General features: G+C 47.5%; 2 protein-coding genes across 3 annotated transcripts in view; both read right to left on the reverse strand.

Annotated features, from left to right (window-relative positions):
* Positions 1–6,633: 6,633 nt before the first annotated feature.
* MAPKAPK5 (MAPK activated protein kinase 5) lies at positions 6,634–42,083 on the reverse strand. Of its 2 annotated transcripts, none has more exons than XM_075568150.1 (14): positions 41,380–42,083; positions 37,545–37,618; positions 33,722–33,797; positions 28,311–28,408; positions 26,605–26,713; positions 25,787–25,876; positions 25,160–25,255; positions 24,152–24,232; positions 23,077–23,264; positions 22,196–22,316; positions 20,009–20,139; positions 19,034–19,149; positions 16,160–16,264; positions 6,634–14,622 (listed from the first exon to the last, which is right to left on the reverse strand). In XM_075568150.1, the coding sequence occupies exons 1-14, from the start codon at positions 41,413–41,415 to the stop codon at positions 14,525–14,527; spliced, it is 1,419 nt and encodes a 472-aa protein (XP_075424265.1). In that variant the 5' UTR covers positions 41,416–42,083; the 3' UTR covers positions 6,634–14,524. The 2 variants fall into 2 exon arrangements, with proteins under 2 accessions (XP_075424265.1, XP_075424266.1); XM_075568151.1 differs by having other exon boundaries at positions 28,311–28,495; positions 41,380–42,082.
* Positions 42,084–48,936: 6,853 nt separating this feature from the next.
* Positions 48,937–72,089, reverse strand: part of MYL2 (myosin light chain 2) — a 33,183-nt gene continuing 10,030 nt past the window's right edge. Inside the window, exons 4-7 of the mRNA XM_075568152.1 lie at positions 51,814–51,918; positions 50,359–50,437; positions 50,224–50,272; positions 48,937–49,478 (exon numbers count right to left, since the gene is read on the reverse strand). Of these exons, the coding sequence (XP_075424267.1) occupies positions 49,377–49,478; positions 50,224–50,272; positions 50,359–50,437; positions 51,814–51,918 (335 nt within the window). The 3' untranslated portion in view covers positions 48,937–49,376. The remainder of the gene's footprint in view (positions 49,479–50,223; positions 50,273–50,358; positions 50,438–51,813; positions 51,919–72,089) is intronic.

The following is a 72,089-nucleotide window of genomic DNA, read 5'->3' on the forward strand; positions in this document are numbered from 1 at the left end:
AGAGGTAATACCGGTATACACATACACGTCCAGAGAGGTAATACCGGTATACACATACACGCCCAGAGAGGTAATACCGGTATACGCATACACACCCAGAGAGGTAATACCGGTACACACATACACGCCCAGAGAGGTAATACCGGTATACACATACACGCCCAGAGAGGTAATACCGGTATACACATACACGCCCAGAGAGGTAATACCGGTACACACATACACGCCCAGAGAGGTAATACCGGTATACACATACACGCCAAGAGAGGTAATACCGGTATATACATACACGCCCAGAGAGGTAATACCGGTATACACATACACGCCCAGAGAGGTAATACTGGTATACACATACACGCCCAGAGAGGTAATACCGGTATACACGTACACGCCCAGAGAGGTAATACCGGTATACACATACACACACCCAGAGAGGTAATACCGGTATACACATACACGCCCAGAGAGGTAATACCGGTATACACATACACGCACAGAGAAGTAATACCGGTATACACATACACGCCCAGAGAGGTAATACCGGTATACACGTACACGCCCAGAGAGGTAATACCGGTATACACATACACACACCCAGAGAGGTAATACCGGTATACACATACACGCCCAGAGAGGTAATACCGGTATACACATACACGCCCAGAGAGGTAATACCGGTATACACATACACGCCCAGAGAGGTAATACCGGTATATACATACTGTACATGCCCAGAGAGGTAATACCGGTATACACATACACGCCCAGAGAGGTAATACCGGTATACACATACACGCCCAGAGAGGTAATACCGGTATATACATACTGTACATGCCCAGAGAGGTAATACCGGTATACACATACACGCCCAGAGAGGTAATACCGGTATATACATACACGCCCAGAGAGGTAATACCGGTATACACATACACGCCCAGAGAGGTAATACTGGTATATACATACACGCCCAGAGAGGTAATACCGGTATATACATACACGCCCAGAGAGGTAATACCGGTATACACGTACACGCCCAGAGAGGTAATACTGGTATATACATACACGCCCAGAGAGGTAATACCGGTATACACATACACGCCCAGAGAGGTAATACCGGTATACACATACACACACCCAGAGAGGTAATACCGGTATACACACACACGCCCAGAGAGGTAATACCGGTATACACATACACGCCCAGAGAGGTAATACCGGTATACACATACACACCCAGAGAGGTAATACCGGTATACACATACACGCCCAGAGAGGTAATACCGGTATACACATACACGCCCAGAGAGGTAATACCGGTATACACATACACGCCCAGAGAGGTAATACCGGTATACACATACACGCCCAGAGAGGTAATACCGGTATACACATACATGTCCAGAGAGGTAATACCGGTATACACGTACACGCCCAGAGAGGTAATACCGGTATACACATACACACACCCAGAGAGGTAATACCGGTATACACATACACGCCCAGAGAGGTAATACCGGTATATACATACTGTACATGCCCAGAGAGGTAATACCGGTATACACATACACGCCCAGAGAGGTAATACCGGTATACACATACATGTCCAGAGAGGTAATACCGGTATACACGTACACGCCCAGAGAGGTAATACCGGTATACACATACACACACCCAGAGAGGTAATACCGGTATACACATACACGCCCAGAGAGGTAATACCGGTATATACATACTGTACATGCCCAGAGAGGTAATACCGGTATACACATACACGCCCAGAGAGGTAATACCGGTATACACATACACGCCCAGAGAGGTAATACCGGTATATACATACACGCCCAGAGAGGTAATACCGGCATACACGTACACGCCCAGAGAGGTAATACTGGTATATACATACACGCCCAGAGAGGTAATACCGGTATACACATACACGCCCAGAGAGATAATACCGGTATACACATACACGCCCAGAGAGGTAATACCGGTATACACATACAGGCCCAGAGAGGTAATACCGGTATACACGTACACGCCCAGAGAGGTAATACTGGTATATACATACACGCCCAGAGAGGTAATACCGGTATATACATACACGCACAGAGAGGTAATACCGGTATACACATACACGCCCAGAGAGGTAATACCGGTATATACATACACGCCCAGAGAGGTAATACCGGTATACACGTACACGCCCAGAGAGGTAATACTGGTATATACATACACGCCCAGAGAGGTAATACCGGTATATACATACACGCCCAGAGAGGTAATACCGGTATACACATACACGCCCAGAGAGGTAATACCGGTATACACGTACACGCCCAGAGAGGTAATACCGGTATACACATACACGCCCAGAGAGGTAATACCGGTATACACGCCCAGAGAGGTAATACCGGTATACACATACACGCCCAGAGAGGTAATACCGGTATATACATACACACCCAGAGAGGTTATACCGGTATACACATACATGCAGATAGGTAATACCGGTATACACATACACCCCCAGAGAGGTAATACCGGTATACACATACACACCCAGAGAGGTAATACCGGTATACACATACACGCCCAGAGAGGTTATACCGGTATACACATACACACACCCAGAGAGGTAATACCGGTATACACATACACGCCCAGAGAGGTAATACCGGTATACACACACACGCCCAGAGAGGTAATACCGGTATACACATACATGCCCAGAGAGGTAATACCGGTATACACATACACGCCCAGAGAGATAATACCGGTATACACATACACGCCCAGAGAGGTAATACCGGTATACACATACACGCCCAGAGAGATAATACCGGTATACACATACACGCCCAGAGAGGTAATACCGGTATACACATACACGCCCAGAGAGATAATACCGGTATACACATACATGCCCAGAGAGGTAATACCGGTATACACATACATGCCCAGAGAGGTAATACCGGTATACACATACACGCACAGAGAGGTAATACCGGTATACACATACACAGCCAGAGAGGTAATACCGGTATACACATACACGCCCAGAGAGGTAATACCGGTATACACACACAGGCCCAGAGAGGTAACACCGGTATATACATACACGCCCAGAGAGGTAATACCGGTATACACATACACGCCCAGAGAGGTTATACCGGTATACACATACACGCCCAGAGAGGTAATACCGGTATACACATACACGCCCAGAGAGGTAATACCGATATACACATACACACCCAGAGAGGTAATACCGGTATACACGTACACGCCCAGAGAGGTAATACCGGTATACACATACACGCCCAGAGAGGTAATACCGGTATACACATACACGCCCAGAGAGGTAATACCGGTATACACATACACGCACAGTAAGGTAATACCAGTATACACATACACGCCCAGAGAGGTAATACCGGTATACACATACACGCCCAGAGAGGTAATACCGGTATACACATACACGCCCAGAGAGGTAATACCGGTATACACGTACACGCCCAGAGAGGTAATACCGGTATACACATACACGCCCAGCATTCTGTAATTTGTTACTGGACAGAGTCCAAATACAGGACCGTCAGGTTCAATACCTGGTAACCCTGTTCACAAATCCTTTAATCTGTGGCACTTTGTGACATGTTCACGGTCTCCGTGGTGCGCGTAAATAAAAGTCACCTGATTATTGGCAGTTGCGTGAAGGTCGACATCTTTCGGGTAAGGCGATAACTTTCTTACCAAAACTTACGCCTTGAGTAACTTTCCTAGCGTTACTTGGTCCCACGGGGCGGACAACGCGTTTTTATTTGTTTGGGTTTTTAAAACTTGTTAGTGTAATTCGCTTCTTTAGAAATCTCCCTGACTTATCTCTTGTAAAAAAATGACGGCAGTTTCTACTTCTGACCAGTATCACTCTGTATTGTCGCTGGCCCATTTCCTATTGTTCTAATTTCAGAAGACACAGTATTAGCGGAGGCGAGTTGTAATAACCGCAGAGCGGAGTTTCTCTCGGTCACACAGGGACAGCAGATGCTGTAATAATGTTTCCAGACTCCTAAATATCCCCGTATTGAACACTGCACGCAGAGAATACTGTGGGCATCATGAATTCATTTTTAGCTTTTTGGTTCCCACTGAAGGGAGCCGCTTGTGCCTCTGTGATCCAGATGGCTCACGTTACGTGGGTTTCTGCTCCATACCCACGCCATCCTGCTGTAAATCTGTGGTTGCTGGGAGGTCTGAGAAGCCCAGCGGGAGGACGTTGCCTGCATACCGGGACGCCCATGTCCATTCCACTTGGACCACCGCAATGTCCGTCTCTTTCTAAATAAAAGTATAGTACAGGGCCGGTATAATCAGGAGTCAAACTAGGCGGTTGCATAGAGCGGTAACGTGTGTGTGTGGCAGACAAAGAAATATGGGGATTTCAAGTAGCAGTATGGCCGCCAACATGGGGAGACAGCTGGGACTGCCGTCCCGGTGAGTCAGAGGGCCCGGGCCCCCTGCCAACAACCTGAATATGTTCCAGATCCGTAGCGGTGCCTCTCAGAGGTTGCCTAATAAACCATTGCATCGGCCCTTATCTTTGGACCCACCTATCGCAATAAAATTAACATTATATGCAAGCAAAATATTGCCCCAAAGAGCTTACAATCGGATTTTGGTGCCCAACACACAAGAAGATAAAGTGGCTTGCCCAAGGTCACGAGGGCTCACCAGGGACATTACGACTGAGTTACTCCTGGGTCTGTAACTCTCAATGGGATTACTACCATTCACAAATTAATTGAATCCTTCAGCATCAACCTACTTCAGGTTGTGCTACAGTCAAGCGTTGGAGAAGCATGGGAGATATACGAGTACAGTGGGCTTCTGTCTTGTTTGTTCCTCTCAAGATTTGAACTCTGAATCTTCAATGGAAAATCTTCACTTCAAGTTCAGCAAGTCCAGGAACACGACTCCGTACCCACCCTCGCTTCAGATACTCATAGTGACGATGGTTGAAAAGCAGCACTGGGAACAGGCCTCCAGCGCTGGTGAGCACGGAGTACTTGAAACGATGATTAAGACATTGCAATCGTTTGACTTACCCTGCTAAGTGTTAGCGGTGTGTCATTGTATCCACCAAGGAACAGATCAAACCACAGAGGCTGTGTCACAGGCGCCCTGCATTCCGAGACCGCCCTAAACTAATGGAAACGGTGGGGTGGGGGATTTAATGCGGGCTTCTCACAGTGGGGCGGGGGATTTAATGCGGGCTTCTCACAGGGGGTGGGGTATTTAATGCGGGCTTCTCACAGGGGGGTGGGGGATTCAATGTGTGCTTCTCACAGGGGGTGGGGGATTCAATGCGGGCTTCTCACAGTGGGGTGGGGGTTTCAATGCGGGCTTCTCACAGTGGGGTGGGGGTTTCAATGCGGGCTTCTCACAGGGGGGTGGGGGATTTAATGCGGGCTTCTCACAGTGGGGTGGGGGATTCAATGCAGGCTTCACAGTGGGGTGGGGGATTCAATGCGTGCTTCTCACAGTGGGGTGTGGGATTCAATGCGTGCTTCTCACAGTGGGGTGTGGGATTTAATGCGGGCTTCTCACAGTGGGGTGGGGGATTTAATGCGGGCTTCTCACAGTGGGGTGGGGGATTTAATGCAGACTTCTCACAGTGGGGTGGGGGATTTAATGCAAGCTTCTCAGTGGGGTGGGGGATTTAATGCGGGCTTCTCACAGTGGGGTGGGGGATTTAATGCTGACTTCTCACAGTGGGGTGGGGGATTTAATGCAGGCTTCTCACAGTAGGGTGGGGGATTTAATGCAAGCTTCTCAGTGGGGTGGGGGATTTAATGCGGGCTTCTCAACGCTATAGGTTGTTTTTCAAGAGACCACGATTCACTCAAGGTCAAAATTGCAGCAGTAAATTTGGGCATCATTAAAAAATGAGATTGCGGAGATATATTTTTTGAGCTTGCAGTTTTATTCACAAATAATTATATATTCAATCAGTGGGTAGCGATATTAATTTAATTTGCATACATGGAAATTGCATGAACTCAGCGTTCAAGTGATACAAATAAGTGATAGCTCTTAGAGATCTGTGTTAAGCAGCCCTAATTAACCCACCAATTAAGTCCTCTTTGAAGCTCCGGACAGACCCAGGAAGAGTCTTGACCCATCATAAACCCAATATATTGTATTTTTTTAAATCAAACTGCAGCTACATTAACCCCTGAAGCACCAGATTGATTAAAATACAGCTCAACCACGTTATAGCGCAATCCACTACAACACGGATCTGCTTATAACGCGGTATGCGCGTGGCTCCCGATTTAAAAACATCTCCATTTTTTTTTAAACATTCAATGCTTCATTGCCAACGGCAAGTCCTCAAGCGGCGAAATTTTATAACGCGGGCTCATTCTGATGGCCGCGTTATAACGGGGTTCAGCTGTACATATTTCATGATATACTTCAGGACATACTTGAAAACGAGAGGTAACTCTCAATGTATTACTTCCTGGTAAAATATTTTATAAATAAATAAATAATATCATAACATTCTCAAATATAAATCTAGTACATTTGATTAAAAATTTAAATAAAAAAAGGACACAATTGTAGCTTTAAGTAAAATCATTTTATATACATTAATGCATATTTACAATATAATACTGGTCAGAAAAAAAGGTCATGACATCATACAGAAAACATTGCAAGATAAATAAAATATGTTTAGTACATTAAACATGAAACAGAGCGCGAGATGGAGCAACAAAACAAGATGTTGTAGACACGGATACATCTCCAGCACAATATAACCTCTCCCACATTTCCTCCCTGCCAAACCGAGATCATCAACACATACAACAATAAGGAACCAGTTCCAATAGGTTCGCTAAAGGTCAAAGAATAATCCAGAGGAACGGTAGCATACTCTAAAATAAAGCTGTGTAGCAGGAATGTAATGATAATAGTTGAGGGGTTGAATAGCATAGAGCAGCAGTATTGGAAAACTATGCATATATTCTCCTATATTGTATGGTTATTCTATGCTTGTTCAGTGAGCCAAAGGGGACCTCTCTCTCGTTCACTGACCCTTGAACATCAGGTTTGAGGCAATACAAGCCGTTTTCCCCCCACAGGATGAAGCGAGGGGGGACGTCCAGTGCTGAACCCCATTCATTTCAGCTCCGGGAACCCCCCGCTTCCGGAGATACTTGCCTACGTAGTGGGGGTGCCGGTAGCCACTGCAGGGTTCACACATTATGGCGGATTGTCAAAGCTCCCGGGACCTGCGGCCCAATAGGAAGCCGTGACATCATCCTAGGAATGGCTTCCCATTGGCCCATGGGACCAAGGGCTTTAAACGGCAGAGAGATACTGGCATCCCCTTCGGAGGTAAGAATCCCTGGAAGCAGGGGTTCCCCAGAAAGTAACGGGGGTTCAGCTCCGGAGCCCCCCCCCCCCCCTGCTTCAATACTGTACAACAAACAAAAAGAAACCCCAGCGGCTTGGATAGCTGCTTTACCAGACGGCGCACTTTCTGCAGACACCTGTACTACTGAGGTCCCCGTGTGTAACCAAACTCAAAGTGATGTTCTCTCTAAGCTGCGTTTCTTCCCCTCCATACTGCGCCTTCAATTATACAACGTAGGGGAAATATATACTTATCCAAAGCGTGGGGGTTATTTGCTCATTTCCTTGCTCCAGATTATTCAGGTCAGAACCGAGGCACACATCAAAAACGATTAAAAATGGGGGGGGGGGGGGGGGGGTGCGACATCTCATGTCGCACACCAAGACCTTTATAAAGCAAGTGTGCTTTTTACGTGCAACATTAAAGATGGCGGCCTGCTTGCAGTATTCTTATTCTCTGCATATTAAAACACGTACGATGCACAGTCACAGATCATAGAGGGGAAATGCTTTAGAGAGAGAGCCGCCAAGATGTACGGAGGCTGCAAGACCCCCCGGCAGCGAAGAACAAAACACGGACGTGGAAAACAAATACAATTAGTGAATATAAAAGGCAGGGAGCCCATACAAACTAGGGGTGGGCAACTCCAGGCTTCAAGGGCCCCCAACAGGTCAGGTTTTCAGGATAGCCCTGCTTCAGCACAGGTGGCTCAATCAGTGAGACTGAGCCACGTGTGCTGAAGCAGGGCTATGCTGACCTGTTGTTGGCCCTTGAGGATTGGGAGTTGCCCACCCCTGTTATAAACCAATTGCTTCCAAGAATGAATGCAGATTTAAATTTAAATGTTATCTATGAGATTGGATTACAAGATGTAAATGACCGCATGCCGCAGGCCGCAGAAACTGGAACCATTTGACCGGTCACTAGTACAACGAATTGTTATTTTACATGATCTGTTGATTCCTAAACACACAGAGAAATTCCCACGAAAACAGGTGCAGTGGGATAACACTGCCAAACCTACAGACCGGCCGAGCACAAACATCCGAGGTCTAACCGAGGCTGTCCAGGACCAAGTCTTTAGCTTGAAAAGGTTCGGACGTTCCCATGGACGACGCTCTGTCTTCCCATTATCAGTTACAAATAAAAGCCAGCGCACGGAATTGAGGCGACATGGAGGGGGATGAAAATGGTTCTCTGCAGTTATTAGTTGAAGGGATATTTTTGATCATTATTAATTAAATTAAGGTTTTAAACCCTCTGTATAGGCAAACCCAGACACCACATTTTAGCAACAGTGAATTGGCAAACGCCAATGAGTTTGCTTAGTTTATACATGTAGAGAATACTGGTTTGTAATCCCTAAAACATGGTTTAAATGAGGCAACGCCATTCCTCAAGGGTCAACAAGGTCAGGTTTTATGGATATCCCTGCTTCAGCACAGGTGGCTCAGTCATAGAGTTAAGTGTAAGGTCCAGATTAGTGACAGATGAAACAAACAGTTGTCTCTTTCCTTACTGCTGGAGCAAGGAGTGCCACCAACCCGCAGAGAGGCAGGGGTCAATAACCCGCAGAGAGTCAGGGGTCAATAACCCGCAGAGAGTCAGGGGTCAATAACCCGCAGAGAGTCAGGGGTCAATAACCCGCAGAGTCAGGAGTCAATAACCCACAGCCCAAAGAGAGGCAGAGGTCAATAACCCGCAGCGAGGGTCAATAACCGGCAGAGAGTCAGGAGTCAATAACCCGCATCCCAAGGAGAGGCAGGAGTCAATAACCCACAGAGAGGCAGGGGTTACGCAGCGATGCAGGAGTCAATAACCCACAGCCTGAAGAGAGGCAGGGGTCAATAACCCACAGCCCGAAGAGTCAGGAGTCAATAACTCGCAGCCCACAGAGAGTCAGGAGTCAATAACCCGCAACCCGAAGACAGGCAGGAGTCAATAACCCGCAGCGAGGTAGGAGTCAATAATCCGCAGCGCGGAGAGGCAAATGCCAAAAAAACATTGGTGGCCCTTGGGAACTGGAGTTGCCCCCCCATGGGTTAGATGGAGATAACGTGGGGACAATGTTGAAACCGCCAGATTAACCGCCAGATTAACCATACCATTCTACATGACATACATTGTTGCAAGATACAAATAATGACATTTAGACGAAGGATCAAAAAGGCAAGCCGCGTCTTTCACAGACTAAGCAACCACTGACCAGCAAGGGGTAACCCCTTCACAGCCAGAACGGGTCAGTATAGCCATGCAATGTGCGGACCTGCGGTCAGGTTACGGGAGTCATAAAACCTGTTTAGGTAAAAGGGAGAGATTATAACATCAGTACACAGATGGTCAAAGCGGGTCCCTTAATAAATGACCAGTTCTATGCCGACTTTCAGGGCCACTGTGGCACCTCGAGTACCACTATAGTCTAAACCACTATTCACAAGATATCACGCCTTCTGCATGAATTATTGCCTGTCCTGTTTATCAGGTAGTACTGCGGCGATCTGCTTATAAACCTCGAGAGAATGTTCTAAACGCTTCCTGCAGGGAAATGCTGAAGCGCCCACATTACTGAATCATTTATAAGAATGCGACAGCAAGAGAGACCGCGTGTTTTACAGGAGCGCTTTACACATTCCTACATTTCTCCCCCCAAAATATTTTGAAAAGGTATCATTGAATATGATAATTTGATGATTATTACCTCTAAATAAATAATTTAAAAAAAATTATGGAGGTAAAACAGGGTTGGGTCAAAAGTTTGTCTTCAACAAAAAGGTAACATCTCTACTCTGAATATACGTGCGTGGAATTAATTCTATGATTTCATAGCACACACTCACTGTATGCATCTGGTATACTATATACACACACTCACTGTATGCATCTGGTATACTATATACACACACGCATACACTCACTGTATGCATCTGGTATACTATATACACACACGCACACACTCACTGTATGCATCTGGTATACTATATACACACACGCACACACTCACTGTATGCATCTGGTATACTATATACACACACTCACTGTATGCATCTGGTATACTATATACACACACGCACACACTCACTGTATGCATCTGGTATACTATATACACACACGCACTGTATGCATCTGGTATACTATATACACACACGCACTGTATGCATCTGGTATACTATATACACACACGCACACACTCACTGTATGCATCTGGTATACTATATACACACACGCACACACTCACTGTATGCATCTGGTATACTATATACACACACGCACACACTCACTGTATGCATCTGGTATACTATATACACACACGCACACACTCACTGTATGCATCTGGTATACTATATACACACACGCACACACACAGCTGCTCAAATTCAGCATTACACGGCTTCAGTTGTTACCTTGTTCAGTTGCTGTGGGGGAAGCGTGATATGCATTTACCATTAAGAACTGACGGGGTGATAACATGCTCAGAGACTTTGGGGCTTATTCTATATCCGAAGTGGCCGATTTCGCCGAAATTCCAGATTGGCTTCAATGGCAAATTTTGGCCTAAAAACGGCCGATCGGCAGATATTAAAAGAAAGCCCCTTTTATGCGTAGGCAAATAAGGAGCAACACGAGATACCGTAACTCTTTGCCGGAGGAAATGCTCCTTGCTGCAAACAAACATTTGAAAGACGCAACGTCCATTTTATGCTGAAAAGCATTTGAACAAAGTGACAAAATAGTGAATGACGATTCTTAAATGAAGCAGTGTCCGGCAGCCATGCCTGTGATAGCCCTTTATGCGAAGGGAAACTGGAGTGATACACAACAGCGGTGGGGAGCTCCGATTTAGCCACCTGTCCCAAAGCTGGGATATCCTGAAAACCTGACATCAAGGGGGGGGGGGGAGGGGGCACTCGAGGATTGGAGTTGAGCACCCCTGGTATTCAAGATACTACCTGTGCCCTTAAACGATGAATGGGGAGATTCATCAATCTCTGATGCAGGATCTCTCATGCCGGGGTCCTGCTGGTGACTTGAAGAGCAGCTGATGCCGGGCCGGGTGAGATACCCCGAATCAGAGCTTGATAAATCACAGCGTTGGGTCATTCAAGCAACAAAATGCCCCTCGGACATCATTTTCCAGCAGCAGTTGAAGCCCAGTACTTGTTGCCCCTTGTAACTGTGGCACACCCTTCTTTGCATGCCTCTACATCACTAAAGTGCCATGTGAAAGAATACTTCCAGGTCTGGGGATACTTACAGGTACATTTCCAGTAGTATGGGAGCCCAAGTGGCTTCTTACAAGCCAATTAACGATGAGCATGGCATTCAGGTCCCCGATTAGCTGCTGCAACTGGAGCCCAGTTTTTGCACCAAGATTTTCCTGGTGAATGTGTCCTCTACTGGGGGGAACAATCAGCTGTTCTGCCTCATTACCCTCCCGGTCAGCCGAGATAAATAGTACCCCAGGCAGCAGAAAAGATGGTCGATTTAAGATCCTAATGGAGATACATGCCTTCATGTAATAGGTTATATTAGTACCATGTACAGGCAAAACCTAAAATTGTGAACCACGTAAGGAGAGAACATCTAAATGGGATCCTAAGCAAAAGCTTGTTCTGCTTCAATCTAAATTCACACAGCATCTTCGTGTGGTACGTTCGGGGACCGCTGTCACTCACGATCTAAGAAGAGCACTAGTAGTTAATGTTCAAACTTGTTACCCTTTGTAGGATCAATACCTACAACAAGATTATTTTGTATCTGTAATGTTTGCCTTCGATACAGTATGGGGAGATACATGTCAACTTCTCCCGACTGTAAAACAGGCAAAACTCATGCAAGAAACAGCACCGTATTTATCACGGCAAAGACATCCCATTGTGTCCCATGGCACCATTTTCCCTGAGAAATCTGGTGCAAGGTTTTAGACTTTGATACATAACCACCGTAGGCACAGATCCACCAAAGGATCCACTCCCAGTCATCCCAAAGGATCCACTCCCAGTCATCCCAAAGGATCCACTCCCAGTCACACCAAAGGATCCACTCCCAGTCACACGCATAAAGATGTGCTAAAGACCAGCACCTTTTGTGGCTCTGGGGCTTGAGAGACTGCTGCATTGGCTACATCCTGGGGTAATTTATGGCAGGTTGGGTTATAAACTCATGATCTATGACAGGGGCGGCCAACTCCAGTCGTCAAGACCGCCCCAACAGGTCAGGTTAAGGATATGCCCTGCTTCAGCACAGGTGGTGCAGTCTTTGACTGAACCACTGATTGAGCCACCTGAGCTGAAGCTGGGATGTCCTTTAAACCTGGCCTGTTGGGGGGGGGGGGGTCTAGAGGACTGAAGTTGAGCGCCCCCTGCTCTATGATATGACAATGCAAAACGAATATTAACTCTTCCTCTGCCAGACGAGTCTGCAAAGTACAGGAAAGCAGTGTGTTTTGCAGTCACTTCTGGCAAAGTGCTGGGGTCGGAACCGCGTTACAAACTGCGCTGCAAACTGCGTTACAAACTGCGCTGCACTTCCATTTGCAACTAAAAACACCAGGGGATTGTTTGTACTGCGCAACACGTCCTCTCACCGCTCACACGCTGGAGTTACCGCTAGGATTTTGTTCCTAGAAAACTCCGGAATTGGCACTTTAGTCGGCAGTGTATCACCGCGTGTTCAGGCGGCATACACGCCATTTATGCAAGGTAGGCATATTATGTTAAAGAAAATAAAAGGTTAAAATAGAAAACTAGAATTTACACTAAAAGGAATTATTTTAAAAACAAAACAATCAGATTCCATAAAAGCGCAGAAATTTGCAGAACAAAACTTGAAATATAAAATGCAAAGATAAAGTTTAAAGGAGCCTTTCCCTCTGCCCTGTTATTATTATTTACATGTATACGAAGCTGGGGGTCCCCGGAGCTGAACCGTGTTAATTTCAGCACCTGGGACCCCCTGATTCTGGTGCTGCCAGTACTTCCTGGAGGAATAAATCCCTGAGTCACATGACATGGGAGATTGAAACCTAAAAGGGACAGAACTGGCAGCATCTTCCCCAGTATGTATCTCGGGAAGCAGGGGGTCCTCGGAGCGGACATTAACACGGTTCAGCTCTGGGGACCCCCCGCTTTGTATACATGTGTAAAAAAATAAAAAAGGAGGAGCAAAACAAGACAGTAGGGGGCACTGCTCCTTTAAAAGAACCTTTCCATTTTGGACAGGCCTGCGCTGCAATGTTGCCATACAGCAGCGACACCATCTGGGCAACCGTGGGATAGGCGTAAACTGCCAACAGCAACGCAGTGCAGGCATCTCCCAGGGGTGCCAGGAGCAACGCAGGTATCTCCCAGGGGTGCCAGGAGCAACGCAAGCACAGGCATCTCCCGGGGGTGCCAACGGCAACGCAGGTATCTCCCAGGGGTGCCAGGAGCAACGCAAGCACAGGCATCTCCCGGGGGTGCCAACAGCAACGCAGGTATCTCCCAGGGGTGCTAACAAGGATTCCTACATCCTATCGTCAACAAAATAAAAAAGGATAAAGAAAAGTTTGATAAATGAGTAGCATTGTTTTCCTCCTGCATTATCCTGGCGCGTTAGCAGAGCAGCTGGGGGACATGAGCAGAGACCTGTGCTGTTGCCATTAATTCCTGAGGAAACCAGCAGCCACATTCAAGTATGTGAAGCCACCTGCTTGGGGGCTGTGGGTGTGTATTTGCAGCCTGCAGCACTGCAGGGACAGGTGAGGCAGGGACAGGTGAGACAGGGACAGGTGAGGCAGGGACAGGTGAGGCAGGTGAGGCAGGGACAGGTGAGGCAGGACCCACCTCTGCAGGATATTAGAGAACAGGACCTGCAGTTCCTTCCCTGCCAGGACAGTACATATTAACAGCACGTTCGTGTGAGAAACTTTCAGAAAATCAGTTCGTATTTCTTTCCTTTCTTCAATAAATTACAGTAGCAATGATCTTCATTCTGACTACATCTATACTGTATGTTCGAGCAGTGTGGCAATCGAATGAAATCACGTACATACAATGTTACAGTTATTTAAGACGCTGCAGAAATTAAATTAAAAAAAAAAAAGAAGTGAAACCCCGTTAGCTACTGAAAGTCCTCTTGAGAGTTCGTTTGTTCTTCGATAATTTGCTTAACTACTTCTGCTAGTTTCAGGCGGTCTACTTTGTCTGTAAATCCCCGTCCTAAAATTGAAAAAATAAAAATAAATATATATTTCTCGCGGTTTCTACCAGTTTCAAGAACACAGGGTTAATGGCGCTATAATGGCGCTATAATGTCACATACTATAGAGGAAAGGGACCAAGAGTCATTATTTCAGCCGGCTTAAAGTAGGTGAGCAATGTAACGGTGGTATGTGGTATGGGTGGGTGGGATGTGGTATGGGTGCGTGGGACGTTTGGTTTGGGATGTGTGGTGGGTGGGCAGGATGTGTGGTATGGGTAGGCGGGATGTGGGGTGGGTGGGTGTAACTTTAAAGATAATTGGAGAGACCTCAACTCGAGTTCTGCATTCAGTTCTGGGGAGCAGATCTCCGAAGGACAGGAGGAGGAGGACAGGAGGAGGAGGAGGACAGGAGGAGGAGGAGGACAGGAGGAGGACAAACACAAATAGGAGATTGTGCAAAGTAGGGTTAATAAGATGGTTACTAAGATGGTGTATGATCTAAACAGCAAGGTGCTCAACTCCACTCCTCAAAGGCTACTAAGGATTTCCCTGCTCCAGCACAGGTGGCTCAATCAGTGGCTCAGTGATTTTGACTACACCACTGTGCTGAAGCAGATAAATCTTTAAAACCTGACCTGTGGGTGGCTATCGAGGACTGTAGTTAGTTGAGCACCCCTTGTTACATAGCAAAATGGAGGACCTCTGTGACGTCAAATTGCTTCACATAAATCGCCACGGCGGACTTCCCTTTTGTTAAGTACTTTGTTTTTTGGGAGAAGAACTTCCAGCCCCCCTAACTGCCCCCCAGGCTGCCGTTCCCTTATTAGGGATTTCCTGCTCCATTAGCAGGTGGGCGGGTCTCACGGTCACTTCATGTTTCAGTAGGATAGCACCGCTGTAGCTTTGCCATTAGGTATAGGGCAGTGTGTTGGCACTTATTCCGGTACCTCTGGTTATAGCAGAAGCCTGACACGTAAGGGCCTCAATATGTACAGCTCGGAGGAGCGAGGCGAGGGCACGATAGAAATATTCAAATACATAAAGGGTTTCAACAAGGTGCAGGAGGGCAGCATATTTCTGGAAAGGAGATGCTAGAACAGGTCTGAAGCTGGAGACTCAGCGGAGAAGCGAGGAAGTACTTCACTGAAGGGGTGGTGGATTCATGGACTAGCTTCCCAACAGAGGTAATAGCAGCTAATACAGTGAGGGAATTCAAACACGTTTGGGATACACAAAGCTATCCGATACATGAAAGAAAAAGCAAGGCACAGGCAGGGTCTGAGGTGTCACAGCACACGGGAAACGGATCAGATTGTGCGGCGAACGGCTCCGATCCTCCGTCAAATGCAAACGCAATTACAGAATGAAAAAAGCAGCAGAACTCCGAAGAGTTAAAAACAGGAGATATAACATCCTTCATCGCTATTGCTTCTGTTAGCTAAACTTTTTACAAAATGAGGTCCTAAACGCTTCCCCCCCCTCACCCCCCATTATGGAACACACTTCTACACAACCCACATTGTACTTCCACACCGACAGGATGGCCGGGCTTACCGTTCCAGCTGAAGCTCTGCAGGGTGTCACGCAGTAACTTGCAGTCCCGGTTACAGGCCCAGGCTTCCTGCATCACTTCGTTCAATTTCTCGTCCCCGTTTTCCCCTTAGGGGGAAAAACAAACAAAGAAACAAAGAAAATAGAAGGTATTTAACCCCGTCAGATGAGAATGTGCTTAGTCAAACACCGTGTTACGTGGAGGTTTCTGTACGGTTTTCGATGCTGCTGTTCTGCGAGAAGATTTCATCTGTAAAATATACTCGGTACCCGTGGAACTGCGGTATATTTATGTTTAAGGGAGCGGCCCAGAACAAAACCTTCTAAAGCATCGCCACTTTATTTAGTGTTTTCTTTGAGAGATCTGTCATTTTTAAACGCGTTTCCTTTTTTTTCTCTGACGCTCGCTTTAGGAGATAGAAGCGTTTGAAATATTAAGTGCCCGGGAGGTTAAAATGAAGTTCTCCCCAGGGTCCTGGTCAGTTTAAAGGTTACCACGGTAACCCGAGGAGCTAGAGATTAACAAAACCATGAGTTTTAACAGTAACAGATTAAAAAATAAAAAAATTAAAAAATAAAATTGCATTTATTTACGTGCAAGATATTCTCAGGATGCAAAGTAGCAACATCATAACTCATATGGGCTTGTGAAGGGCAGTGCTGCTTTAACCCCCCGTCTGCCAGAGAGGCCTGGAACAGTACAGGGGTTATGCTTGTATTTCAAATGAAATAAAACAAACTAAATCCACATCTATGGCTCCTAAGTGTTCATGCGAAGACCCACTGAAAGGTCTCCAGTCTGATGAAAGATGAAAAGATACTAGTCTGTCACTCATGGCTGAGGTTTTTGAAGGACAGCATATATACAAGAAACCCCTAACTCAGGGGTGGACAACTCCCGTCCTCAAGACATCTTCCCCCCTCAACAGGTCAGGTTTTCAGGATATTGCACGTCTGTCTTCCCAGCGATCTGGGAAATTCACGCACTGCCACAATTTGCCGCTTGTATTCAGAACAGTAGGGGGGGGGGGGGAAACCCTGAAACACCGGGGAACTTTAAATCGTTAAATCACGTAAACCAGGGGCAGCCAACTCCAGTCCTCAAAACTCCCCCCAACAGGTCAGGTTTTCAGGATATCCCAGCTTCAGCACAGGTGGCTCAGTCTGAAAACCGGACATGCTGGTGGCCCTTGAAGACTGGGGTTGGCAGCAAATAAATGAAAAGCCGAAGTGATAATTGCAGAGTCAGCGGCGATTCCGATGCAGGGGAATAAACAGCCTACAGTACAGACTGACCAATGGGAGGACAGTATGGAGCTATTCAAACAACGCCAAGCCGTGCTCTGCAAGGGCTCCGCAGGAGAGCAAAGCAATGCCGTGCTCTGCAAGGGCTCTGCAGGAGAGCAAAGCAACGCCAAGCCGTGCTCTGCAAGGGCTCCGCAGGAGCAAAGCAACGCCAAGCCGTGCTCTGCTCCACGAGAGCCGCATCCCAAGCCCGGCCTGACCAAAATAAATCATTGTAACAAGCAGAACTCTGTGCAGAGGTTTCCGTGTGCCCGCTCCATTTCCCAAAGGGTTCTGCAATGCAAAAGCAGCTATCCCTCCTCCCCCCCCATGTCACCCCCCCCCCCCATCTCCTCCTCCCCCCCCCCAGAAGCCTACGTGGGTTTAACTCCTACAATGTTAGTGTCTCGCTCTTTTTATGGTTTTCTAGTGTTAAAAACAAAACCACAAAAACATGATTTTCGGCATCTCTCGCTTGACGGTAACCTTGTGACGGCGCGGGGCTCCGGGGAGAGCTCCATTTTAACCTCTCTGACACTTAATATTTTTTTATCTTCTAATGCAAAAGCATTTACAAAATAAAAAACAACAGTGTTGGAACGGACAAAATGAGATATTAAAACAAAAATGTAAATATTCGGGGAAAACAATGGTGATCAGCGCAGACGGCTGCTATAAAATTGAGAATTTTGATTCAAATGTGCAGCCCACAGAGTCATTATGAGATCAGCTGAACAGGTTAGGTCGGATGAGGACAAGTCCAGTCCTAAAAAGGCCACTAACAGGCCAGGAATTAGGAACCTCTGCTTCAGCACAGGTGGCTCAATCATTCTAACTGACCCACCTGTGCTGAAGAAGGGATATTCTTAAAACCTGCCCTGTTGGTGGCTCTTGAGGACTGGAATTGGCCGCTCCTGCTTTAACCTGTTTAGCTAGGTTAGGTACTAAGGGCTCGAGCACACATGGGGCTTGGCGACGCTGCGTGCGCGCGTCCACGCGTCCGCCTGCTGGGCGGTGTGTGATCAACCCCAGCAGACGGAATGATACACGAGCGGGCGGAGGGGAGCGGGCGGAGGGGAGCGAGCGGAGGGGAGCGAGCGGAGGGGAGCGAGCGGCGGAGCAAGCGGGGGAGCGAGCGGGGGGAGCGAGCGGGCAGCGGATAAATAATGTATTAATATAATAAATGTGAGAAGAAATATTAAATAAAATAATAAACCCCATCCCCCAGCAATTTCAGCAGCCAATCAATGAAAACGTCTGGACATTGATTGGCGGCTGAAACCGACGTCGCGCTGCTGCAGCCTGGAATCACAGATTGGAAAGACTGCCGCGGCGACGACGCCGTGCTTCGCAGCCAATGGTAGTTTCAACAATGAACACAACCATTGGCCGCCAGGGCGAGGTGACGAACGCGCGCGCGCACACATGGTGTGTGCTCCAGCCCTAAGAGGTGAAAACCGAGCTGCAGGACCAGCAGATCACAGCTGTCCCACGTCCCACACACTAAATTACCAGAAGGAAACTTGCAGCACCTTTATTCTTTGCTATTGGATTTTTGGGGGGGGCCTGGCTGCTGCGTCCCTCTGTAATTACCGGCTTGTGGCAGTATACACTGCGCTATCACATCTCGCAGCTTTTCCAAAGCTACGTTAGAGTCTTCGGTCCCATTCTCAGGATCCTGGATGTAAACATTATCTTTGGGTTTTGTTCTGTGATCAAAGGGGGAAAAAAAATAAGAGAGAAAAACAATTAGTTCAGAAATCTATCATCTTAAACCCCCCCCCCCCAAAAAAAAATTAAAGTTCAGGTTCTAGAACACAGGAATAATGTTGATTTACAAAATCTCCTCAGTTCCTTATGTTTCTATCATTTTCCAATAAATATTTCAGCGACAAGCGCGTTCCTTCAGTTAATGATTTAACGCCACAAGGAGGATCACAGCAATTTACCACACACACACACACACACACACGCGCGCGCACGCCTTAGCGTTATCTTGCAATCTATTACCGGAACAGTGACTGAGTTATTGGTAGATTGAAAGAGTGAGACCTTGTGCTGATGGTCATGTCCCTCAACAGGTTCAAGACCCAGTGCTGCCTCCGTAATCCACTTTATCTTCTTGTACACAAGCACACACAATCACAATCACACACAATCACAATCACACAATTTTTGTGGAGGAACCCTGGGGAAGGAAGTTCTGGTATCTTTTAGGGATCAACATAAAACTCTATATAGTGAATATTAAATTAATTGGTATAATGTTGGGACGACAAAGGGGTTTTTTTCTACCACATTTCCTAATTTAAAACGGTTATATTACTGTATATATTGTAGTTTGGATACAAAAACACCACTCACTGTATGTTTATATGTATACGTGTATTATACAAAATACACACACACACGAAAATTATAATGCTGATAGTGCAGCTCTATGCTAGGGAAGTTGCGTCTCACGCTCCCCTCCTTATACAGGGTGTCCACCATGGCCACACAATATAAGATGCTCCAGAACATTACAAATGCATGTGAGCACCAAGGTGACGCGATAAGAAGCGTTACCCGAGCAATTTCCTCTTGCGCAGAATGGGATTGTTGACGATGTTTAAAGGTTTCAGGTTGACGTTGAGATCTTGTATTCTCATGTTGGCGAGCTGTTCTGCATGTGCCTGCTGAATCCCAGCAACCACTGCCTGCAAGGGGAAACGCCACAAAGGGTTTCATTGGTTCCTCTGCGTGTGTACGTTTATATACGTGTGTGTACGTTTGTGTACGTTTATATACGTGTGTGTACGTTTATATACGTGTGTGTACGTTTATATACGTGTGTGTACGTGTGTGTACGTGTGTACGTTTATATACGTGTGTGTACGTTTATATACGTGTGTGTACGTTTATGTACGTGTGTGTACGTTTATATACGTATGTGTACGTTTATATACGTGTGTGTACATATATATACGTGTGTGTACGTTTATATACGTGTGTGTACGTTTATATACGTGTGTGTACGTTTGTGTACGTTTATATACGTGTGTGTATGTTTATATACGTGTGTGTACGTTTATATACGTGTGTGTACGTTTGTGTAGCTTTATGTACGTGTGTGTACGTTTATATACGTGTGTGTACGTGTGTGTACGTTTATATACGTGTGTGTACGTTTATATACGTTTATATACGTTTATATACGTGTGTGTACGTTTATATACGTTTATATACAGGTGTGTACATGTGTGTGTACGTTTCTATACGTGTGTGTACGTGTGTGTGTACGTTTATATACGTGTGTGTGTACGTTTATATGTGTGTGTGTACGTTTATATGTGTGTGTACGTTTATATACGTGTGTATGTGTGTGTACGTGTGTGTATGTTTATATACGTGTGTGTACGTGTGTGTACGTGTGTACGTTTATATACGTGTGTGTACGTTTATATACGTGTGTGTACGTTTATATACGTGTGTGTACGTTTATATACGTGTGTGTACGTTTATATACGTGTGTGTATGCATATCATCAAAGCTGCCACCAAAGGGGAAAAAGCAAAGATTCTCCACGGAAACATTGTCTGCTGGTAGAGAAGACCCATAGTATAGAGGAGTGTCTCCGTCTCACTGTACGGGCTTGAAATGCACACGTTGAAGAAGTAGGTAAGATGCCATGTTACTTCTCACTTGGAAAGAATGTGCCGTCGGTGTTTCATTTGACGCTTTGGAAAATGTAATGTTAGTAATGGCACAGGCTTTGAAGCAGGAACACCTGATCCAAGACCCAGCGCCATCTTCGGGTATCCTGTGTCACGGAACGTTACCTACAGTCAATATGTAGGTACTATGTGCTACAGGCACAAGAGTGCGTGAGGCGTACGCGTGAGGCGTGCGCGTGGTGCAGCCCAAACTCACAGAATACAATGTTTCAGGCACGTGGCTTTCAGGCTCATCTTCAGTTTCTGGTCCCACTGCTTCCCCTCCTACCTCCCAAGACTTTGTAATAGTCATAATTATAATAATACAGAAAATAAAACCTGGGTCTCAATACAAGGTTTAGGGCAGGAGTGGACAACTCCAGTCTCCAATGGCCACCAACAGGTCAGGTTAAGGATATCCATGCTTTAGCACAGGTGGCTCAACCAGTGTTGTCTTCACCTGGTGGTCTTCACCTGTGCTGAAGCAGGGATATCCTTAACGTGACCTGTTGGTGGCCCTTGAGAACTGGAGTTGCGCCCCCCTGGTTTAGCGTGTCACTGACAGCAGCTTTGCAAGTCACTTTATTGTCATGCGCCTTGGATAACACATTTTAGAGTGGGAGCTCTTCAAAACAGGATTAATTCTGCCCGTGAATGTCCATGCATACTACATCAGAACAATATAAAAATGCATTATAATGTAGGAAAACCAAGGAATGTGCAATGTTTAGGGGGGCAGGCCCTCGTCCGATACACCACACTTTGCCCCTTTACAGCCAGACCCCACATGGGATTTTAGGTTCAGTGGGTGTCACTTAGAACACAGAACATACCCCATACATTTAAAACAGGGATAATAAAAGTTACATATATTAATGACCGTATTATAATCTGGGGAGAGGGGGGGTGGATGTGTATCTACACGTGTTGAGGTTTGCATAACGGTTCCACTTTAAAGACTGATAACATTTAAAAACCAAGTCGGATACCTGAAAAGAGCACCTTTCTAGATTAACTAATTAGCAACATACTGCATGTAATATAATTAGTGTGTTGATACCTTGTCCATCATCATCTGCGCAGATGGCAAGATATTATCCAGCGCTTCAGTGGAGTTCAGCCAAGTGTGGTCGAGAACACCTTCAATGGTGAGTCGTTCCTCTGGCTTAACCTTCAGCAGCCTGTATGGGGAACAAGCTAACACTTTATTACAGTAAAGCCAGAGGAGGCGGAGCATCGACAAATCATGTACACTTGCAGGACGCACAACTCCACAGGTGCATCTACGTTCTGTTTTGAATTACTGCTCAATAAAAGACAGAGACCAGAGTCTATGATATCCACAATGTGGATCGAATGCCAGGGCATAAATCTGATTTATGCTAATAATCCGTGAGATATCAAACTCCTAATAAGCGACATGATTTACCGGCAAACTGACACGTCACAAATCATCAAACAGAAGAGGGATCTCGCCAAATAACTCGCAGTGCCAGCAGGGCAGCTAATAGCGACTCTGTACAAACAAACGGATATATCTCCATAATTGATCAATACATTAAGCTTGGCGCTTGATGTTTGGGTGATGTATCGATTTGTTCTACATTATATGATACGTGCACATGCCACTTACGGTGGTATATACATTTTAAGGAGTACCATCTGCCCAATTGTTTAGCTCAGCTAATGGGCATATACCGTACATACGTTAAATATTGGAAACTAGTTTGTTTTGTTTGTATTTCTAATGGACTCAACATTATATAGTGCCTATATTATATTATATAAGCACTGACCATTTAATTTTTTTTTTAGGACTGCAGAGTCAGAGTTTTGATTTACAGTACGACGAAACATCTAAAAAGGCACCAATCCCACCCGTTCTGCCGGTTTCCCCCACTCTCCGTGGCACAATAAGTTGTGGTGTTTTCTTACACTCACTTTCTCACAATGTCTTTGGCCATTTCCGAGATCTGGCTCCATTCTTCCTCTGGGAACTCAAAGCTTCCCGTCATGATCTTTTTCCTCATGTCCTTGGGAATTGTCCGACTGTGGTGCTTGGAGTAGAAAGGCGGGTACCCGCAGAGCATCACGTAAATAATGACACCCAGTGACCACAAGTCACAGCTCTGGAACAGAGAGAGTCACAACTCACGCTAACAAGAAGAACAGCGGCAGACATGCGCAGGACCACAAAGCAAGTTCATTGATGCGTAATACATCTGTACATCGGTGAACATTCCCGGGGATCATGGGCGATTCGTAGGCAAAGACTCTACGGCTCTTATTGCCGAATGGTAGTGGAAAAAAAAGGACCAGCATCAGTTGGACTATCCATATTACGTAGCTGTTACCGTAACCAAATGTATCGCTATTACCTACAGATCAAGCCAACCTATGGACCCACACGCTAGGGGTCTTCCTGATGGCCTCAGGAAGTTCCCCTACTGTGCGACTCGAAACGCGTTGGCCTGAATAAGCGATACATTTGATTACTGTAACCTTGGAGTGCGGCTGCATCTCTGCCTTCGGCAGTGAAGAGTAATAGAAAGCTGGTGGCTGTAATGTGGATATAAGCATTAGTAGTATAGGCACTACGACTAGAACTGAACAGGACGGGACATATCAGCAAATAAAGAGGACCTGGTCAGGATTTTCTCATGTGATCATAGCGGTTGGTTCATCATCCTAGCACTAGAGTGATGAGCTAATCACTAGAAATCAATAATCCCTTTGCTGACTTCTATTTCAATGCTTTGAAGACCTCCAAAGCAGCAGAGGTGTCCCCAGCGTTCAGACACAAATAATAACATGAAGATCCTATGAATCGATAAACCCCAACTAGCAGCTATGAGCAAGAGACCCATACTTCTGTCCGCAAAGGGGGATACACTACAGCCTGCGATGCAAATCCATGAATTGACAAAGGTGCTTGAAGAATTGACCCCTCACTGACATCCAAGCCTTCCGGGTATCACTTATCTGTGTGCAGAATGAGAACGGCTTCCTGCTGTACCTTGTTATACGTGTATGGCGTTGGCGAGGTAGGAATAATCCCAGACTTTTCTTTCTGGTGTCTTCGCTGTGCCTCTAAAACCTGTGAGGAGGAGCATAAAACTAGATTAAAAGATAGGCAGGATAACCCATTCATGGTAGTATGTGAGTGATAATGTTTTGGTCTAGAAATGATGCAGCAAAAGTCCATCGATGTTCAAAAGTGTAATATTATCTGTTGTAACCAGTCTGCAACTTTATACGGTTCATATAGGACTATCCTGGAAACGTGGTACTAATGGAACTTGGCAGCCACCAAACTATTATTCCACTAAGCACCATGGAGGGCCCAATATGAACGAGTCATTTACAGCCTGAAAAACAGCGTATTAATAGTTACATTTGGGAATAGACCACATGCATATTTATTTGTATGAAAATACTGGACTGCAAAAGAAATGTGAAAGTTATCGATGTGTGTGGTCTAGTATCCGTTACACACACACACACACACAAACACAATAGCAGTATCCAGTCAAATTATTGCCTGGAGATCTCATTATTCCAATTTGTAATACTTTATACACACAGGCTGTGGATGGCAGAATAATACTCAAATATTTATTACATATTTATTAACCTAATTAATAGATGTGCTCTCTGGTTCAGGAGACAAGAAGTCCCGACTCTTTTTGGAATTCAAAAGCAGCAGCTGTCAGAGTCAAAGCCGACAGCCCAACGAATAAGGGAATTTTGTGTTATAATGTGTCCAGGTTCTCTCCCTCCGGGCCGCCGACAGGGGAGGGGAGAGCCGGGACAAGCATCCCGGGCCCGGAGGTTGCGGGGGGCCAGAGCTGTCAGTCCCCTCTCCCACGTTGCCTATTGTGGTCAGTACTCAAAATCGGACGATGGGGCAATCAGAGCTTTCAGCTTTCTGAAAACACTCATCATAAATATTGCAAAAATTCAACTAAAATATGTCCCCCAAAAAATAAATACAGTTACATTCTGCGTACATAGATTTATTTACCTGAGGTGCTACGTAGTAAGGGGTGAACTGGGGTGTCATTAGGTCACCCTGGTCTATTTTGGCAAACCCAAAATCACACAGTTTGACTGGAGCATCCTGAGAGAGGGGGGAAAAAAACCACTTCTAATGCTCAATATATAATGATGCATGGAGGGCAATTGTGATTTCAAATGACATTCATTATTCTCAGGAGAAGACTATGCATGAGGTATATTAAAAGATGTATAAGCGTCTGCGCTCTTCAGAATAGAACCATGAATCACCACGCTTGATTCTGTCGTATAATTGACACACACACACACACACACACACACACACACACACACACACACACACAGTACGCAGCTGGATTCCAAGGAATATGAAAAGACCAAGACAACAACCAAAAGTAAGATGGGAGGATGACATTAATGTGTTGGATAAACATGGGGAACAGAGGTTTGCAAACGCAGTACCTGAAAGATCATTGGGGAGGCCTTTATCCAGCAGCGGGTCGACCAGGGCTGATGATGATGATGATGTATACACATATATATATATAAAAATATAATCTTTGACAGCTGAGTATGACATCACACCACGCACAAGAAAATCCTCTACTAGAACAGGAAGATTAAACGCTCTTACCAAGGAGTTGTCTTTAAAGAGCAGGTTCTCGGGTTTAAGATCCCTGTGTGCAATATTTAGTGAGTGACAGTGCTGCAGCGACAGAGCAATCTGTAAAAAAGAAACGCAGGTCAGGACAAGAGTGGTTTAACCACACAGGACAGTCCAACCGCTTTATTGCTAGGGGCTTCTGCAACACATCGCAGACCCTTCTGGCAGCAAAGTGGTTAAACATTTGGTACTCAATGTTTGCTCATGAATGATTAAAACACAATTAAGAGTTGAGTATGTGTTGTCCCAATTATACTCAGCCTCCCAGAGCCAGAGAGACTCGTTATACATGGTGAACACATTGGACAGCAGTGGGTAATGTCCCCACTGCAGCACAGGACAGGAAGAGAATGATACGTTTTCACAGTTCCTTGAGAAAAAGATATTGGACCATATTAAAAGTCACGTGCAGTAATCGTGTACATCTGCACCGAGGCATGCACGACACACTGACCCCTGCGTTAAAACACCACTTCCAATTTCAGAAGAAGATCCCTTTACCAACCAACCTACAAGCACACAAGAAAATCCGCAACCAAGAATCAAAAGGTAGAAGGCCAGGACTGATCACTTTTCTATCTTATTAGGATTAAATAACCGGTGTTACATTGTGGAAAGGGAGTTCCACAGTAGGACTGCCACAAAGGACAGTTCCGCCAGCGGGAGCGTGCATCTCATATTCGGATTATAACAAAGCAGGCAATAAGTGACAACCTAAGCCCTTTTAATGCACGTTGAACCCTCAGTTCTCGATGTGGTTTGCTAAAGTGGGAGCGTCTGTAACTTGCCTGCTTTGTTACTTGGCTGGCTTGCTTCTCAGTAAAGTGCCGGTGTTGGCTGATTCTGTGAAACAGTTCTCCCCCTTCCATCATCTCCATTACAATTAGAAGCCGTGCCCTGTTCAAAAGTGTTAATTTAAAAAGTGCGTCAAATGTAACGGTCAGTGAATATGCAATTACTACTGATGCTGGTAAAAAAAAAAAATTTTAAAAAGGAAGGTGCGATGTGTTTTTTTTTACCGCTTTTCCCAATTGTACATTTGGACATATTTTGGGTTCATTTGGTCAATGTCGCACCCCAGATTGACAGCACTGGCACTTCTGGTGTCTGCCACGCTGCCTTATCACAAGTATTCAACACTGTTCAAGATACGCCAACTCAAACCGTACCCATGGGCATCTCACCCAAGAAAGCCAGGTAAAAACAAAAACGGTAGCGACAGAGGGGTTCCACAAACTTCCCTGTGGCCAATAGCCTGTCTTGCTGCATCTATGCTGCCCACTTTAGAACAGGTAGCGCTATAGGAGAGTCGGACATAAAGACTCGATATATTGTGAGCGTGTACTGCACTCCACCCCATTCAGAGTATTTGGGATTTGAGGGTTAGGGGATATTGTAGGCACATCAGGAAAATACCAGCAGTCAATGGGTTACAGTTGAGGTTCTCTTGTACAATACCAAAGAGGGATAAAGTGAGTGACACTGCAATTTATCAAAGTATAATGGGGGGGGGGGGGAATTGTACCCTTGCATCATCAGTGCCAAACGGATACAGCTAGGCTGGGGTAGCAGGTGGGGAAGAAAGAGGTTTTTGGTGCAGTTTTTCTTCTTTAACTATATATAACTACAGCTTTTTAACACGTACGTTTAAATAAATGTTTCTCTCACTTGTTAATTCACAGCTCATTCATTTGTACTAGTAATTGAACTTCATTGTTGAGACCTAATACCCATATTACTACACACTGCAAAGCTCGCTACGTTCTTTCTGAAGGCACCAGGAAAGTCGCCCGTGGCAAACTGACCGTCATAGCCCGTGGACAGCTCCGGACTGTCCTGCAGCAAAGCCTGCACCGTACAAGCACAGAGACGGTGCTCTAACCACAAAGGAGTATTAAGCCACCTGTCTGCGGCAGCGATCTTTTACAGAACAAAGGAACATATCTATTGGCTACAGCTGCAAAAATCACCGAAATAAAAACGAGTAATACTATTGGGATAGTCCGTAGGGAACGCCAGCCATTTCCAGCTGCGCAAACTTTCACAATGAAAGCTTCCAAGCGTAAATAAGCACGCAAGATACGTTTTGTTTGAGGAGGAAGGGACATCGGATCAATAAAAGGAAAAGCTGGAATAACGGACGTTACACGAGGAAAGATTGGAGGATCTTCTTAATGAATAATATTGTGGATGCGGCATTTTGCACTCTACAAAACGATGGATGTACTGTACAGAACTATATAAAATGAAGCAATGGAATAAAACCACTATGGGTTTGCCCACATCATCTAGCAACATTATTCCAGTTTGCTTGACATTTTGTTTCAGTAAAAAATGTAAAAAAGTATTTGTGGTCACATTTCTGCAAAAATAAATAAAAAGTCAAAAGTATCAGCAGATACCCCATGCCAGCGGTTTGCGCATATACAACAAGAATTCCCTTTATCTGGTCAGGGGAGTGAGAAGAGACGAGAGTAGATTTCTCCGGCCTTACCTGGGGCTAGATTCGTGTGGGAACTGCACGCTGTTCGCGTAGACGTCAATGATCTGAACAATGTTGGGATGCGAAGCGCACAGCATGTGCAGACGCACCTGGAAGGAAAGGGGACTAGTGTTACTGCACAGCGTCAGCACTGGGTGCAAAGGGTGAGGGAATTAGCACAGCATGTGCAGACGCACCTGGAAGGAAAGGGGACAGGTGTTACTGCACAGCGTCAGCACTGGGTGCAAAGGGTGAGGGAATTAGCACAGGATGGTAACACAAAGACGTATAGAGGGCCTGTACAAATAAAATATTTATATAAGGAACACATGCTAATCGGACGGTTCCGTGGCTCGATATCTTATCTGCCATAGGGCCAGGGTTGCGGAGCGCAAATGCTATCGGAAAATAACATTAAACTGCTTTATAGAAGGTGTGCTCAACTACAGCACCCCCCCAAACGGTCAGGTTTTTGATCCACCTGTGCTGAAGCTGGGATATCTTGAAAACCTGACCACTTGGGGAGGAGGGGGGGGGGGGGGGGCATGAGTACTGGAGTTCTGTATCCTGCTTTTTAGAGGGTCTTCCAATGCATGTACGGGTACCCAGCAGTTTTGATCAGCCCTGACCTGAAGAAACACTAAAGTGCTACTTTTGCAATATGTCCAAATGACTAATGTATGTGCTCTGTTCCACTGAATCCTTTACAGGTGAAGACAAACTCTCTCTTATATACACACAGTACGGGCTGGAGACATCAGAAGTGTGTCAAATGAAATGTAATTATTTACCAGGGAGAGAGGTCATAAATACCACAAAAAAAACCACAACAAAAAACCACAACAACAAACCACAACAACAAACCACAAGCCTTTTTATTACAGGTGCAAGCCCGGTCAGTTTTATAAAAAAATTAAAAAAGCACTAACATAATCATCTTCCTTACAAACATATGTAATCAGACTTAAATGGGATATATGTAATCAGACTTAAATGGAATATATGTAATCAGACTTAAATGGGATATATGTAATCAGACTTAAATGGAATATATGTAATCAGACTTAAATGGGATATATGTAATCAGACTTAAATGGAATATATGTAACCAGACTTAAATGGGATATATGTAATCAGACTTAAATGGAATATATGTAATCAGACTTAAATGGGATATATGTAATCGGACTTAAATGGAATATATGTAATCAGACTTAAATGGAATATATGTAATCAGACTTAAATGGAATATATGTAATCAGACTTAAATGGGATATATGTAATCAGACTTAAATGGGATATATGTAATCAGACTTAAATGGAATATATGTAATCAGACTTAAATGGAATATATGTAATCAGACTTAAATGGGATATATGTAATCAGACTTAAATGGAACATATGTAATCAGACTTAAATGGAATATATGTAATCAGACTTAAATGGAATATATGTAATCAGACTTAAATGGAATATATGTAATCAGACTTAAATGGGATATATGTAATCAGACTTAAATGGAATATATGTAATCAGACTTACATGGGATATATGTAATCAGACTTAAATGGAATATATGTAATCAGACTTAAATGGAACATATGTAATCAGACTTAAATGGAATATATGTAATCAGACTTAAATGGGATATATGTAATCAGACTTAAATGGAATATATGTAATCAGACTTAAATGGAATATATGTAATCAGACTTAAATGGAATATATGTAATCAGACTTAAATGGGATATATGTAATCAGACTTAAATGGAATATATGTAATCAGACTTAAATGGGATATATGTAATCAGACTTAAATGGAACATATGTAATCAGACTTAAATGGAATATATGTAATCAGACTTAAATGGAACATATGTAATCAGACTTAAATGGAATATATGTAATCAGACTTAAATGGGATATATGTAATCAGACTTAAATGGAACATATGTAATCAGACTTAAATGGAATATATGTAATCAGACTTAAATGGAACATATGTAATCAGACTTAAATGGAATATATGTAATCAGACTTAAATGGAACATATGTAATCAGACTTAAATGGAACATATGTAATCAGACTTAAATGGAATATATGTAATCAGACTTAAATGGAACATATGTAATCAGACTTAAATGGAATATATGTAATCAGACTTAAATGGAACATATGTAATCAGACTTAAATGGAACATATGTAATCAGACTTAATTGGAATATATGTAATCAGACTTAAATGGAACATATGTAATCAGACTTAAATGGAATATATGTAATCAGACTTAAATGGAATATATGTAATCAGACTTAAATGGGATATATGTAATCAGACTTAAATGGAACATATGTAATCAGACTTAAATGGAACATATGTAATCAGACTTAAATGGAACATATGTAATCAGACTTAAATGGAACATATGTAATCAGACTTAAATGGAATATATGTAATCAGACTTAAATGGAACATATGTAATCAGACTTAAATGGAATATATGTAATCAGACTTAAATGGAACATATGTAATCAGACTTAAATGGAACATATGTAATCAGACTTAAATGGAATATATGTAATCAGACTTAAATGGAACATATGTAATCAGACTTAAATGGAATATATGTAATCAGACTTAAATGGAACATATGTAATCAGACTTAAATGGAATATATGTAATCAGACTTAAATGGAACATATGTAATCAGACTTAAATGGAATATATGTAATCAGACTTAAATGGAATATATGTAATCAGACTTAAATGGAATATATGTAATCAGACTTAAATGGAACATATGTAATCAGACTTAAATGGAACATATGTAATCAGACTTAAATGGAATATATGTAATCAGACTTAAATGGAACATATGTAATCAGACTTAAATGGAATATATGTAATCAGACTTAAATGGAACATATGTAATCAGACTTAAATGGAATATATGTAATCAGACTTAAATGGAACATATGTAATCAGACTTAAATGGAATATATGTAATCAGACTTAAATGGAATATATGTAATCAGACTTAAATGGAATATATGTAATCAGACTTAAATGGGATATATGTAATCAGACTTAAATGGAATATATGTAATCAGACTTAAATGGAACATATGTAATCAGACTTAAATGGAATATATGTAATCAGACTTAAATGGAACATATGTAATCAGACTTAAATGGAATATATGTAATCAGACTTAAATGGAATATATGTAATCAGACTTAAATGGAATATATGTAATCAGACTTAAATGGGATATATGTAATCAGACTTAAATGGAATATATGTAATCAGACTTAAATGGGATATATGTAATCAGACTTAAATGGAATATATGTAATCAGACTTAAATGGGATATATGTAATCAGACTTAAATGGAATATATGTCGCCGTTTTGATTTCTTTGGAAATTCTACATTTTCTTTTCATAGGAGAAGGAGGGCTCGTCAAACAAGCCACGCCTAGCCCAGTGTCCCCGCCACGCCTAGCCCAGTGTCCCCGCCACGCCTAGCCCACAGTGTCCCCGCCTAGCCCACAGTGTCCCCGCCACGCCTAGCCCACAGTGTCCCCGCCTAGCCCACAGTGTCCCCGCCACGCCTAGCCCACAGTGTCCCCGCCTAGCCCACAGTGTCCCCGCCACGCCTAGCCCACAGTGTCCCCGCCTAGCCCACAGTGTCCCCGCCTAGCCCACAGTGTCCCCGCCACGCCTAGCCCACAGTGTCCCCGCCTAGCCCACAGTGTCCCCGCCTAGCCCACAGTGTCCCCGCCACGCCTAGCCCAGTGTCCCCGCCACGCCTAGCCCACAGTGTCCCCGCCACGCCTAGCCCACAGTGTCCCCGCCACGCCTAGCCCACAGTGTCCCCGCCACGCCTAGCCCACAGTGTCCCCGCCACGCCTAGCCCAGTGTCCCCGCCACGCCTAGCCCACAGTGTCCCCGCCACGCCTAGCCCACAGTGTCCCCGCCACGCCTAGCCCACAGTGTCCCCGCCACGCCTAGCCCACAGTGTCCCCGCCACGCCTAGCCCACAGTGTCCCCGCCACGCCTAGCCCACAGTGTCCCCGCCACGCCTAGCCCACAGTGTCCCCGCCACGCCTAGCCCACAGTGTCCCCCACGCCTAGCCCACAGTGTCCCCGTTAGAGCCCACAGAGATCGGGGAGGAAGGACAGGGGAGCGCTGTGTTCAGCACATACTGAGAATTTAGCTCTTAAACCAGTGTTTCTCAATGAAGATGACACTCTGCCAGCTGGTCAGCCGGCGTATACAAGGCCAGGGGTGCTCAACTCCATTCCTCAAGTGCCCCCCACCCCCTTGTTTTCAGGATATCCCTGCTTCAGCATAGGTGGCTCAATCTTTCCTGTCTTGCCTTCCAATTCTTTCTGGGCAAGCTACCCGTCTATCTGACCAAGCTCCTCACCCCTACCACACGCAGCACTTATAACCTGAGATCTGACTCCAAAAGACTGTTCATGGTCCCAAGGTTCAGCAAAGTATCCGGCCGCTCCTCCTCCTCTTACCGTGCACCCCAAAACTGGAACAGTCTACCGGGGAGACTCACAGCCGCCACCAGTCTAAGTTCTTTCACAACTAAAGCGGTCTCACATTTTAATCTGGTCTGTAACTGTTATATACGCCCATAATATATATTATCTCTAACTGTGCATGCAATGTCTTGTATATATAATGTATAACCCTGCTCACTTATGTAACTATGTTTTTGTAACTATGTATCTGTCATTATACCGCGGTGCCCAGGACATACGTGAAAACGAGAGGTAACGCTGAATGTATTACTTCCTGGTAAAACATTTTTATAAAATTAATAAATAAAAGACTGAGCCTCTGATTAAGCCACCTGTGCTGAAGCAGGGATATCCTGAAAACCTGACATAGGCGGGGGGGGGGGGGGCGCTTAAGGACCCCTGTGCTAGGCTGTCTGGGGACAGCGAGGCTGTGATCTCTCTCTCCTCTCTATGCTCTCTCAGGCCAGCGCTGAGGAGAGAGAGGAGAGCATCGCAAGCTCTCCACCTCCAGACAGTGTGAGCAGCCGACACGTTTTAGGTGTGTGCAGAGGAGGGGGAGGGAATCTGGAATCAGCCGTGTGTGAATGAGAAAGGCGCGAGTGTGCTCTGTGAGGAAGCGGTGACTGTGGAGTGTGCAAGAAGGGAAACGTGGTCCGTGTGAACAAGCGGGTGTGTGAGGTCCAACGAAGCAGGGGTGCCCCAAGATTTTTTTATATTACTCTAGGGGTGCCCACTGCTCAAAGAAAAAAGTCAAGAACCACTGCCTAAAACAGTCCAGATCTCAGGGAGAAAGCGTTGCTTTTGGGGGTGTCCTGTATACCCCTATTCGGAACCACTGACCGAGTGTGTGATGGATTACATAAAAATAGCAGAACCAGTTACCTCATTTCGGGCTTTTGGACGATCAAGGAGAATTTTCAGTGCTAAACGTTCTTGAGTCGACTTCTTCACAGAGACTCTGGGTCAAGAATGAAGAAAGCGTTCTGTTACTGCACAGTTATTGCTATCCTTTATTCAGTACGAAGGTAGAAAGGATTAATTATACGTCCATATGATTTTACCAAATCCAGTATCAGGAGAGGCGCATCACAAAATGGCTGCCACCAGGGATGGAAAAATCCCAGGCGCCTAAAATGTTGCCCGGCAACAGCACACCCCATCTTGCTTTGCTAGCAGGATATAGGGCGTGTGAAGACCGGCCGTGGCGGTGACTGGTCGGTCAGCACTGCGCCGCTTAGTGTGGAAGGGGAGAATTAAAGCGGGTAGAAGCGCGGTGCAGAGTGAAGAAGGGACAGGGTGTCATGGGGAGGGGTGGGGTGTCCCAGTGTGACACTGCCCCCTTCTACATAACTGTGGGAAGCACTATCATACACCCAATATCCCAAGCACGCTGCCTAGGGGTCACACTCCTCCCTCACATGCACAATGTCGCTAAAACCTGATGCTATTTTACCTCTGTAACATTACAAAGATACGCCCTTTCCTCTGTCCCTCTACTGCTAAAACTGACTCAGGCCCTCATTCTCTCCTGTCTCGACTACTGTAACCTCCTGCTGTCTGGCCTTCCTGCCTCTCACCTGTCTCCCCTACAATCTATCCTAAACGCTGCTGCCAGAATCACTCTACCCTTTCTGAAATCTGTCTCAGCGCCTCCCCTGCTGAAATCCCTCTCCTGGCCTCCCATCAAATGCCATATTACTTACAAAATTCTCCTCCTCTCTTTTGAAGGACTATACACTCTTCTGCCCCTCCTTTCCTCTCACCCTAATTTCTCACTATACCCTCCTCTGTTCCTCCTTAGCCCAAATTTACCGCTATGCACCATCCCGAATCTTACGTTCTGCTCAAGGATGTCTTCTCTCTATCCCTTCTGTATCTCAAGCCCTGTCCCACCTTAAACCTCTCACACTTACTGCCCCACACCTCTGGCATGCCCGTCCCCTCAATATCCGACTAGCACCCTCTCTCTCTGCACCTTTAAGGCCCACCATCAAACACACCTCTTGAATGAAGCACATGGGTAGCTCTGTGGCCGGTACTATACATCTCAGATGCTTTTTGCTTGACCCCTTACAGGCGCACTTACCAGAACACCTCATCTACGGTCTGTCAGTTCTCCCTACTTACCTCTTAGATTGTAAGCTCCTCGGGGCAGGGACTCCTTTTAATGTATGAAGCGCTTATTCCTATTGCCACAAGTCGTACTACAGTAAAGCACTACGTACATGGATGGCGCAATATAAATAAAGATATACATACTAACAAACAGAGCACCACCAATGGGGATGGAGGTCTGCCCCAAGGACGGGTAACACCCCCAAACATTGTGCTCGATGTTTTGTATATTCAATAAATGGTCTAATACAGGGGTGCTCAACTCCAGTCCTCAAGCAACCCACCCCCCCCCCCCCCTGCCCAAACAGGTCTTCAGGATATCCCTGCTTCAGCACATCTTTGATTGCACCACCTTTGCTGAAGCAGGGATATCCTTAAACCTGTTGGTGGCCCTTGAGGACTGGAGTTGCCCACCCCTGCACTAGTGTTAATCGTGTGTGTGTGTGTGTGTGTGTGTGTGTGTGTGTGTGTGTGTGTGTGTGTGTGTGTGTGTGTGTGTGTGTGTGTGTGTGTGTGTGTGTGTGTGTGTGTGTGTGTGTGTGTGTTGAAGGAAGCCAGCTCAACAGCAATGAGCACAGGAGGTACAAAGGGGCAGGAGCTAACAGAATGACATTCTTAGATATACAGTATGTCAGATAATAGGCTTCATTCAGGGTATGTATATAGGTAGATCCAGGTGTTTCCCAACTACTGTGCAATTTATACTGGTCACTTATGGGTGGGTTACTGGCTGTGTGTTAGTTATGCTCTGATCTACCCGGCAGCCTCTCAAGAGGGTACGGTAACCATATTATTTCCCAATTACAGGTAGGGGAGCCAAGACAAATAGATGACTTTATTTTCCAAAGATCTCTGGGTGAGCAAGTCAGGAATGTAACTTACACCCGGTGCCTGCCCATGGTACAGTAACTGCAAAAGTGTTTAACTGCACATCACATTCACAAGCAATTCAAGCAACACCTAGGGAGAATCAAACAAGCCTCAGCACTACATGATTGGACCCGAAAGAGGTGAAATATCAGATAATGATCCAAAAACCGTAGTGACTAATTGTGTTATCCCATTTGATGCTTAAAATGACACCACAAAACTAGTTATCCAAGAAAAATGCAATTGAGTCTTTACATGCAGCAGAAGTTTTGCATATCGTTTTGTTTTGTTTAAATAAACAGTTGTATTTTTTTCTGGGGCGGGGGGGGGGGGCAGGGGGGGCGGGGGGGTTCCCTTTATTTCAAGAGGATGCTTGTCAAATCCTATTGGCTTTTGAATATTCCCAAAATCTGTATTTATTAAGAATTACAGCTAGTGGAATCTTTAAAAATGGCGGACATGTTGCCAATACATTAGCAGCAGGGAGTTTGCTACCTTTGTTGTAAGTTTAGAATTAAAATGCATACAAAATGTCAATAGATCCAGCAAGACTGCGTATTTTGGGGGTAAGGGTGGGCGATTTTAAAAGGTGCAGTTTCACAGTCGGACAGAAAACATACTTTTAAATGTCTAACTGGGTCCCCTAAACAAATCTAATAATGCCAATAGCAAACGTTTGTCTGCATTCAGTTCCTTGGAAATTAGTTACAAATTCCTTAGGGGTCCTGAATGGGGGGAATGTTTGTTAATCGGGTGTTTTCTTTCCCCTTATCCCACTCTGTCCTTATCAGAGAGACAATAAAGATAAGGGGAGGGGGAACTCTGGCTGTACAAGTGCTCGCTGATTACACACAGTGACCTCACACCCCTCCCAAGGCTCACTTTAACAAATACATTACAAATACGTATAGGTGTAAATTTTGGTTAAAAAGGGCATTAAATCCCCCAGATGAGACCCCCTTCAATGTGTCAGTGGAATGAGTTCACTTTGGTGCTAGGAGGGGTTGCCCCTTTAAACATGGAGACACAGATCTGTGACAATGACTTGGAACTATCACGGAATGCCAGGCTGGCACGGCCACAATGTAGCATGAGAGCTATTGTCAGCATCGCCAGGATCGGCACTGCTATCTGAGAACAGAGCCGTCAAGAACCCCAAAAGGAAGCAGTTTGCTCCCTCGGTATAAATAGATGGAGCCTGAAGCACAGGTGCGATACATGGAGCCCGGTATAACTGTACAGTTGGCCCACAGGGCACAGTGGCTTAAAAAAAACTCTAAGGGCCACACCTAAACTTGAAAAGTAAAGTCTCCCTTACTTAATGCCCAAATGTACAAAGCACTCTTCACCCCAATCACGACATGCACTATGCCATCATTCAGTCGTTTAGGAAAACATTTTTTGGGGGGGGGGGGGGGGGTGCTCTGTAATGTGTTGCAGTCCCCTCATCTTCTCCAATGTAGCTGCATTTACAGCATAGCTTCATTAACCTTTTCCGTGCCCATACATTGGGCACAGGCCCTGGCACACAAGAGGCCCTGTTGATGTACAACATGGGGAGATGCTGGTTTTACAGGGGCTAAAATCAGACAAGCCGGCTCCCTCCACTCCCGTTTCTGCTGCTATAGCCATCACGTGACCGCAAATGCCGGAGATCTGGTTTGCACTTTGGTGCCGTCGGACCTCCAGCACTAAAACGAGAACAGATTCTCTCGCTTACCTCACTGGGCCGCTGATCCCAGCACCGAGCTTCTGAGTCCAGTTAATATTGTACTCTTCTAGGATGGAGGTCTCCTACATATTAAAAAAAAGAAGAAATGAAGGATAAATATCAAACAAGGACAAGAGTTTACAGAATTCCCATTTATAGGTGTTTTTTTAATGGAACCAACACATTATAACAAGTTCCTATATTCAGTGAGTAATCTACAAGTCCTATATTTGTTTACAGGTGCAGATTCATCTATCCATGCAATTATATCGTTACCCTAAAAGGCAAGGGACCCATAGGAATATCTCCTAGTCTTACACAGGTCCCCAAAACCTGCTTTATTCACCACACTGTCACACCATGGTTCAACTGCAGCAAAGGATTCTGGGTACATGTTCTTTTTAAGCTTCCGATCCATTTTGAACATGGATTTCCATTGGAGCTTCCACACGCTGCGTTACATTGTTTGCACAGCAAAGTCCGTGTTAAGCAAGTACAGAACCAGAAAGAATGAACCCACCTCGTTCCTCGTCTTATTTCACTGGAGCTCATTATCTACCAAGGATCCAACAGTTTGACCTCTAAGATGCTGGAGAAACCTGGTCAATGAAACTAAATCAAGTAGATGGCATACCCGCAGCTAGCTTTCCTTTTAAAGTATGCACTGTTTAAGAAAGCAATGGTACAAAAAGGAATAGAATGGCTATTTAACCCTTTCGCTCCCAGAGGGGTCTGCCACAAATCCCTGCACTGCTAATATAGAACAATAAAGGCAAAGAGTCCTTGTGCACCAGAGCTTACAATTAAATCCTGGTGTTGCGCAGAAAAAAGGGAATTGCCCAGTCTGGAGATTCAGCTTCTCCAAGAGTAACAAGACGAAATATTCTGATTGTCAGAATAATTAAACAGGAGAAATCTGGGAACATATTTACGATAGCAGATTGCATCAGTTGCTGAAAGGCAGGGGAAATATTTTCATATCGTGCGACTGTTTGTATTCCCATTTTGAAATCTGTTTGCACAAACGTATTTTTTTTTTTGCTCTCGTTGATCACTTGATTAGTAGAAGAAATAAATGAGAAGCAGCAGGATTATTTTAGCGGTACAGAATGGGTAGTGAATTGAAAGGAGAGATCTCTTGCAAGTAAAAACGGAACCGTTTCATATATTTAAGGAGGTGGGGGGAGGAGGGGGGGGGGTCCTCTTATAAAGCTTTAAAAAAAGGCTTTACGTCAAAGCATTTTCACCTATTTGGCTTTACTGTAGCAGCTCAACATAAATAAAATTTGCCGAAGGGATCTGCATCAGATATTCAAGAAACCTGAGCAAAACGTTTCGGAGATGCTGATGGACATGGGGAAATGTCTTCACTTCACAAACAGATCTCCAGGGTGATAAAAAGTGAGATAACCAGTCATGGAGACAGAAGACAACAACCTCATATCTGCCCCACTTAACTCAAACCAGTACAATTTATGAGAATTGTACCCTTAAACCAAGCACTGTTTTTCCTGTAACATCGGAGTAGAAGTCCCGTTCACCCAATAACACCTCTTCACTAACGGGTAGGGTTACAAGGCTTGGGGGATTCATCATCTACTAATCTGAAGCATTTAGTGTCCTTGGGTGCAAAGACCTTCACCAGCTTGTTTAGCCCGATTATACACATTTAGGTACAGTATTTGTACCTTTGTACAGGCAACAATGAGCAGAACCATATAAACACAGCATTAAGTTCACTTATTTGTATTGTACTTCAGACGTTAAGACATGACAACGGCTCTTTTATGGTTCTCAACAGGACAAACTCCACGCAAGTCTGTTAGTTTTATGGCTGGCAGCAAGCCACAACTCTTTTAGGATCTAGAGCAGTGTTTCCCAACTCCAGTCCTCAGGGAACTCCAACAGGCCAGGTCTCAAGGATATCACTGCTCCAGCACAGGTGGGTCAATCAGCGGCTCAGTCATTTTGACTGACCCACCTGTGCTGGAGCAGGGATATCCTTGAGACCTGACCAGGTGGGGTTCCCTGAGGACTGGAGTTGAGAAACACTGCTCTAGAAAGAACAGAGGACATGCAATGGACATGGGCACTCACAGTGTACAGCTGTAGCTTCAAGGATATTGATTTAGACTACAAAATAAGTTAACCCTTTGGTAGGATTCCTGATAATAATAATACTAGCATGTTCTTGTATAGCGCTGCTAGTTTTACGTATATTTTGCAGGCACATTTCCCTGCCCTGTGGAGCTTACAATCTATTTTTTGGTGCCTGAGGCACTAAGTGACTTGCCCAAGGTCACAAGGAGCTGACACCAGGAATTGAACCAGGTTCCCCTGAATCAAATTCAGTGCCAGTCAGTGTCTTTCCTCACTGAGCCGCTCCTTCTCCCATGATCAGTGGAAGGATCCTTAATGTGTAGTCTATGATTTAAGGAGAATTTGAAATGTCTTCTAACAATAGACCAACCAAGACAATAAAATAACCACAAAAAGTGATATGAACAACATATTTTTTACAAGGGCGCTTGGTCGTGTTAAACACTACTCTGCAGCATGAAACATTATATGATCATCTTTGAGAAATGACAGAGATAGTGAATAATTAATGCAAATGTGTAGTTTGCAGAACTTCCACAAAGCAGGTAGTCTTAATATATCTGACCATTACAAAGAGATTAACACAATCAACATCATTCTATTGGGTCTCAAACTCGCAAATCAGACCCGACATCTCAATGTGCGAGTTACCTTTATAGCAAGCTGCTCTTTACATATGCCTTTCTTTAAAGTGTCAAAGGATAACAATGGTCAGCGGGAGTGTAGGGTAGATAATGGAAGGGAGCAACATTGAGACTATTCTCAATGATTTAATAAAAGTTAACTTTATGACCCAAATTTTTAGGGCCAATGTGCAAGCTCAAGCTTAGGTCTGCAGGAAGTTGATCGACACAACCAGCGGTGCCCTCCGATTGTAAATAAACACTACAGAATAAAGAAATCCTAACTATGACACTTACCTGTATAATGTTTTTTTCTACTTGGAAATCAGACACCCTTTAATTATAGATGTGGACTCCAACATGCCAGCCTAACCCTTACCCCAATCTGCCAACTCTTACTCCAACATGCCAGCCTAACCCTTACCCCAATCTGTCAACACTTACCCCACCCAACATGCCAGCCTAACCCTTACCCCAATCTGTCAACCTATACCCCAACATGCCAGCCTAACCCTTACCCCAATCTGCTAACTCTTACTCCAACATGCCAGCCTAACCCTTAACCCAATCTGCCAACCCTTATTCCAACATGCCAGCCTAACCCTTACCCCAATCTGCCAACTCTTATTCCAACATGCCAGCCTAACCCTTACCCCAATCTGTCAACCCATACCCCAACATGCCAGCCTAACCCTTACCACAATCTGCCAACTCTTACTCCAACATGCCAGCCTAACCCTTACCCCAAGCTGTCAACCTATACCCCAACATGCCAGACTAAACCTTACCCCAATCTGCCAACTCTTACTCCAACATGCCAGCCTAACCCTTACCCCCACCTGTCAACACTTACCCCACCCAACATGCCAACCCTTACCCCAACATGCCAGCCTAACCCTTACCAAAACATGCCTGCCTAAACCTTACCCCAATATACCAGCCTTTACCCTACCCTGCTTAATAAGGTAGAAAAGAATTGACGCTAAATAAGGGGGGGGGGGGTATAAAGCCGGCTGCCGGCTATATATATATATCCTATACCCTGCCAGCGAAGTGGGGGTGAAAGGTCCCTAGTTCCACACGACCAGCAGCCCTAACCCTGAAGCGGGATCTTCCTTTACCTTAATGTTTTTGTCCATGTCGTTAACCTGAGACATCCTGGACCTGGCAGGTGAGCACAAGGCCCCGGGTACCGCAGGAGGGTCAGCGGGGACAAGACATGAAAACACCGGCCGGTTTCCTGACAATGTCACCGCTGTGAGGAGGGGACACACCGGGGGGACCAGGAGAAGAAGGGGACACACACCGGGGGACCGGAGAAGGGCCCCGGAGCTGGCTGCTCTTCTCCCCCTTCCCCCAGGGCGGTGCGGCTGCACCTCTCCCCCTTCCCCCGGAGCCGGCTGCTCCTCTTCCCCCGGAGCCGGCTGCTCCTCTCTCCCTGAACCCGGAGCCGGCTGCTCCTCTCTCCCTGCCCCCGGAGCCGGCTGCTCCTCTCTCCCTGCCCCCGGAGCCGGCTGCTCCTCTCTCCCTGCCCCCGGAGCCGGCTGCTCCTCTTCCCCTGGGACGGGGCGGCTGCTCCTCTCCCCCTGGGACAGGGCGACTGCTCCTCTCCCCCTGGGATGGGGCGGCTGCTCCTCTCGCCCTTCTCTCGGGGCCCCGGTGCGCGGCACTCGCTCTCCCTGGCTTCGGACTCCGGAGCCGCTGAGATACGGAGCCGGCCTCCTAACTACAACATCCCCTGCCAGCCCTCTTCGCTGCGAGTGCGGGCTCGCGCATTGCCTGTTCCGGCCAGGCGCCGGCTGGGCTGCCACACCCCTACAAACCAGTGACGCGCCACATGTCACCGAGCATCAGAGTCTCACAGAAACATCTAACACCGGGAAACGGGGGCGGGGGTCTAATATTTTTTTTCCCGGGAGTCCAGCTATGAGAAGGCAACAGGCATCTCATCGGGCATTCCAGGTAACGCGCCAGAGTTAAAGTAGGACCCATCGTGCGTGCCATTCACAAAGGGGGGGAGGCTTTCGGAACTTCAGTCGCTTAGTGATTATGAAACGCCGGAGATGAGGACGAGATGGCCATGTTGGTTATGGTCACACAGAGCTCTGTTGCCCTAAATGTCTTTATTTCCTGCGGCCAGCAGGGGGACGTGGCAGTAACAACCAATAGATACATCTCCCCACAGTACTCTTCATAGCAGTAACGACCAATACATACATCTCCCCACAGTACTCTTCATAGCAGTAACGACCAATACATACATCTCCCCACAGTACTCTTCATAGCAGTAACGACCAATACATACATCTCCCCACAGTACTCTTCATAGCAGTAACGACCAATACATACATCTCCCCACAGTACTCTTCATAGCAGTAACGACCAATACATACATCTCCCCACAGTACTCTTCATAGCGGTAACGACCAATACATACATCTCCCCACAGTACTCTTCATAGCGGTAACGACCAATACATACATCTCCCCACAGTACTCTTCATAGCGGTAACGACCAATACATACATCTCCCCACAGTACTCTTCATAGCGGTAACGACCAATACATACATCTCCCCACAGTACTCTTCATAGCGGTAACGACCAATACATACATCTCCCCACAGTACTCTTCATAGCGGTAACGACCAATACATACATCTCCCCACAGTACTCTTCATAGCGGTAACGACCAATACATACATCTCCCCACAGTACTCTTCATAGCAGTAACGACCAATACATACATCTCCCCACAGTACTCTTCATAGCAGTAACGACCAATACATACATCTCCCCACAGTACTCTTCATAGCAGTAATGACCAATACATACATCTCCCCACAGTACTCTACATAGCAGTAACGACCAATACATACATCTCCCCACAGTACTCTTCATAGCAGTAACGACCAATACATACATCTCCCCACAGTACTCTTCATAGCAGTAACGACCAATACATACATCTCCCCACAGTACTCTTCATAGCAGTAACAACCAATACATACATCTCCCACAGTACTCTACATAGCAGTAACAACCAATACATACATCTCCCCACAGTACTCTTCATAGCAGTAACAACCAATACATACATCTCCCCACAGTACTCTTCATAGCAGTAACGACTAATACATACATCTCCCCACAGTACTCTTCATAGCAGTAACGACTAATACATACATCTCCCCACAGTACTCTTCATAGCAGTAACGACCAATACATACATCTCCCCACAGTACTCTTCATAGCAGTAACAACCAATACATACATCTCCCACAGTACTCTACATAGCAGTAACAACTAATACATACATCTCCCCACAGTACTCTTCATAGCAGTAACAACTAATACATACATCTCCCCACAGTACTCTTCATAGCAGTAACGACCAATACATACATCCCCACAGTACTCTACATAGCAGTAACAACTAATACATACATCCCCACAGTACTCTTTGCTTGGTGGTAATGACGCTGCCTTTGAGTGAATCCCGGGGTCAGCTTTTTGTGACCTACGGCACCGGAAATTAGGTTGTAAGCCTGCGCTTATAGCGCCGTCGACGTGACGGGGACGTCACGCTGCGGTCGCAGGAAAAATCAAATTGACTTGACTTCCAGCGATCGCGACCAAGCCGTCGCTCCGTCGCGTCTACTATAAGTGCACGCGACGACGGCAATACATTTGTTTTGCCGCGACGTCACATCGCCGTCGCCAGCACTATAAGCGCAGCCGTAGCTCTACGGGGCAGGGACGTCATTGTTCCTGCAAAATACTATGTACAGTGCAGCGTACACTGTGAGGACGGCATAAGGAAACATATAGGTGCACTTTAGTTATTTTTATGTCGACGTGGGATAGAGGGGCATAAAAGCTACTGAAAAATGTAGACATTTTAACATAACTTTTGTATTTTATTTATTTGCGCGCGTTAATACGGAGACGCAGCAGGAGTGGGAATAAAGTCCCTCGCGTAAAACCTTTTGTGTCATTGGGTGAAGGTTTCGAGGTTCCACCAGTGGGTGCAGGAGACGGGCAATGGAGCTGTCCCATGGTATCTCCCACTGGCCTGAAGAGGCACTGCGGGTCTTTATTAGGATAGGACCGAAATACAGGTGCTGAACTTGCTACATAGATACAAGGCATGATATGGTATCAGAGATATCCACCCCAGTGACCTGTCAGACAAATTTGGGGTGGGAGGAAACGGCAGCATATTGCACTCTCTTGTAATCACTTCTATCACCATATTGAAGTGTATGCAATTAATGGTGCTAACTATCACTGGGACTGACCCAAAATCAGTCCGACTCGCACTAAATCATTGCGAGTTGATGGGTATACAGCTGGCAATATAGTCATTTAGGTGAGATGTCTAATTTTAAGAGGGTGATCCCATTGAAGTCTAAGGGGGTCACCTCCTGTTCACACCCATGTTCTATGCTGTGTAGCTGGACCCCTCTGCCCCCCCCTCCCCCTTGAGGTAATCTTATTAGAGTCTTTGGGTATCCATGATGCGGTAAAGATGGATTTCACGTCGGGCGATAGGTTTTGTCTTAAGTTTTGTACTGCACTGCAGACCATGTTAGCACATTATAAATACATGTTTCTATATTGAATTATAGGAGGGTGGTCCTACTAAAGTGTATGGTGTGTATAAGACGGTGATTGTAAACACAAGGGAGACTTTCTCGTGAGGGTGTGTTAGGAGAGGTTACAGTAGTAATTCCTTGTGCAGGATATGCATACCGGTGTACTCACTGTAATTAATGTGCATTATCATGGTTATTAATTCCTTGGTCATTCCTAAAATGTCATGTGCTCTGCCTCGGGCTCCTTGGGAAGTGTTGATAAACACTACAAAATAATTAGCTTTTCTTTGAATTTATGGCTGGCAAGTCAGTGAGTAGTGACAGTATCCTTATGATGTGCTGGTGGTCATTTTCATGTCAGGGCAGAATAAATCTCTCACTGGCCTCCTGCCTCCCAACTTCGCCCTCCACCATCTATACAACATACTGCTTGGAGAGTTATCTCTCTTCTAGGTCTGTCCCTGCCCCTCTCCAGATATCACTTCAATGGTTCCCCATCAAACTCTGCATTAACTATAAGATGCTACTTCTCTCCAAGTCTCTCTATCATTTTACAATGTGTAAATGTCTACTGTCGTGCGCTCAGGAGTGAGCTGGCAAAGAGTCTTATCCTTTCTACTTGCTTGTCGTGAGGGGATGTATAATCCGGAGTCCATGGCTCAGGCACTTGGGTCAGGTTCTGGAGTCCTCTTACTTCCTGCTGTGAACCTTCAATTCAGCAGTGCAGATAATGGCCGTGGCAGCAATGTGTGCGGCGTCTCGCTCGCGACGGCGATAAGGATCTCCCACAACCCCCTGGAACGTGTGCTCCCTGGACTGGAAAGCTGGAATGAACAACGAAACGAAAAGATCCGGAGCAGCCACCAGACCGACATCCTATCCGATTGTTGAAGCGGTCGGTCTCGTTGCTGCTCCGGATCTTTTCGTTTCGTTGGTTCTATATTATTTTACCCCATCTTACATCTTAGCTCTAATCTCCCGCTAAAACCCTTCATCTCCATAAGGCTGCGGCCATGGTGACCGCGCGTCCGTGCGCGTGTGCGTGACGTCACCCGCTTTTTAGCTCCAGCGATCTGTGGCCAGGGTAGACGCGACGGGAAGGCGTGTCGGGGGGCGTGGCTGTGACGTTACGGAGCTGGTTCGTCCTCATTGGGTGAACCGCTCATGTGACCTGCCCATCGCGCCGTGGAATCAAATTTAACTGATTCCTCGCGCTGTCGTACGCGCGGTCAATAGTCGCGATCATTGCCCTAAGGCATTGTGATCGCACCGCTCGCGCACGCCTCCGCGCCATCTCCCCGACCATGACCGCAGCCTTTCGCTCTGCTGAAGGCAGTCTCCTCTCTGCTCCGTCTGTCTCTACAGCACTCTCACATCTAAAACCTCATTTTACTTTTGACTCCCTCCCCAACATTGTATTGTATGTCTCTATTTATATAGCTCCAAAAGTGTACTCGGCGCTTCACAAAGAATACAGTACAGGGAATTATAATAATACAATACGCGCAGCAAAATCAGACAATAGGAAAGGAAATCCCTGCCCCGAAGAGCTTACAATCGAAGTGGTATGTTGGGAGAGTTACAGAGTCAGCAGGTGAGGGAATAAGTGCTGTAGATGGCAGTTCTGGGCCACAATGGGTGGTAGGAGTGGGACAGTAACCATGAGTGCAGGCTGTTGGGATGCTTGATTTGTGGGGCGATTTTTAAGGTTAGTCAGTATTAAAATGAGAGTGTTAACACAATTTACAAGGGAAGAGATGGCAGGGAGGCGTGGGAGAGAGCAGGTTTTATGTCTGGGTTCAGGTTTAGCGGAGATCCCCAGCAGCAGGAAGGAGTAGATAGAGGGTGTGAATAGAGGATTTGTGTGGGTGTTTTTTATTGAGGGGTAAAGAAGTTGTTGGGAGAGAGGTGTATAAATAATGGTGCAGTGGGGAAGTTGGAGAGAACAGAGACGTTCACAAAGGAGTGAGGAAACAGTAAACAGAAAACGCAATAGGGACGGCATAGTGAGATGCAGTGGGAGAGCCTTCCCAGGTGTTGTAGGATAGGAAGAGGTCAAATAATCACAGCTTTTAGAAAGTCACGTTCTCACAGTTGCAATGTTGTTGCTGTCCAGATCTTCCTTTAATCTTCACCTCCAATTTCAACTCCAAAATTAACTCCACAGACACTTTAAATGTGACACTTAAGATGTTACACAGCCACATGGCTCACAGCCAAGATAGACTGTCTTAAATACTCTGATCACGTGCATTTGACTAACAATTAAGGGAGGGGTTTGCTTAATCAACTAACAGAAACATACCAAATACTCTCCCATTGTACTTTCAGTGTCTCTTCTGCTAACACCTCCTCCTCCTCCATCGATCTCTCTGTGGGGGGTACCCCAGGGCTCTGTCCTGGGACCTCTTCTCTTTTCTCTGTACACACTTTCTCTAGGTGACCTAATCACATCTCTTGGGTTTTAATATCACCTCTATGCTGACGACACACAAATATACATTTCTACCCCTGACCTTACACCTGCGGTACAGACTAAAGTTTCTGAAGTTTCTAAACTAAAGTTTCTCTGCTATATCATCCTGGATGGCCCTCCGCCGACTTAAACGTAACATGACAAAGACGGAACTCCTCATATTTCCTCCCAAACTTGGCCCTACTACGTCCTTCCACACTACTGTTGGAAGTTCAATCATTCAACCAGTATCCCAAGCACGCTGCCTAGGGGGTCACACTCGACTCCTCTCTCACTTTCTCCTCTCACATTCAAAACATTTCTAAAACCAGTCGCTTTTTCCTCCGGAATATCACAAAGATACGCCCTTTCCTCTGTTGCTCGACTGCTAAAACTCTGACTCAGGCCCTCACTCCCAGCTGTCTCGATTACTGTAACCTCCTGCTGTCCGGCCTTCCTGCCTCGCACCTGTCTCCCCAACAATGTATCCTAAACGCTGCTGCCAGAATCATTCTACTCTTTCCTAAATCTGCTGAAATCCCTCTCCTGGCTTCCTATCAAATCCCGTATCACACATTCAATTCTCCTCCTGACTTTTAAAGCTTTACCCTCTTCTGCCCCTCCTTACATCTCAGCCCTAATTTCTTGCTATGCACTATACCGACTCTTGCGTTCTTCGCAAGGTTGTCTTCTCTCCACCCCTTTTTATCTAAAGCCCTCTCCCGCCTTAAACCTTTCTCACTGACCGCCCCATACCTCTGGAATGCCCTTCCCCTCAGTACCTGACTAGCACCCTCTCTATCCACCTTTAAGACCCACCTTAAAACACACCTGCTTAACGAAGCACGAGTAGCTCCGTGGCTAACACTATACACCTGATACATAAATCTTGGCCCCTTGCAGACGCACTTACCAGAATGCCCTCTTGTATCTGTATGCTCCTCCTACCAATTAGATTGTAAGCTCTTCAGAACAGGGACGCCTTTTCCTAAAAGTTACTTTTATGTCTGAAGCACTTATTCACATGATCTGTTATTTGTATTATTTGTGATTTATATGATTGTCACATGTATTACTGCTGTGAAGCGCTATGTACATTAATGGCGCTATATAAAGACATACATACATTTAGATTGCAAGCTCTGTGGGGCAGGAACTCTCTCATTCCTGTGGTTTCACTTCCTGTGTAACTTTGTATACTATCTCCTTGTACTGTCTGCATTTTAATTCTGTAAAGCGCTGCGTACATAGGTGGCACTATAGAAATAAACATACACACATACAAATGTGAGGCAGTAGGCACGCGGAACACAGGCTGGTGCAAAGAGACTCATTTACACAAGCGACCATCACCTCTTGATTGTAGTCAATCAACTGAAAGCTTTGATGTAAATTCAACATTGTTCTTGGTAACTGATCTTATTTTTTCTCAGCTTCGATGGTGAGCTGGGCGCTGCGTTATTACACGTGCAAGCTCGAGGTTTGATATTCCCCAGTTCCCACTGCGAATGAGCTGGCCCCAATCCCATATATGTCCATGAATTTGCCCCTTGGGTTTCTCATCGGGCGGCATTTGCGTGCGGCTAATGGGAGGAAACTGCAGAGCAAGAAACACAAATAACGCCTATCAGATACAGAAACAATGTTTATTTGTTTGATACATTATACAGATGCCGAGATGAAACATTAGTGATCATTTTGCAATAGTTTGCTGTGCGTGACGTGTGAGGTACCAGTAACAACAGGAAGAGAAGAGAAGTACATTGGATGCTGAAACAGGACTCATGGTAACGATAGAGGTACAGGCGGTCCTCGGTTATCCAGCGGAATCCGTTCTGGAAGTACCGTTGGATGGTGAAACCGCTGTAAAGTGAGTCCCGTGTTAATCAGTGGCGGTGAGCGTCGGATAACGCATTCCGGCGTCGAAAAGCGGCCCATAGGGTTGCGTTGGGTACGCCATTCGTTGTAAAGTGAAACGTTGGATAGCGAGGACTACCTGTAACAATAATCAGAAGATGACCTGAAGATGATGAGTGGACGTCAAGACGGAAGTTACGTGTGAGGAGTTTATTCCTCCTTCTCTTCACCGTGAGTGATGATGTGGACGAGGTTTTTGTAGTTTAAATTTCCGGTGACATCGGGGGGGAAAGCTGTGAACATCTGGTCGACCTATGAAAAGAAAACAAGAATGGACCATAGGGGTCCACGGTTACACTTCTAGTAGCCGTACAGTTCCGGGAGAAAAGCGGACTCATTGCAGTTTGGGATACCTTTTCGAACACTGTCTCCAACTTAAGAGTTCTTCAACAATGAGATTGCAATGTGCAGAGCTTTCAAAACCTCACACCTCTCTTCTTGGAGTTTGTTGACAGTGTACTTCAAGAAGAGACCTGTGAGGTTTGGAACGTTTGTTCCAATTTAATTCCATTTATAAATGACTATAATGTTTGTCCACCTGTACAAGTGCTAAGCCGTGGCTCACCTTAAACCCTATTCGGATGCACTTGTGTTTGTTTTATTAGGAGTTTGTCTCATTTTGTATTACCTTAATGCAGGTTAGGGGGCATTGTGGAAACATCCATGTTTAAAAGGAACAGCGTGCTTATTTGCATGTCATTACCAGAATCCCTGCCTGCACTTTACCCGCAGCGTGGCGTGGGGCGAATGGGTAAATGCGATTTGCGGTAAGCACTTGTCATGAGTTTCTTATCCGTTCATCATTCCCAATGATTTTACTTTTATTTCACGATGTCAAAATCAGGTCTTGATTAAATCTTTTTAGGAGCTGGGCAGCCAACGTATTACTTACAACTGCAGTAATTCCACGTTCTGGAGGAGGCCGGCAGCACGTGTGTGCCGTTCAGTGCTACGTATTTATCCTCTAAAAGCTGAATACAATGTAAGGAAGTCCTACCTCTTCCCTTGAGAACCTCTCAGCCTGAGTCATAAGCATTTCTCTAATGCTGAAATGAAAAAGAAAAGCATGACAAAGACCGCCATTACAAGGAACCACGCAGAATTACTAACCACTCACACCTGCGCCACTTACTAATCTGATTTTAGAAGTCCGCTGCCTTCAGGGTCAAAGACTTTAAATGCATTTAAAATAGTTTCTTCTGGATCAGCCCCTGACAAACAAACCGGATACAATGGTTAATAAACATGTTGTAAAAAGGCGATATACATTCTGCATAGAGTTATACCAAGTACCCGTGGCTGTCATGTTCTATAGCAGGGGTCTCAAACTTAGTCCTTAAAGGCCACCAATAGGCCGGCTTTTATGGATATCCCTGCTTCAGCACAGGTGGCTCAGTCTTTGATTGAGCCACTGATTGAGACACCTGTGCTGAAGCAGGGATATCCATGAAACCTGACCTGTTGGTGACCCTTGAGGACCGAGTTTGAGACCCCTGGTTTATAGCCTGGCGTTCATTGCTACTCAAGTAAAAGCGGTTAACTCCAGATCAAGCGCTGATCCCTCTTCCCAGACCTCGGTGACCCAGCGAGAGGGCGATTTCATTGCTTTACTGAGATAATTGGCATTGCAGTGGAAATTCGGCATTTGAATAGTGCGACTCGGCTGTTATTTTTCCTCTGAGTTAATATGCCGTAAAGACTTTGGATAATATTTGAATCCCATTGGAATGGATCTGAAGACTTCCCCAGCAGCAGGAAGACATCGCCCCAACATACTGAATAAGGGTTAAAGAAACCAGTTATACTGGTAAAGAACAAAAGATATCCTTGTGGGACTCCATGCTACCCTAGTGACTTTTAGATAAATGGGCGAATAGGTGGCCCTAAAGAAGGACACATCATCATAACCCCCAACACTATGTAACTATGTAGCACTCAACACTATGTAACTATGTAGCACTCAACACTATGTAACACTCAACACTATGTAACTATGTAGCACTCAACACTATGTAACTATGTAACACCTTGCAGTTGGGTCAAACCTAGAGATGTACAAACCTGTCCAAAGTCGCTTTGCCTACAGGATTGGCCAACTTCAGTCCTCAACGGCCACTAACAGGTCAGGTATTAAGGATATCCCTTCAGCACAGGTGGCTCAATAAGTGGCTCGGTCAATGACTGAGCCACCTGTGCTGAAGCAGGGATATCCTAAAAACCTGCTGTCCTTGAGGTCTTGAGTTGGCCTCCCCTTCCTTCGTCTTTTGCTTGAACCTCGAAACGTTTGACGATTGGACGAAAAGTTCCATAGAACTTTGTAGCTGAAAAAGTTTGAGTGGAAATTGAAGCAAATTTTTCCGACTTAACAAGAAGAGCGCGAGGAGTCCTGATTGGCAGGGAATACTCCGAAAGCCATATTTCAGGCGGTGGAAACTGTTACTTTTTGAGAACTTTTCCAAATGATAAAATTGTTTACATTTTGTTAAAAAAAAAACAGCTAATTACGTCAGATTCACACATTTAGGCAAAACGATTGCTCATCTCATCACTGGCAGAAAAAAACCTGTTTTATTTCAAATGTGTCCACCTTTCAGTTTCTCGCCAAACATGGTTAGGAAGATGGTGAAGTTAACGGGTCCGGGCGCTTCCTTCAGCATCTCATCCAGTTCCTCGTTTTTCACATTCAGGCGCCCTGATAGGAAACAAAGCGAATCTCAGAATTCCGCCAGACGAGCGATAATTAAGCCAAATTACTCCAACCTGTTAAAGCAACTTTGTCACGTAGCAACATGTATTGACTTTGCCATGAAGTGAAAGCATTCAGCAATGCAACACCTTGTTTAATATTGAATACTTGTGCAGTTGGTTAGTTTAAGCTATGTCTGATCAGTGATGGAGGTGTCTTAGTGGTGCGAACGAGCCCAATTTCTGGGAATTGGAAACTGTTTAAGCCTCGGAGCCAAACTCAGTTTGGAAAAGTTTTATACATTGTGCGTGGGCTCGATAAATAAAAAGAGGGGGCTCTAAACCCATTGTTCTGTGAAAAAGCAAGTGGACTTTGTAAATGAAAAAGTAATGATACTTCAGGTCTATTGAGTAACAAAAGATGTGGGACTGCCTACCCACTGCCACTATCGTACTGCCTCCCCACTGTAACTATCGTACTGCCTCCCCACTGTAACTACCGTACTGCCTACCCACTGCCACTATCGTACTGCCTACCCACTGCCACTATCGTACTGCCTACCCACTGCCACTATTGTACTGCCTACCCACTGCCACTATCATACTGCCTACCCACTGCCACTATCGTACTGCGTCCCCACTGCCACTAGCGTACTGCCTACCCACTGCCACTATCGTACTGCCTACCCACTGCCACTATCGTACTGCCTACCCACTGCCACTATCGTACTGCCTACCTCCTGCCACTATCGTACTGCCTACCCACTGCCACTATCATACTGCCTACCCACTGCCACTATCGTACTGCTTCCCCACTGCCACTATCGTACTGCTTCCCCACTGCCACTATCATACTGCTTCCCCACTGCCACTATCATACTGCTTCCCCACTGCCACTATCATACTGCTTCCCCACTGCCACTATCGTACTGCTTCCCACTGCCACTATCGTACTGCCTACCCACTGCCACTATCGTACTGCCTATCCACTGCCACTATCGTACTGCCTATCCACTGCCACTATCGTACTGCCTACCCACTGCTACTATCGTACTGCTTCTCCACTGCCACTATCGTACTGCTTCCCCACTGCCACTATCGTACTGCTTCCCACTGCCACTATCGTACTGCTTCCCACTGCCACTATCGTACTGCTTCCCACTGCCACTATCATACTGCTTCCCACTGCCACTATCGTACTGCCTATCCACTGCCACTATCATACTGCTTCCCACTGCCATTATCGTACTGCTTCCCACTGCCACTATCGTACTGCCTACCCACTGCCACTATCATACTGCCTACCCACTGCCACTATCGTACTGCTTCCCCACTGCCACTATCGTACTGCCTACCCACTGCCACTATCGTACTGCCTACCCACTGCCATTATCATACTGCTTCCCACTGCCACTATCGTACTGCTTCCCACTGCCACTATCGTACTGCTTCCCACTGCCACTATCGTACTGCTTCCCCACTGCCACTATCGTACTGCCTATCCACTGCCACTATCTTACTGCTTCCCACTGCCACTATCGTACTGCTTCCCCACTGCCACTATCATACTGCCTATCCACTGCCACTATCATACTGCTTCCCCACTGCCACTATCGTACTGCTTCCCCACTGCCACTATCGTACTGCCTATCCACTGCCACTATCATACTGCTTCCCCACTGCCACTATCGTACTGCTTCCCCACTGCCACTATCATACTGCCTACCCACTGCCACTACCGTACTGCTTCCCCACTGCAACTATCGTACTGCTTCCCCACTGCCACTATCGTACTGCTTCTCCACTGCCACTATCGTACTGCCTACCCACTGCCACTATCGTACTGCTTCCCCACTGCCACTATCGTACTGCTTCCCCACTGCCACTATCGTACTGCTTCCCCACTGCCACTATCGTACTGCTTCCCATTGCCACTATCGTACTGCGTCCCCACTGCCACTATCGTACTGCTTCCCCACTGCCACTATCGTACTGCTTCCCCACTGCCACTATCGTACTGCTTCCCCACTGCCACTATCGTACTGCTTCCCCACTGCCACTATCGTACTGCTTCCCCACTGCCACTATCGTACTGCTTCCCCACTGCCACTATCGTACTGCTTCCCCACTGCCACTATCGTACTGCTACCCCACTGCCACTATCGTACTGCTTCCCCACTGCCACTATCGTACTGCTTCCCCACTGCCACTATCGTACTGCTACCCCACTGCCACTATCGTACTGCGTCCCCACTGCCACTATCGTACTGCTTCCCCACTGCCACTATCGTACTGCTACCCCACTGCCACTATCGTACTGCTACCCCACTGCCACTATCGTACTGCTTCCCCACTGCCACTATCGTACTGCTTCCCCACTGCCACTATCGTACTGCTTCCCCACTGCCACTATCGTACTGCTTCCCACTGCCACTATCGTACTGCCTATCTACTGCCACTATCGTACTGCTTCCCCACTGCCACTATCGTACTGCTTTCCACTGCCACTATCGTACTGCGTCCCCACTGCCACTACGTACTGCTTCCCCACTGCCACTATCATACTGCTTCCCCACTGCCACTATCATACTGCTTCCCCACTGCCACTATCATACTGCTTCCCCACTGCCACTATCGTACTGCTTCCCCACTGCCACTATCGTACTGCTTCCCCACTGCCACTATCGTACTGCTTCCCCACTGCCACTATCGTACTGCTTCCCCACTGCCACTATCATACTGCTTTCCCACTGCCACTATCGTACTGCTTCCCACTGCCACTATCGTACTGCTTCCCCGCTGCCACTATCGTACTGCTTCCCACTGCCACTATCATACTGCTTCCCCACTGCCACTATCGTACTGCTTCCCCACTGCAACTATCGTACTGCTTCCCCACTGCCACTATCGTACTGCTTCTCCACTGCCACTATCGTACTGCCTACCCACTGCCACTATCGTACTGCTTCCCCACTGCCACTATCGTACTGCTTCCCCACTGCCACTATCGTACTGCTTCCCCACTGCCACTATCGTACTGCTTCCCCACTGCCACTATCGTACTGCTTCCCCACTGCCACTATCATACTGCTTCCCCACTGCCACTATCGTACTGCTTCCCCACTGCCACTATCGTACTGCTTCCCCACTGCCACTATAGTACTGCTTCCCACTGCCACTATCGTACTGCTTCCCCACTGCCACTATCGTACTGCCTACCCACTGCCACTATCGTACTGCTTCCCCACTGCCACTATCGTACTGCTTCCCCACTGCCACTATCGTACTGCTTCCCCACTGCCACTATCGTACTGCTTCCCCACTGCCACTATCGTACTGCTTCCTCACTGCCACTATCGTACTGCTTCCCCACTGCCACTATCGTACTGCTTCCCCACTGCCACTATCGTACTGCTTCCCCACTGCCACTATCGTACTGCTTCCCCACTGCCACTATCGTACTGCTTCCCCACTGCCACTATCGTACTGCTTCCCACTGCCACTATCGTACTGCTTCCCCACTGCCACTATCGTACTGCTTCCCCACTGCCACTATCGTACTGCTTCCCACTGCCACTATCGTACTGCTTCCCCACTGCCACTATCGTACTGCCTACCCACTGCCACTATCGTACTGCTTCCCCGCTGCCACTACCGTACTGCTTCCCACTGTCACTACCGTACTGCTTCCCCACTGCCACTATCGTACTGCTTCCCACTGCCACTATCGTACTGCTTCCCCACTGCCACTACCGTACTGCTTCCCCACTGCCACTATCGTACTGCTTCCCCACTGCCACTACCGTACTGCTTCCCCACTGCCACTATCGTACTGCTTCCCCACTGCCACTATCGTACTGCTTCCCCACTGCCACTATCGTACTGCGTCCCCACTGCCACTATCGTACTGCTTCCCCACTGCCACTATCGTACTGCTTCCCCACTGCCACTATCGTACTGCTTCCCACAGCCACTATCGTACTGCTTCCCCACTGCCACTATCGTACTGCCTATCCACTGCCACTATCATACTGCTTCCCCACTGCCACTATCGTACTGCTTCCCCACTGCCACTATGGTACTGCTTCCCCACTGCCATTATCATACTGCTTCCCCACTGCCACTATCATACTGCTTCCCCACTGCCACTATCGTACTGCTTCCCACTGCCACTATCGTACTGCTTCCCCACTGCCACTATTGTACTGCTTCCCACTGCCACTATCGTACTGCTTCCCCGCTGCCACTATCGTACTGCTTCCCCACTGCCACTATCGTACTGCTTCCCCACTGCCACTACCGTACTGCTTCCCCACTGCAACTATCGTACTGCTTCCCCACTGCCACTATCGTACTGCTTCCCCACTGCCACTATCGTACTGCTTCCCCACTGCCACTATCGTACTGCTTCCCACTGCCACTATCGTACTGCTTCCCCACTGCCACTATCGTACTGCTTCCCCACTGCCACTATCGTACTGCTTCCCCACTGCCACTACCGTACTGGTTCCCCACTGCAACTATCGTACTGCTTCCCCACTGCCACTATCGTACTGCTTCTCCACTGCCACTATCGTACTGCCTACCCACTGCCACTATCGTACTGCTTCCCCACTGCCACTATCGTACTGCTTCCCCACTGCCACTATCGTACTGCTTCCCACTGCCACTATCGTACTGCTTCCCCACTGCCACTATCGTACTGCTTCCCACTGCCACTATCGTACTGCTTCCCACTGCCACTATCGTACTGCTTCCCCACTGCCACTATCGTACTGCTTCCCCACTGCCACTATCGTACTGCTTCCCCACTGCCACTATCGTACTGCTTCCCCACTGCCACTATCGTACTGCTTCCCACTGTCACAATCGTACTGCTTCCCCACTGCCACTATTGTACTGCTTCCCCACTGCCACTATCGTACTGCTTCCCACTGCCACTATCATACTGCTTCCCCACTGCCACTATCGTACTGCTTCCCCACTGCCACTATCGTACTGCTTCCCACTGTCACAATCGTACTGCTTCCCCACTGCCACTATTGTACTGCTTCCCCACTGCCACTATCGTACTGCTTCCCACTGCCACTATCGTACTGCTTCCCCACTGCCACTATCGTACTGCTTCCCACTGCCACTATCGTACTGCTTCCCCACTGCCACTATCGTACTGCTTTCCCACTGCCACTATCGTACTGCTTCCCCACTGCCATTATCGTACTGCTTCCCCACTGCCACTATCGTACTGCCTATCTACTGCCACTATCGTACTGCTTCCCCACTGCCACTATCGTACTGCTTCCCCACTGCCACTATCGTACTGCTTCCCACTGCCACTATCATACTGCTACCCCACTGCCACTATCGTACTGCGTCCCCACTGCCACTATCGTACTGCTTCCCCACTGCCACTATCGTACTGCTTCCCACTGCCACTATCGTACTGCTTCCCCACTGCCACTATCGTACTGCTTCCCCACTGCCACTATCATACTGCTTCCCCACTGCCACTATCGTACTGCTACCCCACTGCCACTATCGTACTGCTTCCCACTGCCACTATCGTACTGCTTCCCCACTGCCACTACCGTACTGCTGCCCACTGCCACTACCGTACTGCTTCCCCACTGCCACTACCGTACTGCTTCCCCACTGCCACTATCGTACTGCGTCCCCACTGCCACTATCGTATTGCTACCCCACTGCCACTATCGTACTGCTTCCCCACTGCCACTATCGTACTGGTTCCCCACTGCCACTATCGTACTGCTTCCCACTGCCACTATCGTACTGCTTCCCCACTGCCACTATCGTACTGCTTCCCCACTGCCACTATCGTACTGCTTCCCCACTGCCACTATCGTACTGCTTCCCCACTGCCACTATAATACTGCTTCCCACTGTCACAATCGTACTGCTTCCCCACTGCCACTATTGTACTGCTTCCCCACTGCCACTATCGTACTGCTTCCCCACTGCCACTATCGTACTGCTTTCCCACTGCCACTATCGTACTGCCTATCTACTGCCACTATCGTACTGCTTCCCCACTGCCACTATCGTACTGCCTATCTACTGCCACTATCGTACTGCTTCCCCACTGCCACTATCGTACTGCTTCCCCACTGCCACTATCGTACTGCTTCCCACTGCCACTATCGTACTGCCTATCTACTGCCACTATCGTACTGCTTCCCCACTGCCACTATCGTACTGCTTCCCTACTGCCACTATCGTACTGCTTCCCACTGCCACTATCGTACTGCTTCCCCACTGCCACTATCGTACTGCTTTCCACTGCAACTATCGTACTGCTTCCCCACTGCCACTATCGTACTGCTTCCCCACTGCCATTATCGTACTGCTTCCCCACTGCCACTACCGTACTACGTCCCCACTGCCACTATCGTACTGCTTTCCACTGCCACTATCGTACTGCTTTCCACTGCAACTATCGTACTGCTTCCCCACTGCCACTATCGTACTGCTTCCCCACTGCCACTATCTTACTGCTTCCCACTGCCACTATCGTACTGCCTATCCACTGCCACTATCGTACTGCTTCCCCACTGCCACTATCGTACTGCTTTCCCACTGCCACTATCTTACTGCTTCCCCACTGCCACTATTGTACTGCTTCCCTACTGCCACTATCGTACTGCTTCCCCACTGCCACTATTGTACTGCCTATCTACTGCCACTATCGTACTGCTTCCCCACTGCCACTATCGTACTGCCTATCCACTGCCACTATCATACTGCTTCCCCACTGCCACTATCGTACTGCTTTCCCACTGCCACTATCGTACTGCTTCCCCACTGCCACTATCGTACTGCTTCCCCACTGCCACTATCGTACTGCTTCCCCACTGCCACTATCGTACTGCTTCCCCACTGCCACTATCGTACTGCTTTCCCACTGCCACTATCTTACTGCTTCCCCACTGCCACTATTGTACTGCTTCCCTACTGCCACTATCGTACTGCTTCCCCACTGCCACTATCGTACTGCTTCCCACTGCCACTATCATACTGCTTCCCCACTGCCACTATCGTACTGCTTTCCCACTGCCACTATCGTACTGCTTCCCCACTGCCACTATCGTACTGCTTCCCCACTGCCACTATCGTACTGCTTCCCCACTGCCACTATCGTACTGCTTCCCCACTGCCACTATCGTACTGCTTCCCCACTGCCACTATCGTACTGCTTCCCCACTGCCACTATCATACTGCTTCCCACTGTCACAATCGTACTGCTTCCCCACTGCCACTATTGTACTGCTTCCCCACTGCCACTATCGTACTGCTTCCCCACTGCCACTATCGTACTGCTTTCCCACTGCCACTATCGTACTGCTTCCCCACTGCCATTATCGTACTGCTTCCCCACTGCCACTATCGTACTGCTTCCCACTGCCACTATCGTACTGCTTCCCCACTGCCACTATCGTACTGCTTCCCACTGCCACTATCATACTGCTACCCCACTGCCACTATCGTACTGCGTCCCCACTGCCACTATCGTACTGCTTCCCCACTGCCACTATCGTACTGCTTCCCACTGCCACTATCGTACTGCTTCCCCACTGCCACTATCGTACTGCTTCCCCACTGCCACTATCGTACTGCTTCCCCACTGCCACTATCGTACTGCTACCCCACTGCCACTATCGTACTGCTTCCCACTGCCACTATCGTACTGCTTCCCCACTGCCACTACCGTACTGCTGCCCACAGCCACTACCGTACTGCTTCCCCACTGCCACTACCGTACTGCTTCCCCACTGCCACTATCGTACTGCGTCCCCACTGCCACTATGGTATTGCTACCCCACTGCCACTATCGTACTGCTTCCCCACTGCCACTATCGTACTGCTTCCCCACTGCCACTATCGTACTGCTTCCCACTGCCACTATCGTACTGCTTCCCCACTGCCACTATCGTACTGCTTCCCCACTGCCACTATCGTACTGCTTCCCCACTGCCACTATCGTACTGCTTCCCCACTGCCACTATCATACTGCTTCCCACTGTCACAATCGTACTGCTTCCCCACTGCCACTATCGTACTGCTTTCCCACTGCCACTATCGTACTGCCTATCTACTGCCACTATCGTACTGCTTCCCCACTGCCACTATCGTACTGCCTATCTACTGCCACTATCGTACTGCTTCCCCACTGCCACTATCGTACTGCTTCCCCACTGCCACTATCGTACTGCTTCCCACTGCCACTATCGTACTGCCTATCTACTGCCACTATCGTACTGCCTACCCACTGCCACTATCGTACTGCCTACCCACTGCCATTATCATACTGCTTCCCACTGCCACTATCGTACTGCTTCCCCACTGCCACTATCGTACTGCTTCCCCACTGCCACTACCGTACTGCTTCCCCACTGCCACTATCGTACTGCTTCCCCACTGCCACTATCGTACTGCTTCCCCACTGCCACTATCGTACTGCGTCCCCACTGCCACTATCGTACTGCTTCCCCACTGCCACTATCGTACTGCTTCCCCACTGCCACTATCGTACTGCTTCCCACTGCCACTATCGTACTGCTTCCCCACTGCCACTATCGTACTGCCTATCCACTGCCACTATCATACTGCTTCCCCACTGCCACTATCGTACTGCTTCCCCACTGCCACTATCGTACTGCTTCCCCACTGCCATTATCATACTGCTTCCCCACTGCCACTATCATACTGCGTCCCCACTGCCACTATCGTACTGCTTCCCACTGCCACTATCGTACTGCTTCCCCACTGCCACTATCGTACTGCTTCCCACTGCCACTATCGTACTGCTTCCCCGCTGCCACTATCGTACTGCTTCCCCACTGCCACTACCGTACTGCTTCCCCACTGCAACTATCGTACTGCTTCCCCACTGCCACTATCGTACTGCTTCCCCACTGCCACTATCGTACTGCTTCCCCACTGCCACTATCGTACTGCTTCCCCACTGCCACTATCATACTGCTTCCCCACTGCCACTATCGTACTGCTACCCCACTGCCACTATCGTACTGCTTCCCACTGCCACTATCGTACTGCTTCCCCACTGCCACTACCGTACTGCTGCCCACTGCCACTACCGTACTGCTTCCCCACTGCCACTACCGTACTGCTTCCCCACTGCCACTATCGTACTGCGTCCCCACTGCCACTATCGTATTGCTACCCCACTGCCACTATCGTACTGCTTCCCCACTGCCACTATCGTACTGCTTCCCCACTGTCACAATCGTACTGCTTCCCCACTGCCACTATTGTACTGCTTCCCCACTGCCACTATCGTACTGCTTCCCCACTGCCACTATCGTACTGCTTTCCCACTGCCACTATCGTACTGCCTATCTACTGCCACTATCGTACTGCTTCCCCACTGCCACTATCGTACTGCCTATCTACTGCCACTATCGTACTGCTTCCCCACTGCCACTATCGTACTGCTTCCCCACTGCCACTATCGTACTGCTTCCCACTGCCACTATCGTACTGCCTATCTACTGCCACTATCGTACTGCTTCCCCACTGCCACTATCGTACTGCTTCCCTACTGTCACTATTGTACTGCTTCCCACTGCCACTATCGTACTGCTTCCCCACTGCCACTATCGTACTGCTTCCCCACTGCCACTATCGTACTGCTTTCCACTGCAACTATCGTACTGCTTCCCCACTGCCACTATCGTACTGCTTCCCCACTGCCATTATCGTACTGCTTCCCCACTGCCACTACCGTACTACGTCCCCACTGCCACTATCGTACTGCTTTCCACTGCCACTATCGTACTGCTTTCCACTGCCACTATCGTACTGCTTCCCCACTGCCACTACCGTACTACGTCCCCACTGCCACTATCGTACTGCTTTCCACTGCCACTATCGTACTGCTTCCCACTGCCACTATCGTACTGCTTCCCCACTGCCACTATCGTACTGCCTACCCACTGCCACTATCGTACTGCTTCCCACTGCCACTATCGTACTGCTTCCCACTGCCACTATCGTACTGCTTCCCCACTGCCATTATCGTACTGCTTCCCCACTGCCACTACCGTACTACGTCCCCACTGCCACTATCGTACTGCTTCCCCACTGCCATTATCGTACTGCTTCCCCACTGCCACTACCGTACTACGTCCCTACTGCCACTATCGTACTGCTTCCCACTGCCACTATCGTACTGCTTCCCCACTGCCACTATCGTACTGCCTACCCACTGCCACTATCGTACTGCCTATCCACTGCCACTATCGTACTGCCTATCCACTGCCACTATCATACTGCTTCCCACTGCCACTATCGTACTGCTTCCCCACTGCCACTATCGTACTGCTTCCCCACTGCCACTACCGTACTGCTTCCCCACTGCCACTATCATACTGCTTCCCACTGCCACTACCGTACTGCCTATCCACTGCCACTATCGTACTGCGTCCCCACTGCCACTATCGTACTGCTTCCCCACTGCCACTATCGTACTGCTTCCCACTGCCACTATCGTACTGCTTCCCACTGCCACTATCGTACTGCTTCCCCGCTGCCACTATCGTACTGCTTCCCCACTGCCACTATCGTACTGCTTCCCCACTGCCACTACCGTACTGCTTCCCCACTGCCACTATCGTACTGCTTCCCCACTGCCACTATCGTACTGCTTCCCACTGCCACTATCGTACTGCCTATCTACTGCCACTATCATACTGCTTCCCCGCTGTCACTATCGTACTGCTTCCCCACTGCCACTATCATACTGCTTCCCCGCTGTCACTATCGTACTGCTTCCCACTGCCACTATCGTACTGCTTACCCACTGCCACTATCGTACTGCTTCCCCACTGCCACTATCGTACTGCTTCCCCACTGCCACTATCGTACTGCTTCCCCACTGCCACTATCGTACTGCTACCCCACTGCCACTATCGTACTGCTTCCCACTGCCACTATCGTACTGCTTCCCACTGCCACTATCGTACTGCTTCCCCACTGCCATTATCGTACTGCTTCCCCACTGCCACTATCGTACTGCTTCCCCACTGCCACTATCGTACTGCTTCCCCACTGCCACTATCGTACTGCTTCCCCACTGCCACTATCGTACTGCTTCCCTACTGCCACTATCGTACTGCTTCCCACTGCCACTATCGTACTGCTTCCCCACTGCCATTATCGTACTGCTTCCCCACTGCCACTATCGTACTGCTTCCCACTGCCACTATCATACTGCTTCCCCACTGCCACTATCGTACTGCTTCCCCACTGCCATTATCGTACTGCTTCCCCACTGCCACTATCGTACTGCTTCCCACTGCCACTATCGTACTGCTTCCCACTGCCACTATCGTACTGCTTCCCACTGCCACTATCGTACTGCTTCCCCACTGCCACTATCGTACTGCTTCCCACTGCCACTATCGTACTGCTTCCCCACTGCCACTATCGTACTTCTTCCCTACTGCCACTATCGTACTGCTTCCCCACTGCCACTATCGTACTGCTTTCCACTGCCACTATCGTACTGCTTCCCCACTGCCACTATCGTACTGCTTCCCACTGCCACTATCGTACTGCTTCCCCACTGCCATTATCGTACTGCTTCCCACTGCCACTATCGTACTGCTTCCTCACTGCCACTATCGTACTGCTTCCCACTGCCACTATCGTACTGCTTCCCCACTGCCATTATCGTACTGCTTCCCCACTGCCACTATCGTACTGCTTCCCCACTGCCATTATCGTACTGCTTCCCCACTGCCACTATCTTACTGCTTCCCACTGCCATTATCGTACTGCTTCCCCACTGCCACTATCATACTGCTTCCCCACTGCCATTATCGTACTGCTTCCCCACTGCCACTATCGTACTACGTCCCCACTGCCACTATCGTACTGCTTCCCCACTGCCACTATCGTACTACGTCCCCACTGCCACTATCGTACTGCTTCCCCACTGCCACTATCATACTGCTTCCCCACTGCCACTACCGTACTACGTCCCTACTGCCACTATCGTACTGCTTCCCACTGCCACTATCGTACTGCTTCCCACTGCCACTATCGTACTGCTTTCCACTGCCACTATCGTACTGCTTCCCCACTGCCACTATCGTACTGCTTCCCACTGCCACTATCGTACTGCTTCCCCACTGCCATTATCGTACTGCTTCCCACTGCCACTATCGTACTGCTTCCCCACTGCCACTATCGTACTGCTTCCCACTGCCACTATCGTACTGCTTCCCCACTGCCATTATCGTACTGCTTCCCCACTGCCACTATCTTACTGCTTCCCACTGCCACTATCATACTGCTTCCCCACTGCCACTATCATACTGCTTCCCCACTGCCATTATCGTACTGCTTCCCCACTTCCACTATCGTACTACATCCCCACTGCCACTATCGTACTGCTTCCCCACTGCCACTATCGTACTACGTCCCCACTGCCACTATCGTACTGCTTCCCACTGCCACTATCGTACTGCTTCCCCACTGCCACTATCGTACTACGTCCCTACTGCCACTATCGTACTGCTTCCCCACTGCCACTATCGTACTGCTTCCCCACTGCCACTACCGTACTACGTCCCTACTGCCACTATCGTACTGCTTCCCCACTGCCACTATCGTACTGCTTCCCACTGCCACTATCGTACTGCTTCCCCGCTGCCACTATCGTACTGCTTCCCCACTGCCACTATCGTACTGCTACCCCACTGCCACTATCGTACTGCTTCCCCACTGCCACTATCGTACTGCTTCCCCACTGCCACTATCATACTGCTTCCACTGTCACTATCGTACTGCTTCCCCACTGCCACTATCGTACTGCTTCCCCACTGCCACTATCATACTGCTTCCCCGCTGCCACTATCGTACTGCTTCCCCACTGCCACTATCGTACTGCTACCCCACTGCCACTATCGTACTGCTTCCCACTGCCACTATCGTACTGCTTCCCACTGCCACTATTGTACTGCCTATCTACTGCCACTATCGTACTGCTTCCCCACTGCCACTATCGTACTGCTTCCCCACTGCCACTCTCGTACTGCTTCCCCGCTGCCACTATCGTACTGCTTCCCCACTGCCACTATCGTACTGCTTCCCCACTGCCACTATCGTACTGCTTCCCCACTGCCACTATCGTACTGCTTCCCCGCTGCCACTATCGTACTGCTTCCCCACTGCCACTATCCTACTGCTTCCCCGCTGCCACTATCGTACTGCTTCCCCACTGCCACTATCCTACTGCTTCCCCGCTGCCACTATCGTACTGCTTCCCCACTGCCACTATCGTACTGCTTCCCCACTGCCACTATCGTACTGCTTCCCACTGCCACTATCGTACTGCTTCCCCACTGCCACTATCGTACTGCTTCCCCACTGCCACTATCGTACTGCTTCCCCACTGCCACTATTGTACTGCTTCCCACTGCCACTATCGTACTGCTTCCCCACTGCCACTATCGTACTGCTTCCCCACTGCCACTATTGTACTGCTTCCCACTGCCACTATCGTACTGCTTCCCCACAGCCACTATCGTACTGCTTCCCCACTGCCACTATCGTACTGCTTCCCCACTGCCACTATCGTACTGCTTCCCCACTGCCACTATCGTACTGCTTCCCCACTGCCACTATCGTACTGCTTTCCCACTGCCACTATCTTACTGCTTCCCCACTGCCACTATTGTACTGCCTATCTACTGCCACTATCGTACTGCTTCCCCACTGCCACTATCGTACTGCCTATCCACTGCCACTATCGTACATCTTCCCCACTGCCACTATCGTACTGCTTCCCCACTGCCACTATCGTACTGCTTCCCCACTGCCACTATCGTACTGCTTCCCACTGCGACTATCGTAATGCTTCTCCACTGCCACTATCGTACTGCTTCCCCACTGCCACTATCGTACTGCTTCCCCACTGCCACTATCGTACTGCTTCCCCACTGCCACTATCGTACTGCTTCCCACTGCCACTATCGTACTGCCTATCTACTGCCACTATCGTACTGCTTCCCCACTGCCACTATCGTACTGCTTTCCACTGCCACTATCGTACTGCTTCCCCACTGCCACTATCGTACTGCTTCCCCACTGCCACTATCGTACTGCTTCCCACTGCCACTATCTTACTGCTTCCCCACTGCCACTATTGTACTGCTTCCCTACTGCCACTATCGTACTGCTTCCCCACTGCCACTACCGTACTGCTTCCCCACTGCCACTATCGTACTGCCTATCTACTGCCACTATCGTACTGCTTCCCACTGCCACTATCGTACTGCCTATCTACTGCCACTATCTTACTGCTTCCCCACTGCCACTATCATACTGCTTCCCCACTGCCACTATCGTACTGCCTATCTACTGCCACTATCTTACTGCTTCCCACTGCCACTATCGTACTGCTTCCCACTGCCACTATCGTACTGCCTACCCACTGCCACTATCGTACTGCTTCCCACTGCCACAATCGTACTGCTTCCCCACTGCCACTATCGTACTGCCTACCCACTGCCACTATCGTACTGCTTCCCCGCTGCCACTATCGTACTGCTTCCCACTGCCACTATCGTACTGCTTCCCCACTGCCACTATCGTACTGCTTCCCTACTGCCACTATCGTACTGCTTCCCACTGCCACTATTGTACTGCTTCCCCACTGCCACTATCGTACTGCCTACCCACTGCCACTATCGTACTGCTTCCCACTGCCACTATCGTACTGCTTCCCACTGCCACTATCGTACTGCTTCCCCACTGCCATTATCGTACTGCTTCCCCACTGCCACTACCGTACTACGTCCCCACTGCCACTATCGTGCTGCTTCCCCACTGCCATTATCGTACTGCTTCCCCACTGCCACTACCGTACTACGTCCCTACTGCCACTATCGTACTGCTTCCCACTGCCACTATCGTACTGCTTCCCCACTGCCACTATCGTACTGCCTACCCACTGCCACTATCGTACTGCCTATCCACTGCCACTATCGTACTGCCTATCCACTGCCACTATCATACTGCTTCCCACTGCCACTATCGTACTGCTTCCCCACTGCCACTATCGTACTGCTTCCCCACTGCCACTACCGTACTGCTTCCCCACTGCCACTATCATACTGCTTCCCACTGCCACTACCGTACTGCCTATCCACTGCCACTATCGTACTGCGTCCCCACTGCCACTATCGTACTGCTTCCCCACTGCCACTATCGTACTGCTTCCCACTGCCACTATCGTACTGCTTCCCACTGCCACTATCGTACTGCTTCCCCGCTGCCACTATCGTACTGCTTCCCCACTGCCACTATCGTACTGCTTCCCCACTGCCACTATCGTACTGCTTCCCCACTGCCACTATCGTACTGCTTCCCCACTGCCACTATCGTACTGCTTCCCACTGCCACTATCGTACTGCCTATCTACTGCCACTATCATACTGCTTCCCCGCTGTCACTATCGTACTGCTTCCCCACTGCCACTATCATACTGCTTCCCCGCTGTCACTATCGTACTGCTTCCCACTGCCACTATCGTACTGCTTACCCACTGCCACTATCGTACTGCTTCCCCACTGCCACTATCGTACTGCTTCCCCACTGCCACTATCGTACTGCTTCCCCACTGCCACTATCGTACTGCTACCCCACTGCCACTATCGTACTGCTTCCCACTGCCACTATCGTACTGCTTCCCACTGCTACTATCGTACTGCTTCCCCACTGCCATTATCGTACTGCTTCCCCACTGCCACTATCGTACTGCTTCCCCACTGCCACTATCGTACTGCTTCCCTACTGCCACTATCGTACTGCTTCCCCACTGCCACTATCGTACTGCTTCCCTACTGCCACTATCGTACTGCTTCCCACTGCCACTATCGTACTGCTTCCCCACTGCCATTATCGTACTGCTTCCCCACTGCCACTATCGTACTGCTTCCCACTGCCACTATCATACTGCTTCCCCACTGCCACTATCGTACTGCTTCCCCACTGCCATTATCGTACTGCTTCCCCACTGCCACTATCGTACTGCTTCCCACTGCCACTATCGTACTGCTTCCCACTGCCACTATCGTACTGCTTCCCACTGCCACTATCGTACTGCTTCCCCACTGCCACTATCGTACTGCTTCCCACTGCCACTATCGTACTGCTTCCCCACTGCCACTATCGTACTTCTTCCCTACTGCCACTATCGTACTGCTTCCCCACTGCCACTATCGTACTGCTTTCCACTGCCACTATCGTACTGCTTCCCCACTGCCACTATCGTACTGCTTCCCACTGCCACTATCGTACTGCTTCCCCACTGCCATTATCGTACTGCTTCCCACTGCCACTATCGTACTGCTTCCCCACTGCCACTATCGTACTGCTTCCCACTGCCACTATCGTACTGCTTCCCCACTGCCATTATCGTACTGCTTCCCCACTGCCACTATCTTACTGCTTCCCACTGCCACTATCATACTGCTTCCCCACTGCCACTATCATACTGCTTCCCCACTGCCATTATCGTACTGCTTCCCCACTGCCACTATCGTACTACGTCCCCACTGCCACTATCGTACTGCTTCCCCACTGCCACTATCGTACTACGTCCCCACTGCCACTATCGTACTGCTTCCCCACTGCCACTATCGTACTGCTTCCCACTGCCACTATCGTACTGCTTCCCCACTGCCACTATCATACTGCTTCCCCACTGCCACTACCGTACTACGTCCCTACTGCCACTATCGTACTGCTTCCCACTGCCACTATCGTACTGCTTCCCACTGCCACTATCGTACTGCTTTCCACTGCCACTATCGTACTGCTTCCCACTGCCACTATCGTACTGCTTCCCCACTGCCATTATCGTACTGCTTCCCACTGCCACTATCGTACTGCTTCCCCACTGCCACTATCGTACTGCTTCCCACTGCCACTATCGTACTGCTTCCCCACTGCCATTATCGTACTGCTTCCCCACTGCCACTATCTTACTGCTTCCCACTGCCACTATCATACTGCTTCCCCACTGCCACTATCATACTGCTTCCCCACTGCCATTATCGTACTGCTTCCCCACTTCCACTATCGTACTACGTCCCCACTGCCACTATCGTACTGCTTCCCCACTGCCACTATCGTACTACGTCCCCACTGCCACTATCGTACTGCTTCCCACTGCCACTATCGTACTGCTTCCCCACTGCCACTATCGTACTACGTCCCTACTGCCACTATCGTACTGCTTCCCCACTGCCACTATCGTACTGCTTCCCCACTGCCACTACCGTACTACGTCCCTACTGCCACTATCGTACTGCTTCCCCACTGCCACTATCGTACTGCTTCCCACTGCCACTATCGTACTGCTTCCCCGCTGCCACTATCGTACTGCTTCCCCACTGCCACTATCGTACTGCTACCCCACTGCCACTATCGTACTGCTTCCCCACTGCCACTATCGTACTGCTTCCCCACTGCCACTATCATACTGCTTCCACTGTCACTATCGTACTGCTTCCCCACTGCCACTATCGTACTGCTTCCCCACTGCCACTATCATACTGCTTCCCCGCTGCCACTATCGTACTGCTTCCCCACTGCCACTATCGTACTGCTACCCCACTGCCACTATCGTACTGCTTCCCACTGCCACTATCGTACTGCTTCCCACTGCCACTATCGTACTGCCTATCTACTGCCACTATCGTACTGCTTCCAACTGCCACTATCGTACTGCTTCCCACTGCCACTATCGTACTGCCTATCTACTGCCACTATCGTACTGCTTCCCCACTGCCACTATCGTACTGCTTCCCCGCTGCCACTATCGTACTGCTTCCCCACTGCCACTATCGTACTGCTTCCCCACTGCCACTATCGTACTGCTTCCCCACTGCCACTATCGTACTGCTTCCCCGCTGCCACTATCGTACTGCTTCCCCACTGCCACTATCCTACTGCTTCCCCGCTGCCACTATCGTACTGCTTCCCCACTGCCACTATCCTACTGCTTCCCCGCTGCCACTATCGTACTGCTTCCCCACTGCCACTATCGTACTGCTTCCCCACTGCCACTATCGTACTGCTTCCCACTGCCACTATCGTACTGCTTCCCCACTGCCACTATCGTACTGCTTCCCCACTGCCACTATCGTACTGCTTCCCCACTGCCACTATTGTACTGCTTCCCACTGCCACTATCGTACTGCTTCCCCACTGCCACTATCGTACTGCTTCCCCACTGCCACTATTGTACTGCTTCCCACTGCCACTATCGTACTGCTTCCCCACTGCCACTATCGTACTGCTTCCCCACTGCCACTATCGTACTGCTTCCCCACTGCCACTATCATACTGCTTCCCCACTGCCACTATCATACTGCTTCCCACTGCCACTATCGTACTGCTTCCCACTGCCACTATCGTACTGCTTCCCACTGCCACTATCGTACTGCTTCCCCACTGCCACTATCGTACTGCTTCCCCACTGCCACTATCGTACTGCTTTTTTACACTTAGAAACAGACTGCGCTTGGTGTACAGATGTAAATAGTATGTTTCTGTGCACTATAAACCCTAGATAGATGTAATAGTTTTAGAATTAAGGGCCTCATGCAGTAAGCGCCGATAAGGCTTTTATCGGCATTTTCCCGCCAAAATTGGATTTGAGATTCAGTAAGCGCCGATAAGTGCTCAAAATTGGCAGTTTTTCTTGCCGAAATTTTTTATCAGCATGCGGCTGCCGATAACCCACTTATCGGCACTTTTCGGTGCTTACTGCATAGAGCTCTAAGTGGCTATGTATTATTCTCGTATGGCTATTATAAATAATATTACACAAATAATTTACATTTATTAACACGTAATAAATACACATACTATCATTTAAATTGTATCAATCAAATATTCGACATGAGGCGATGCGCCCAAAATAATTTCACACAACAGATAATGTGTCATATTCATTTTTCAGACATACAGTAAGACGCTCGTTTCTTTAAATGTTTGTGTTACTTTCCAGCACTGACATTTTGTCACACAGGAACTTTACAATAAAATCTTATTATATGACTCTTCTAAAATGAGCTCAGAAGACCTTTGCCCGTGTGTTTAAAAACGTGGAATTACTGAACGTAACTTTTTTTAAGACAATAATAAGTTAATTAATGGAAAATAAATGAGTTATATTTAGCCGTTCCTAATACACACACGAGACAGCTGGGCGACTTCCAGGGATAACATTGGAAATGCCTCAAAGGGCAAACGGCAACATGACAATTGTACGTTAAACCAGCATCGTATAAAACAATATGGGTTAGGTTACCAGTGTCCATGTATAGGAAGCCTTCTGATATTTAGGGAATGGCGTCTATGAAATCCCAACAATGCATTTATGTTTGGGTTTATATAATAGGGGGTTCAGTCTTTCCCTTCATTCTTATGCACTACTGATGTGTGTGTGTGTGTGTGTGTGTGTGTGTGTGTGTGTGTGTGTGTGTGTGTGTGTGTGTGTGTGTGTGTGTGTGTGTGTGTGTGTGTGTGTGTGTGTGTATACATGGGGGTCTGTTTATCAGGGCAATTTTGGAGTATTTTCAATCTGCACCTATGTATCAAAGCATTTTGCCCCAATTTTTCCCTGTCTGTCCTAGCTTGCACCTTGGGGAGAGTCAGTAGGAGGAGTTGGGGGAGTTACATGGTGCACAGATTATAATGAGATGTATCACATTCTGCGTCTCTGTCCCAGCATGCACCTTGGGGAGAGTCAGTAGGAGGAGTTGGGGGGGAGTTACATGGTGCACAGATTATAATGAGATGTATCACATTCTGCGTCTCTGCCCCAGCTTGCACCTTGGGGAGAGTCAGTAGGAGGAGTTGGGGGGGAGTTACATGGTGCACAGATTATAATGAGATGTATCACATTCTGCGTCTCTGCCCCAGCTTGCACCTTGGGGAGAGTCAGTAGGAGGAGTTGGGGGGAGTTACATGGTGCACAGATTATAATGAGATGTATCACATTCTGCGTCTCTGCCCCAGCTTGCACCTTGGGGAGAGTCAGTAGGAGGAGTTGGGGGGGAGTTACATGACGCACAGATTATAATGAGATGTATCACATTCTGCGTCTCTGCCCCAGCTTGC

This window comes from Ascaphus truei, chromosome 13 (genome assembly GCF_040206685.1).
Source record: "Ascaphus truei isolate aAscTru1 chromosome 13, aAscTru1.hap1, whole genome shotgun sequence".
Classification (NCBI taxonomy): Eukaryota; Metazoa; Chordata; class Amphibia; order Anura; family Ascaphidae; genus Ascaphus; species Ascaphus truei.

Coding starts and splice junctions, on each gene's coding strand:
- MAPKAPK5 (XM_075568150.1), bottom strand. CDS start 41,415: ATGTCTCAGGTTAACGACATGGACAAAAACATTAAG. Junction 22,317..23,076: donor GCCAAAGACATTGTGAGAAA/GTGAGTGTAAGA, acceptor TTCCCCATACAG/GCTGCTGAAGGTTAAGCCAG. Junction 14,623..16,159: donor GCAGAGCTTCAGCTGGAACG/GTAAGCCCGGCC, acceptor TTTCAATTTTAG/GACGGGGATTTACAGACAAA.